Genomic DNA, 69939 nt, shown 5'->3' with positions numbered 1-69939 from the left:
CTCTGACTCCCAAGCCCAGGCTCTTTCCACTAATATAAACATGTTTTAAAGGAGTGGGGAAGAACCAATCGGAGAGTGAGCAGTTGAAGAGAAGCAGCGTGGCTCAGTGGCAAGAGCCCGAGCTTGGGAGTCAGAGGTCGTGGGTTCTAATCCCACTCCCTCACATGTCTGCTGTGTGACCTTGGGCAAGGCACTTAACTTCTCTGAGCCTCAGTTACCTCATCTGTAAAATGGGGACGAAGACTGCGAGCCCCACGGGGGACAACCTGATTCCCTTGTATCTACCACAGTGCTTTGCACGTAGTAAGCGCTTAACAAATACCAACATTATTATTATTGAAGGTGGTGGTCCGGGAAGGCAGGAGGAGGAGGAAACAAGCACAGTAAGGGCTCAAAAAATACCACTGATTTATTGATCGATCTCCTCCCAGCTCCTCCAGCTCAGTCTCCACGTGTCCCAGCACGAAGAGCCCCGCCGAACCTCTGCGTATCCTTCTGGAGAAGCCATCGATGATCCCGGGGTGCCCCGTCCGGAGATGGTGCCACCGACTCTTTTTATCAACTGCTGGAATGCGGGAGCTGGGAAGGTGGCCGCAACTGGAAACTCCACATCTGGCACAGGTTTGTTTTCTATTTAATTGGCTTTTAGTGATCACGTGTACGAACTATAAAGACGAGCCGTTGTTTTGTTCCCGGGCTGATTTCTTAAAAACCGGCAACCTGCTCGGCCGATTCGGCAGCCTCCACCAGAAACGAGCCTTCGACTTGGGGCCTTTTCTCCAAGGAGAACCCGGGAACGGACCCATCATCGGTTGCCAGGCAGAATCCACCCAAACACCTTGTCAGAACGAAGCCTGATACGTTTGCAAGGCAGGACCACAGGAGGGGAGCAGAAAAGGGACAATGAAGGGGCGGGGGAGACGCCATCCCCATTAGGTCCCCCACTTCCAGGGTGCCCTGCCTCCAACCAGCCCCCGCTGAGCAGGGATAGATAGAGGGGACCCCCAGGGTGGGACTTGGGGGAGGGGGAAGTAGTCCAGCCTGGAGCAGAGAGAGAATCTGGTCCCCACTGACAGACCTAGGTTCTCTGGACCTGATAATAATTCTAGTATTGATGACGTTTATTAAGCACTTACTATAAATCAATCAACCGTATTTATCGGGCATGTACTGTGTGCAGAGCACTGTATTAAGTACTAAGTACTGGGGTTGCAAGGTTATCACATCAGACCCGACCCCTGTCGCCACCCAGGGCTTCCAATCTCTCACCCCCATTTTACAGATGAGGAAACTGAGGCACCTGAATGGCTGTGGGGAAAAAAGCTTCCACAAGCATAGCATTCTTATCCAAGTGGCCACAATGGCTATTATTGATTTGCACACGGGTTAGTGTCTGTCCCCCCACTAGACTGCAGACCCCTTGTGGGCAGGGATTTGTGTCTATAAGCTCTATTTCATTGTCCTCTCCCAAGTGCTTACAGTGTACACAGTAAACACTCAATAAATATGATTGATTGATTGATTGACTGGACCTGGACGCCCCTACCCCCACCTAAACCCCCGGGATCTTGGCCCTGGGTCACTGTGGCAACCACCCGCTCCACCGATGGAGATGTTGGGAGCTTCCCAAAGGATGATGGAAAATCTCAGAATGGAGACAAGACTGGACCAATGGGAAAACCCTCAGGGAGATGAACAGGACCTCACCTCCCTTCTTTCCTTCTCCAGCCCAGGCCGCACCCTTCGCTCCTCCGCCGCTAACCTCCTCACTGTGTCTCGTTCTCGCCCGTCCCGCCGTCGACCCCCGGCCCACGTCCTCCCCCTGGCCTGCCATGTCCTCTCTCCGTACATCCACCAAGCTAGCTCTCTTCCTCCCTTCAAAGCCCTACTGAGAGCTCACCTCCTCCAGGAGGCCCTCCCAGACTGAGCCCCCTTTTTTCCTCTCCTCCTCCCCATCCCCCCCGCCCTACCTCCTTCCCCTCCCCACAGCACCTGTATATATGTTTGTACAGATTTATTACTCTATTTCACTTCTACATATTTACTATTCTATTTATTTTGTTAATGTGCTTTGTTTTGTTGTCTGTCTCCCCCTTCTAGACTGTGAGCCCGTTGTTGGGTAGGGACCGTCTCTATATGTTGCCAACTTGTACTTCCCAAGCGCTTAGTACAGTGCTCTGCACACAGTAAGCGCTCAATAAATATGATTGAATGAACAGGAGCACTGAGCAGGAGAGCCAGGAGAGAAACCGAACCGAAGGTGAATCTTTACTTCTGAGAAGCGCAGCCCTGAAATCCTCTAGGTCCAGATTTTTCTTTTGAACTCCCACGCCCCTCTATGTGGCCGGGAAAGGATTCAGACAATGAGCAAGTGATGCAGCCCTCTTGGAACACGTTCAATCTTCAAGAGTATTTATTGTGTGCCTTTTGGTTCTACCTCCAAAATATCACTAAAATCCACCCATTTCTCTCCATCCAAACTGCTACTACGCTGATCTAAGCACCCATCCTAACCCACCTTGATTACTGCTGACCTCCCCTCCACTCCAGTCCACTCCCCTCTGCTGCTCAGGTCATTTTTCTACAAAAAAGTTCAGTCCATGTTTCCCTGCTCCTCAAGAACCTCCCTTGGTTGCCCATCCACCTCTGTATCGAACAGAAACTCCTTACCATTGACTTTAAAACTCTCAATCCCATCCTATCACACCTCACTGCTCTCCTGCTACAACCCAACCTGCACAAATTAGTTTCTCCAGTGCCATCTTACTCACTGAGCCCCAATTTCATCTGTGTCGCTGTTGATCCCTCTCCCACCTCGTCCCTCTGGCCAGGAAATCCCTCCCCATCCATTTACCCCAGACCACCACTTTCCCCAACTTCAAAGACTTACTAAAATCATATCTTCTCCAAAAGGCTTCCCTCTCCCCGCCTCGCCCAGGTGCGTGTGGAGGTCCCGCAAAGGGGGGGTCCGTGACTTTCATGGCCAAGCCGGAGGACAGAGTGAAGCAGATCCATCCTCATGGGCCCCCTCCCCTGATTTTTTTCCTCCACGCCAGTAACACTTCTCTTCTGATGGGTTGCACCAGGCCAGATCTGATTGGTGGGCAAATCCACCTTTTCATTCATTCAATCGCATTTAATCAATTTAATTTAATTAATCAATCAATTTAATTCAATCATATTTAATTCAATCACCTGTGGAGCGTCTGCCACACTCCCTACTCTGCTCCGCGGTGGTGGTGGCGGAATGGAGACAGGGAAGAAAGGGAAGGGAACAGAAGGGACCACTCATTTCCTCTTCAACTGCCGGGAAACCCCTGGATTCTCAGCTTTCAGTGACTTCATCCACCCCTTGGTCCTGCTTCTTGTGGCTTCCACCACAATGGGCCTGGTGCATTGTGCTTAGTTGACGCCTATTCATCCATCAATCAAAAGTCACATTTGAGCACTTCCTGTGTGCACAGCACTGTAGAAATGATTTAGTATTCTGCCAGGAGTCCCAGGAGGCTTCGATGTACTAACTCAAGGCCGGCAGATTTTATTTACTGCACAGCTCCAGCTTCTTTTCTCCCCACCAGAAATCCTGAGAAATTCATTATCTTCTCTAATGTCCACCAACACACACTGAGCAGATTTCGACATTTGTATGTGTGAGGGATTAGCAAAATTTGGCAGACATAATACTTGATATCTTTTCAGGAAGCCCCATCCATCATAGATGAGCCATCGTGGGCACTTGAATTCGAGATTATTATTAACTCCTACGTGCTTTTCACTGTTCATTCATTCAATCGTATTTATTGAGCGCTTACTGTGTGCAGAGCACTGTACTAAGCGCTTGGGAAGTACAAGTTGGCAACATCTAGAGATGGTCCCTACCCAACAGCGGGCTCACAGTCTAGAAGGGGGAGACAGAGAACAAAACAAAACATATTAACAAAATAAAATAAATAGAATAAATAGGTACAAATAAAATAGAGTAATAAATACATACAAACATATATACATACATACATAAATTCATTCATGTTCCAGAGTCCCTGTTGCCTCCCATAGAAAACCCAAATATCTCTCTATCCATCCCGGCTCAGAAACTCAGTGGAAAGAGCCCGGGCTTGGGAGTCAGAGGTCGTGGGTTCTAATCCCGGCTCCGCCACTTGTCTGCTGGGTGACTTTGGGCAAGTCACTTCACTTCTCTGGGCCTCAGTTCCCTCATCTGTAAAATGAGGATTGAGACTGTGAGCCCCACGTGGGACAACCTGATCACCTTGTATCTCCCCCGGCTCTTAGAACAGTGCTTGGCACATAGTAAGCACTTAGGAAATACCAACATTATTACTATTTTTATCTGTCCACATTAGTTTTCTTGAGTCCCCCGCCTTGAGGTGCTTAGAACAGTGCTTTGCACATAGTAAGCGCTTAACAAATACCATTATTATTATTATTATCGAGGCGGGAGTGGCCTTTCAGGAAGCCTGCCCTGACTAACTTCCCTGACAGGGTCTACCTTACTAACCTCTCATCTTGTGGCCTAGTACAGAGCCCGTGCCTGAGAGTCAGAAGGACCTGGGTTCTAATCCTGACTCTGCCACTTGTCTGCTGTGACCTTGGGCAAGTCACTTAACTTCTCTGGGCATCGGTTACCTCATCTGTAAAATGGGGATTAAGACTGTGAGCCCTGATTTGCTTGTATCCACCCCAGTCCTTAGTACAGTGCCTGGCAAATAGTACAGCGTGGCTCAGTGGAAAGAGCCCGGGCTTTGGAGTCATAGGTCACGGGTTCAAATCCCGGCTCTGCCAATTGCCAGCTGTGTGACCTTGGGCAAGACACTTAAATTCTCTGTGCCTCAGTTCCCTCATCTGTAAAATGGGGGTTAAGACTGTGAGCCCCGTTGTGGGATAACCTGATCACCTTGTAACCTCCCCAGCACTTAGAACAGTGCTTTGCACATAGTAAGTGCTTAATAAATGCCATTATTATTATTACATGCTTAACAAATACCACTATTATTATTATTATGCATTCATTCAATCGTATTTATTGAGCGCTTACTGTGTGCAGAGCACTGTACTAAGCACTTTATTATTATTATTATTGTTATCATCATCTTCCCCCACCTCCATATTTGCTCTCCCTTCTGAGTCAGCATGCACTTAAGTCCATAGCCCCTAAGCACTTTGTTACTCACCCCACCCCTACTCCCCCAGCAATTACATACTCATCCTTACGCTGGGTTACTTTGGGTTACAGCTGTGTGACTTTGAGCAAGTCACTTCACTTCTCTGTGCCTCAGTTCCCTCATCAGTAAAATGGGGATGAAGACCGTGAGCCCCCCCGTGGGACAACATGATCAACTTGCAACCTACCCAGCGCTTAGAACAGTGCTTTGAACATAGTAAGCGCTTCATTCACTCATTCATTCAACCATATTTATTGAGAGCTTACTGTGTGCAGAGCACTGTACTAAGCGCTTGGGAAGTCCAAGTTGGCAACATACAGAGACGGTCCCTACCCAACAGTGGGCTCACAGTCTAGAAGGGGGAGACAGAGAACAAAACAAAACATATTAACAAAATAAAATAAATAGAATAAATATGTACAAATAAAATAGAGTAATAAATACATACAAATACATATACATATATACATAAATTTACTCATTCATTCATTCAATCGTATTTATTGAGCGCTTACTGTGTGCAGAGCACTGTACTAAGCGCTTGGGAAGTACAAGTTGGCAACATATAGAGACGGTCCCTACCCAACAGCGGGCTCACAGTCTAGAAGGGGGAGACAGAGAACAAAACAAAACAAAACATATTAACAAAATAAAATAAATAGAATAAATATGTACAAATAAAATAGAATAATAAATACATACAAACATATATACATATATACATAAATTCATTCATTCATTTAATCATATTTATTGAGTGCTTACTGTGTGCAGAGCACTGTACTAAGTGCTTGGGAAGTCCAAGTTGGCAACATATAGAGACGGTCCCTACCCAACAGTGGGCTCACAGTCTAGAAGGCGGAGACAGAGAACAAAACATATTAACAAAATAAAATAGAATAAATATGTACAAATAAAATAGAGTAATAAATACATACAAACATATATACATATATACATATACATATATACATAAATTCATTCATTCATTCGTATTTATTGAGCGCTTACTGTGTGCAGAGCACTGTACTAAGCGCTTGGGAAGTCCAAGTTGGCAACATATAGAGACGGTCCCTACCCAACAGCGGGCTCACAGTCTAGAAGGGGGAGACAGACAACCAAACAAAACATATTAACAAAATAAAATAAATAGAATAAATATGACAAATAAAATAGAGTAATAAATACGTACAAACATATATACATATATACAGGTGCTGTGGGGAGGGGAAGGAGGTAAGGCGGGGGGGATGGAGAGGGGGAGGAGGGGGAGAGGAGGGAGGAGGCCTTCAGGCCTTCCATATATATGTATATATATATATATATATATATTCATATATATATATGAATAACGGAATTCATAAATGCCATTATTATTATTATTACTTCCACTATCTGCAAAGTCTTTTAACGTCCATCTCCCCAACCAGAATGCAAGCCCCTTGAGGGTGATGGCTAACTCTACTGGACTCTCCGAAGCACTTAGTACAGTAAGGGCCCAATAAATATCACTGAGTGATCTATCGGGGGGGGGGGGGGGGAGGACGATGTCTAGCGCTTAGAACAGTGCTTCGCACATAGTAAGCGCTGAACAAATACCATTATTATGATGATTATTATCTTGAATTTTCAGAGCCTCTTCGTTTTCCCGCCGGGCTTCCCTCTCTAACGTGGCTCTCTGCTGCCACCGGGTGGGCGCATGGGATATTACAAGGGCCAATTGGGAGGCTGCCGAAAGGCGGGTCGGCCCCTGCGCTGCCCATTAGGCCACGCTACCTCTCAGTTGACTGACTGAAACCGGGTTTAATAATAATAATAATAATAATAATAATAATGGGGTCACTATGTGCCAAACGCTGGGGTAGATGCAAATTAATCAGATTAGACACAGAGTCTATTATTTCATACGGGGCATGCCGGCTAGGAGGGAGAGTCAGTCCCCATTTTACAGAGCCTTGTCCAAGGTAACCCGGCAAGCAAGTGGCGGAGCCAGGATTAGAACCCAAGTCCTCTCCCAGGCCTGAGCTCTTTCCACTAAGCCATACTGTTTCGCATTCAAAGCCCGCTATTGGGTAGGGACCATCTCTATATGTTGCCAACTTGTAATAATAATGATAATAATAATAATAATAATAATAATAATGGCATTTATTAAGTGCTTACTATGTGCAAAGCACTGTTCTAAGTGCTGGGGAGGTTACAAGGTGATCAGGTTGTCCCACAGGGGCTCACAGTCTTAATCAGTCAGGGGGCTCACAGTCCCTCCCTCTGCCCATCCGCCAAGCTAGCTCTCTTCCTCCCTTCAAGGCCCTGCTGAGAGCTCACCTCTTCCAGGAGGCCTTCCCAGACTGAGCCCCTTCCTTCCTCTCCCCCTCGTCCCCCTCTCCATCCCCCCATCTTACCTCCTTCCCTTCCCCACAGCACCTGTATATATGTATATATGTTTGTATATATTTATTACTCTATTTATTTATTTATTTTACTTGTACATATCTATTCTATTTATTTTATTTTGTTAGTATGTTTGGTTTTGTTCTCTGTCTCCCCCATTTTAGACTGTGAGCCCACTGTTGGGTAGGGACTGTCTCTATATGTTGCCAATTTGTACTTCCCAAGCGCTTAGTACATTGATCTGCACATAGTAAGCGCTCAATAAATACGATTGATGATGAATCACCATTTTACAGATGAGGAAACTGAGGCCCAGAGGAGTTAAGTGACTTGCCCAAAGTCACACAGCTGACAATTGGCAGAGCTGGGATTTGAACACATGACCTCTGGCTTCAAAGCCCGTGCTCTTTTCCACTGAGCCACGCTGCTACTTCCCAAGTGCTTAGTACAGTGCTCTGCATACAGTAAGCGCTCAACAAATACGGTTGAATGAATGAATTCACTGCTTACAGTGCTTGGCACATAATAAGGGCTTAACAAACACCAACATTATTATTCAATTTCTAACTCACACTTTGTTGCTAACATCCTTTATGCCTTTAAACTCCAATTCTTTGGGCTTCTATATCTCTACCTGTACAATAGGGATCATCGTGACTCCTTCTTAACCTTACAGGGATGGTTGAAGATAAATGATCAGAAAGGAAAGAGGCTTTGAGTCCCTCAGAAGAAAGCACTGCGATCTTGAGTAACTTCCGATGTGGATTATCCCTCGGTCCAACGTAGATTTTTAAATCCTCCAGCCGTGAGCCTGTCTTTTCTCCCACGGAGTCTCAGCAGCAGTGATTTTTTTCCAAGCTCTCCTGAATCTGGGACCACCTCATCTTTTGACTGGAACTAGCCAGAGCCTCAGCTCCTTCCTCCATTACTCCCCAAAGGTGATGACTTTTCATTTCGAGTGTGGGAGAAGAAGAGGAGCAGGGATTTTAGTGGGGACAGAGATCCTGGGAGGGGCACGTTTCAAAGAGGAAACAGACCAGAAAACCACCATTTAGGGTCTTTCCAGCCCTGCCTGGAAACTCTTTGTCTTGTCAGAGGCTCTGGGATAGCCTGGTGTCCACCCCGCAATCTTTATTCCATTAATGCAGATAATTGGGAGCTTATTTGGAAGTAGTGTGGCCTAGTGGAAAGGCTGCAGGAGACCTGGGCTCTTTCCTGTAGGCCACGCTACCTTCTGTGTCCTGAGTCTCCTGCAGCTTGGCTGGGTGATGACCCACAGGCTCTGGACCAGATTTCCTGCTCGGCCCGAGGATCCTGGGGTCAAAGAAAGGAGACACGGGGGCCCCTAAGAGTTGGCTCTCCTGGAGGAAGTGAAAGTTCTCCCCTGGGCCCGCAGCTCCCCCTGACCCAGCGAGACCAACGTCACCGCCGCGGGCCAGGGTGGCCACCGGTGGAGCATACCAAGACCGGGGAAGCACTGAGACGGTCGAGGAGCCCCGGGTGTCGTGCAAGGTCCCATGGTGCTTTGCTCACCATTCTGCAGAAGTCTGTCCTAGGTCGCCCGGACCTAGAATTTCTTTGGGGGAGTCCTGCCCCATCCTCTCACTCCAGAGTCCTAGCATTCCCCTGCCAGGGGCCTGTGGACACTGGCACCACTTCCGAGCCACAGAACTCGGAGGGAACTGTGGCAGAGGGAGGCTGGGGGGCCGAAAATGAAAATGCCGACCTTAAAACCGTCCAGTGCCACGCCAGACAAGAAACTGACCTGAAACTGGACAAATGGCCACCTACCGAGGGTCCACTGGGGCCAACCCCAAACTGGAGTCTGGATCTGTGACCTTTGGACACTCGGTATTCACCCGTCCCTCAGCCCCACAGCACTTATGTCCATATCCATCATTTATTCATTTCTATTAATGGCTGTCTCCCCCTCAAGAATGTAAGCTCCTTGTGGGAACGGAAAATGACTACCAACTCTGTTGGACTGTATGCTCCCAAGCATTTAGTCCAGTGCTCTGCACACAGTAAATGCTCCATAAATACCTTTGATTGATTGATCGACTGTAATACATTCCCATTTGCCTGAGGTCTGGATAACTGGCCTTGCTCTGAGGAAAGGGTGACAATGACCTTCACTTCTGGGCTTGAAGGGCTCTAAAGACCTCCGTGAAGGAAGGAGGAATTTCAGGGCAAGAGCCAGGTGGCAAAGAGGGCAGCCTTCGGGTTGAGAAGAGAAGGGAAGGAGGAGGAGGAAGGGGGTGGGGGAGAGAAGAGGAGAGAGGAAGGGAAGAGAGGAGAAGAGGAGGAAGGGAGGAGCAGGAGAGAAGAAGAGGAGGAGGAAAGAGGACGAGAAGGAGGAGGAAAAGAGCCCTGAAGGGGAAGCAAGGGATCCAGAAACTACTCAGCCAGTATCTCATCACCAAACTCCTCCCTGCCGCTCCTCTTCTCTCCCTTCCTCTTACACTTCCCGTGCTGTCCCCCATGCCCGGCTTCCTTCCACACCCCAGCCCACAGGGACCCCCCGGCCCATAGGGACCCCCGAGATGTCTCAGGGGGAGTAGGCAGAGTCACACTGATTACTGTTTTATTGAGGGTTAGGGGAGAGCTACCACCCCCGGAGATACCACAGTGTGAAGGGGACGCTCCTGCCCCTCCGTCCATCCGTCTGTCCGTCCCAGCTTTTGGGAGCACTCTTCCCTTCATCCCTACCTCCCTCCTTCCCTCCTTCCCTCCCTCAGGGACCGCCCCAGGGGCAGGAACCAGCCCTTCCTCCCACCCTGAACAGGGTCCCTGCTGCGGGGAGAGTCAGGGCAAGGAGGAGGAGGAGGGGGTGGCTGTGCGGGAGTGGTCAGCGGATGTCAGTGAGAAGAGGACATCTGGTGTGAAGGGAGAATAGAGATGGGGGGGATCGCGTGAATACCAGCATGGGAAGGGAGAAAGCGCGCATGGAGAAGGCGGCGAGCACGTGCAGGAAGAATAGGGAGGAAAAGGCATGTACAGGAGAAAGCGAATGGGCAGAAGGCAGGGAACTGGAGAAAGTGCTTGAGTTGGGGTGGGGAGATAGATGCAAGGTGCTGTGGTGAGCATGCGCGGGGAGAAAGTGCATTAATAGGTGCAGATAGAAAGTGCCTGGATCGGAATCGTGTGGGAAAGGGGGTATCGTGAGCGGGAAGAGTGAGTGGGCAAGGGCAGCATAAGCTTGGGTGGGGAGAGTGATTGTGTGTGCTGGGTGGGGAGGTTGGGGACGGGGGACAGGACAACTGAAAAAGTAAGAACATGTGAGTGAAAGTCCACGGTGGAGGGGAAAAGCTGGGGACGTGAACACAGAGAGGATGAGCACACACATGTGGTTGGGAAGGGCCAGCGAGGTTAGTGGTAGGTTGGTAGTATGTAGGAGGGAGGAGAGTGGGGACAGGACAGAGGGGCTGGGGGGCAGTGAAGAGATGGGGAAGGCCCACCATTCAGAGGCGTGTGAGCCGGGCTGGGTCAAACGGGGGGCGGGAGGGAGGCAGGGGGTGTCACAGGTGCTTCAGAGGAGGGGTCTGGGGCTCAGAGGGCTGGGCACCCCAGTTCCTGGTGGACAGACGGACGGACGGACACAGACAATATTTACAGGTGACAGGGTTAGGGACCCTCCCTCCTCAACCTCCTCTAGGGAGGACCCCCCCCCCCCCGGCCCAATCTTGGCCCCCCTTCCCTTCCCCCACAGCCACTCTCCCAGACCCCAACCCTCTCATTTATAGAGCAGGTGCACCCGGCTCCCATCACAGCTGAGCCGGTCGGGGGGCTCTGTGCCCCGGGGGGGTCCCGAGGGATCTGGGGGGGTCGAGGGGTGACGGCGCGAGCGGATCTGCTGCCGCGCCTGGAGCTGGTGGCGGAGTTCAGAGACGCGTTCCTCCTTCTGAGAGGCGGGGACGGGGAGGGGACAGAGAGCGGAGGGGAGGGGAACGGGGAGGTGAGCAGTGATGGGGGAGCCAGGGGCCAGGCAGGTGAGGGGAAGGGGCAGAGAAGTGCAGGGAGAGAAAGGAAGAGGAGGTGAGAAGAGGAGGGCTACCCCGAGGACGCACACGCCCTCCCCAAGCCCACCCTGGGCCAGTCCCCCAGTCCCACAGCCCTCGGATCGCCCAATGCTGCCTCATCCCCCTCCTACTCCTCACGCCCCTCCTCCTCTTTCTCCTCACCTTCTCCTCCTCCTTCTCCCCCTTCATCTCCCTCTCCTCATTTTTCCCCTCTTCCATTCCCCACTCCTCCCCCTCCTCCTTCTGCTCAACCTCCCTTTCCCCTTTTTCTCCCTCTTCCCATTCTCCCCCTCTTCCTTCTACCATTCCTCCTCCCCCTCCTCATTTCCTTCTTCTCCCCCTCCTCCTCCTCCTCTCCCTCCCCTCTTCCTTCTCGCCTTCTTCTCCCTCTCCTCCTCTTCCTCCCCTCCTCCTTCTCGCCTTTTTCTCTCCTCATTCTCCTCTTCCTTCCCCCCATCCTCCTCCTCATCCTCCTCCCCTCCCCCAGTCCCTGCCAGCCTTCCCCACCTCAGCGATGATTCTCTCCAGCTCCCGGTTCTCCTTGTCCAGCAGGCGGGCCTTCTCCTCCTCATTGTTGTTGGTGGAGGAGCCAGTCTTCATGATGTCCTGGGCCTCAGACTGCCACTCACCCCGGGTGATCAGCCTCCGCATCTGAGGACCAGTTACAGGCCTACTAGCCAGGATTGGGGGGGAGGGGGTGGGGAGGGGGGCAGGGACCTTAAATCAACTGTTTCCCCCAGGTCTTCATGGATGAAGGTGGCCTAGAATGGGTCCAGAGAGCCAAAACCCAGGACTGACCTGGCCCAGCCCAGAGTCCTGGGCCACGGAGCCCGAGGTGGGTGCGAGTCCATGCCTGCCTGAACAGGAAGTGATCTTCAACTCCCTGCGGAGGCTGCTGGAGTTGGAGTCTCAGCAGTCGAGGGGAGAACAGAACCAGCTATAAGCTCACTGTGGGCAGGGAACGTGCCTACCAACACTGTGATATTGTTCTATTGTACTAGCCCAAGCTCTTAGTACAGTGCTCTGCACATAGTAAGCACTCAATAAATACCTTGGACTGATTGATTGAGTGAGTGAGTGAGTGATTGTTCACAAGAGCCCCACGTGGCTGCCCCAAGAGGAAAGGCTGAGCCCCGGCCGAGCCCTGGCCTATCCGGACCCGGCTCACGCTCAGCCCGGTGGCCCCTCCGGCCCCCTCATCCCACGCCCCTGCCAGTTCCCTCCTTGGCTCCCAATGCCAAGATTATGGGACTGCTGGAAGCCCCTGGTTGGGCGATCCAGGCCTCGGCCCCCAGGGCAGTGAGGGACCCGGATCTAGGGTCGCCCATGAGAAGGAAGCGGGTGGAATAGGGGAGGGCAGAGGGTAGGAATTGGTACAGGAAGGCCGAGAGATGGAGGAACACGGGAGAGGAGCCAGAAGGAGGAGGCCGAGGGAGGTGGGGGGCTCCCAGGGAGGGGAGAGAACTGGGTTCTGAGAATGAACGAGGATGGGCTGTGGGACCCCTACCTTCGGCACAAAGAGCACAACAAGCGTGATGTAGGAGGAGAAGACGACGGCGAGAGAGGCAAAAGCAAAAGCTGCATCTTGTTGGCTGGACAGGATCATGGTGACGGGCACTGTGATAAGGCATAGTACCTGAGAGGGAATCAATCGGTCAATCAATCAGAGAAGCAGTGTAACCTAGTGGAGAGAGTCCAAGACGGAGTCAGAAGGGCCTGGTTTCTAATCCCAGCTCCACCGCTTGTCTGTCCTGTGACCTGGGACATATCACTTCACTTCCCTGTGCCTCAGTTACCTCATCTGTAAAATGGGGATTACGACTGCGAGCCCCATGTGGGACACGGACCGTGCCCAACCTGTTTATCATGAATCTGCTCTACTGCTTAGTACAGTGCCTGGCACATAGTAAGCACTTAAATACTGTAAAAAAATAAATGAATCAACGGAATTGATTGTGCGCTTACTGTGTGCAGAGCACTGGGCTACGCACTCGAGAGAATCCAATACGATAGAGGCGATAGAAGCTATTCCTGCCCCCAAAGAGCTGACAGACTCGAGGTCGTGAGGGAAGGAGGAGGAAGAAGGCTGGGAGCCACTGCTCCCCCCAAGAGAGGACCCCGGGGACGGGTGACATCGGAGGGGTTGTGGTTATCTGCAGAGACCAGCCTCACCCACCCTGAGAGCACGGCCCGGTCCGGCCCGACCCACCCGTCTCTGCTGATCTCCGCCTCTTCCCCTCAAGGACCCCCTGAGACCGACTCACTCACATTGACCGTTCCCCTCCCTCTTGGCTCCAGGCATACTCAGCAGAGGGCCTAGACGGGGGAAGACGGGAAGGGTGCCGCTTCCCGTTGGCCCCCAGCCTGATTTCACCTTGACCCGCTGCCCGCCAAGGGGAGGGCCGGACGTCTCGGCCCCGCCGTCTGACTTCTCTTGGGCCCGCTGCTTGGTTTCTCTCGGGGCCCAGGGGGAGGGGCTCACCACCACATTGTAGATGGCCATGCCCACAGCCCGGTGGTCGTTGATCTTCTCAGTGGACACGCTCTTGGTCTCGTAGGCGAGGAAGATCCTGAGCAGCAGCAGCAGCCCCTTATATCCATAGAAGATTCCTAGAGAGGGCGAGGAGAGGGGCAGAGGGAGGGGCGCGACCCGGGTTGCGGGGGCGGGGGGGCACCAGGAGAGAAAGATCTTTGTGCATCTTTCTCCATCACCTCTGCTCACCCCTCTGACTCAATCCTATGCCACAAAGCTCTTCACCCTACCTCTCCCCAACTTTTATATCAGCTCTTTTCCCCGCCATTTCCCAGCTCGCCCTCCTCTTTCCCCCCCAAACCCATCATCTACCTGTAACTTCCCCTCTATTTGCTCAACCTGATCCCCTCACCCACGGTGCTCGCCTTGTCTGGAACCCCCCCTCCCTAAAATCTGGCAGACTCAGTGTCCCCCATGTTCAAAGACCTCCCCAAATCCCAGCTCCCCAAAGAATTCCCAATTCCCGAGTCATATGAGCCCAGCAGCTGATCCCTGCTTCATCCCTGCTCCTTCTGCCCTCCGCACTTGTGCCTAAATGTACCGCCAATGATTGACTCTCAGATTTCTCTACTTGATTTCCATCCGTCTCTCCTGTTAGAGTGAAAGCTCCTTGGGGAGAGGGAACGTTTCTTTGTTGGTGTTGCACTTTGCCACATGATTCGTGTGGAGCACTGCCTCCAGCCGGGCAGTCGATAAACAAATACTTCAGCTCTTGGGTTAAGCCCTCGCTCTCCCTTCAAACCTCACCAACCAATCCTCCTCGGCCATACCATCACCATCATCAGTGGTATTACCGAGTGCCTATCGTGTGCTGAGCACTCTGCTAAGCTTCTAGGAGAGTACATGAGACGCAATAGACCGGTACCTGCCCTCTAAGCATTCGCAGTTGAATGGAAACCCCTATTTGGGTCTCCCCACCTCCTGTCTCTCCATCCAGGCCAACCCCGCTACCCCCTGTCCCCAACCTCTTCCAGCCCCTCTGTGTCTGGTGGCCCTGCCTCTGGAAGAGTGGTCTCTCTTCTTTGCCAAACAACGACCCTCTGGACTTCAAAGTCCGGCTCGGACCTCCAGGAAGCTTTCCTGGATGGAGCATAATAATAATAATAATTGAGATATTTGTTAAGCACTTACTATGTGCCTGCACTGTACCCTGGGGTAGATACGAGATAATCAGGTCCCACATGGAGCTCCTATTCTAAGTAGGAAGGAGCAGGGGAACTGAATTCCCATTTTGCGGATGACGGAATTGAGGCACAGAGAAGTGAAGTAACTTGCCCAGGGTCATCCAAAAGGTAAGCAGCAGGGCTGGGATTAGAATCCAGGTCCTCTGACTACGAGGCCCAGGTTCTTTCCACAGGGCCACACTGCTTCAAAGTGATTAGGCTCCGTTACATTTCATATCGCAAATCCCAACTCCTCCAAGAAGCCTTCCCCTCCTAAGCCCTCATTTCTCCTTCTCCCACTCCCTTCTGCGTCACCCTTGCAGTTGGATTTGCACCCTTAATTCACCCCACCTTCAGACCCACAGCACATATGTCCATAGCCATCATTTATTCTAATATCGGCCTCCCCCCCTAGATGGTAAACTCCTTGTGGGCAGGAAACATGTCTACCAACTCTGTTATAGTGTATTCTCCCAAGAACTTAGTACAGTGCTCTGCACACAGTAAGCGCACAATAAATGTGATGGATTGACTGAATGTGATTATGGGCACCCCGTAATGAAGTGCTAAAACCGTAGAGGCCTCTCAGTTTCCAGGGCTCTAAGGCCTTCGAAGCTCTTTATCGGCTAACTTATCTACCTGCCTTTCTCCCATTCCCCCAACTCAGCATCTTCCCAACCCTCTCTCCCAGTCTCACCGAGCCACGTATTCATCTTCTTAGAACTGCAGTGCTCAAGCTGGGGCAGGATGGAGATGTCAGTGTCTTGCTTGGGCTCCTCCTTGGTGAAGGACTATGGGAGACAAGCCTGGGTTGGCTACTTTCTCTTCCTTTTTTCAATGCTTTGGGGTTTTTTTTAAGTGCTTAGTATGTGCCAGGCACCGTTCTAAGCGCTGGGGTAGATACAAGGTAATCAGGTTGGATGCAGTCCATGCCTCACATTCATTCATTCATTCAATCGTATTTATTGAGCGCTTACTGTATGCAGAACACTGTACTAAGCGCTTGGGAAGTCCAAGTTGGCAACATATAGAGACGGTCCCTACCCAACAGCGGGCTCACAGTCTAGAAATGGGGCTCCCTGTCTTAATCCCCATTATACAGATGAGGCACAGAGGAGTCACTTAACTCCTTAACAAGTGGTGGAGCCGGGATTAGAACCCCGAATCTTCTGATTCCAGGCCTGTGCTCAATCCACTAGACTACGCAGCTTCTCCTTGCTGTGTCTCAGTCCTGCCTTCTTCCTTCCCCTCCCCCGGCCCATCCTCTCCCCTCCATGGCCAACTTCCCTCTCCCCACACTTCTGCTCTCCCTCTTTTTTTCTCCCGCGAGAGCAGCAGGGCCCAGCGGCAAGAGTCCGGGAGTCAGAAGACCTGGGTTCTAATCCCGGCTCCGCCAGCTGCCTGCTGGGTGACTTCCAGATGAGTCACTTCACTTCTCCGGACCTCAACTTCCTCCTCTGCACAATGGGGATTCAATGCCTGTTCTCCCTCCCACTTAGACTGTGAGCCTCATGTGGGACAGGGACAGTGTCCGACCCGGCACTTAGTACAGTGCTTGACACATAGTAAGTGCTAAACAGATGCCACCATTGTAATGGTCATGCTCACACCCTCTCCGCTTGCATATGCTCGCTCACGTGCCCCACTGTCCCCAGCCCCCCGCCCCGCCAGCGGGCCGGGCCGAACCTCGATGGTGGATCCACGATCTGCCATATGGCCAGTGTGAGCACATCCAATCCCACCAGCAGCCCCACCGTGGCGTACAGCTTCCAGGGTTCCAGGGTCTGGATGGACAGGGAGTAGAGTGGAAATTGCAGGAAAGGAGAGGAAAAAGGGAACCCGCTCCAACCCAGCCCACCTCCTTCAGGAAGCCCACCAAAAATGGCTCTGTTCTCCCTAAACGCGATTCGTCTCTGCCACTTTAAAGACTTGTGTGTGCATCCCCGTCGCTTGAGACTTGGACTTTTTTTTATTCATCCCCGCTGCCTGCCGGAAAGAGCCTGGGCCTGGGAGTCGGAGGACCTGGGTTCTAATCCTGGCTCTGCCACTTGCCTGCTGGGTGATCTTGGGTGAGTCGTGTCACTTCTCTGGGCCTCATTTACCTCATCTGCAAAATGGGGATTCAATACCAGTATTCCCTCCTACTTATACTGGGAGCCCTATGTGGGATGTGGTGATCTTGTATCTACCCCAATGCTTAGTACAGTGCTTGGCATACAGTAAGCATCTGATTTAGAAACAGCATGGCCTAGTGAATAGAGCACAGGCCTAGAGTCAGAAGGACCCGGGTTCTAGTCCCGACTCTGCCGCTTGTCTGCCGTGCAACCTTGGGCAAATCACTTCACCTCACCTGCAAAATGGGGACTCGCTACCTGTTCTTCCTCCTGCTTAGACTGCGAACCTCACACGGGACCTAATTACCCAGCACTTCATACAGTGCTTGGCACATAGTAAACACTTAACAGATATCATCATTATTATTATTGGGTCATTATTGCTCTGTCGGTGTCGGGGGATGCCAGCTAATGCTGTTCACCCTTTCCCCTTGGGAGGCCGGACTCACAGAAGAGCCTTTCGGAGAATGAGGTTGGTGCGGGGGATGCATGGGAGTGGGGATAACCCTATCACACGCACTGTGGGGGGGAAACCACGGAATGATCCAGAAGGCAGCCAACAGCCTCCTTGTCACCCATCCATTGGGAAGGAGCAAGGGACTGCAGGGAGAGTGGGCCAGGAGCAAGCGGGCCCGTGGGAGGCAGGGGATACGGGAGCTAAGAGAGGAGACGGCACCACTCGCCTTTCTCCGCTCTTTTTTCTCCTCCTTCTTGGTGAACACCGTGTGGACCCACCAGATCTTGGTGAACATGGAGCCGTAGCCCAAGCTGAAGCCGAGGCCCAAGAGCCAGAGCCGGGCCTGATGGGGAGAGAGGGGTTGGAGAGAAAGAGGGACAGAGAGAGAGAGAATGCACTGAGGGCTAACCCTAGAGGGGAGGGAGGGGGCCAGAGGGAGGCTTGAAGTGGGATGAACTAGGAGGAGGAGGAACTGGGAGTGAGGGCAGACTCAAAAGGAGGATGATAAGGTGGGGGGCAATAGAAGAGGGAGGGGAGGTGCTGGGGCCGAGGTGGAGCTGGGCAGGGAGAAGGGAACCGAGGAACGGTGGGAGTTGGAGGCAGAGGCCGGTCTCAAAGGGAACACTGATAATGTGTAGAGGAGACAGGGAGTGGGGGGCGGGGCCAGGGCCATCCCCAGAAGGAGATTGGATAGCAGTGAGGACAGCAGGGGACAGAGATGAGGTCCTGAGGGAAGGTCCGGAGGCGGGCAACACCAGGGGTGGGGAACACCGGCCAGAGGAGGATGCGGCGGAGCCGGAGACACCCCGCCGTCCTGACCTGGCAGACGAAGGGGAACTGCCCGTGCCCAATGTGGTAGCCGTCCAGTCCGAGCGGGAAGACGGCGGCCAGAGCCAGGGAGCAGCCCACGGCGGTCAGGTTGTTCAGGTTTGGCTGCGAGTTCTGAATGTACCTGGGGGGAGGAGGAGGGAGGAGATGGGAGGGAGGATCACCCCGCCTCCCCGGCCACGCCAGCTGGGGGTCTGGCCGAGCGAGCCCCGCCTCCCCGCCGCAGCCGTTCCTTCCCCATCCCCAATCTCCCCCATGAAGGATCCCCCACCCTGGCCAAGGGGAATCTCTCCTTCATTGTCCTCTCCCAAGTGCGTAATACAGTGCTCTGCACACAGTACGCTCTCAATACCATTGACTGATTGACTCTCCCCGACTCTCCTAGAGGGTCAGGGAAGCAGCCCCCGGCAGGGAGAGCAGGAAATGTCTTCTACCCAGCACTTAGTGCAGTGCTCTACACACGGTAAGCACTCAATATAATTGATTACCCAAGGGGCCCGGGGGAATCTACAGCCAGTCCAAGGGGCCCCCATCCCCATATCCAACACTGACTCCTGCCATGAACTATGTGAACATGACTGTCAGCTGTCCACAGGTCAGGGCCCCTACCACCACTCTCTCTGGAGGTCCAAGTGAGGTGTTTGTGTTGGGGGTAAGAGGGTGGGAGAGAGAGAGAGAGAAGGGAGAGAGAGAATGACTGAGGTCATCGAGAGTGGGGAAGGCAGAGACTGACCGGACGTGTGAATTATAGATGTTGAAGGACAGACAGAAGACGGCCAGCACGATACCCAAGCTGGACAGCACCGAGACCGAGATAAAGAGCTTCTGGGACAGGAATCGGAACGTCTCAATGACCAGGGTCTGGTCGGCTGGGGGGGGGCCCTCCTGCACCGGGGGAGGGAGGGACGGCAGAGGGAAGGGAAGAGGAGGAGGAGGATGAAGAGGAGGAGGAGGAGAGAAAGAGAAGGGTGTGCCTGGCCCGGAAGACAGGGCTCCCCTCTTTTGTGAAAAGGGCTTTCTGCTATCTGGTGGGCCTTATGGTGTGGCCAAATACCCCCTCTCAGGAGCATCAAGACCCCCCTACACCCACTTCCTGTTGTCACCTCCTCCCTACTCCCCTCTCAGGCCCTCACCCTACCCTGGGGCCACCATCTCCCCGTCAGTTCAGCAGCCCATGAGCCCCCCTCCCCCATGGGACAGGGAAACGTGTCTATCAACTCAGTTGTACTGGACTCTCCCAAGCACTTGGTACAGTGCTCTCTGCACCTGGTAAGCGCTCAATAAAATACCACGGATAGATTGTTTAGACTGTGAGCCCCATGTGGGACAGGGACTGTGCCCAATCTGATTACCTTGTATCTACGCCATCTCTTGGTACAGTGCTGGGCATATAAAAAGTACGGAGCAAATACCATTATGCAATAAAAGAATTGTGGGCAGGGAGAGCTCCAGAGGGGAAGGAGGGGTCTAGGAGGGGGGCTTACAGAATCCCAGGACATCGGAGCCCAGCCCTCAATAAATCAGCTAGTCCCACTTCCCGCCTCCCAATCGGGAAATGCTTGAACCATGCAGACGAGTAGTCTCGCAACCTTCCCACCAAGCCTACTCCGGTCTGAATCATCCTGACCATAGGGAAATTCCTCCTTGGGTCTCCAGGTGAGAAGCTGGGCCTAGTGGGAAGTGCCCGAGTCTGGGAGCCAGAGGACCTGGGTTTTCATCCCAGCTCTGCCACTTAGCTGCCGTGTGACCTTGAGTGAGTCACTTTACTTCTCTGTGCCTGAGTTCCCTTATCTGCAAAATGGGGATTCCATTCCTGTTCTCTCTCTGACTTAGGCTGTGAGCCCCACGTGGGACCTGATTATCTTGTATCTACCACAGTGCTCGGCACACAGTAAGCGCCTAACAAAAATGATTATCATTATTAGCTGCACCCAGTTCCTCTCCATCAGGCCTGGGAGTGAAACTGTGGAGCAGCTGCGGGACTTCCTCTGGGCCCCTTTCCTCCATTCCCCCCGCATTCGTCACTCCTTCCGGCTGCCCCCACGGCAGACTGCTGCTCACCTATCCACTTGTCCGTGTTGTACCAGGAGAGGTTGTCTTTGGTGCTGTCGTAGTAGCCGATATTCTTGTAGCTTCCACCTGGGGCAGAGAGGAAGGAAGAGAGCGAATGTTTCCTAGGGGGGAAGAGGAAAGAGCCCCCATCCCTCTAACCCGCCGGGGGCAGTGGCACCGAGGGTCACCAAAATTGGAGTCCGAGAATCCTCAGGCGGGTCCATGGTCATTGGGTCAATTTTCCTTCCACTGGGGCCTGAGCATAGCCTAGTGGATAGAGCCCCAGATCGGGAGTCAGAAGGACTTGGTTTATAAACCTGGCTCTACCGAGTGTCTGCTGTGTGACCTTGGGAGAGTCATTTCCTTCTCTGTGCCTCAGTTACTATCTGTAAAGTGGGGATTAAGATCGGGACACGTGGGACGTGGACTTCGTCCACCCTGATTTACCTGATTAGCTTGTATATCCCCAGGGGTTTAGTACAGTGCCTGGCACATAGTAAGCGTTTAACAAATACCGCTAAAAAAAAAAATCCATCTAACCCTTCTCTCCCCAGAGACGTCCAGTTCTCCTCCACATTTCATACCCTCCCCGTCCACCTTTCCAGCTTCTCTAAACCCTCCCTTCCAGGTAGTTCTTCCCTAAATGTAACCTAAATCCTTCTCACTGTCATTTCCAGCCATTTCTCACTTGCCCCGTGTCTGTTTCCTCATCTGGAAAATGGGGGTGACGATACCTGCTTCTCCGTCCCAGGGACGTTGTGAAGATGAATCGGGGTGAATGCATTTTGGAAAAGAATAGTGCTAGAAAATCAAGTTATCACTACTACAGCACCTCTGGGGAGATTCGTAAATACTGAGGCAGAGTGGAGGTGAGATGAATGGGGAAGGGGAGAACTGAGGCAGTATGGGGCTCAGCCATGCTGGGGTGAATTCTCCGAGTCCCTCTGGCTCGGCTGGTGCCCGGTGCCCCCAGATGAGCCCTGGTCCATGAGCCGCTCCCTCCCTCCCTGCCCTTGCCCCCTCCCCGCCCACCCCAACCTCTCTCTCTCTCTCTTCTCCTCACCCTGCAGCTGTTCAATGAGAGTCCAGGCCATCCGGGAGCCGCTGGCATCGAACACCACGTGGACCTGAGCACAGAAATGGAGACGGGCAGGGGTCACGGGCGGGAAGGTTAGGGAAGAGGGGTTGGCAGGCAGTCGAGAGGCGGGGAGAAACAGAACCGGATTTCAGTCGGGAACAAAATCCAATCCAAGGAGACCCACGAGAACAACCTCCCCTTCCTCAAGGCCTCATACCAGGGAGACCGAGACTAGGCCCAGAGGTCCAGAGCAGCAGCGAGCGACCAAGGACCAGCAGGAGGGCCCTGGGCCGGACCTGGCCCATCTCGATCCAAGGAATCCAAGAAGAACCAAACCACGCTTCAGAGTGCCCTTCCGGCTCCCCGGGGGTCAGTGACCAGAGAGGCGGTGAGTGGGTGCGGGGGCAGAGTGGGCGAGAGGCCGGGGCCAAGAGGGGTAGTGACTCACAGAGACGCCCTCGAAGGAGGAGGAGTTCATCGCCCTGTAGATCTGATCCGTGATGGTCTGGTTGTTGTAGTTGAAGTCCTCCAGCCGCACCCCGCCACCCCAGCGGCCCCCGCCCCGTCCAGAAGTCTTGTTCAGGGCCAGCGCTAGGGCCCAGATGGCGTCGTAGGCCAGCGGGGCCTCCTGGAACCCGCCGGTTTCCTCGGGGTTCTTGCCCAGCCTCCGGGTCAGCTTCTCCACAAATTCCTGTGACGTCTGAGGCGGGGCAGGGGAGGAGCCCCAAGCAGGTGGGGGAGGCGGAGGGAGGGATCCAAGGCAGACCGGGGCCCCAGGGTAGAGGGAGAAAGGGAGAAGAGAGGCAGTTTGAGTGTCAGGCACTGTACTAAGTGCTGGGGTAGCTACAGGCTAATCAGGTTGGACACAGTCCTTGTCCCACATAGGGCTCACGGTCGTAATCTCCATTTTACAGATGGGGTAACTGAGGCCCATGGAAGTCATTTGGAGTGACACCAATCCCCTCCAGGCCCCTTGGTCTCCCCGACCTGGCAGTGTCCCTCCAGGGTTCATCTTCTCCCTCCCCCTACCTCTGCTCTGCTCAGACACTTGAAGGTTGCTTCTGAACTGTAAGCTCGTCACTAGAGTGTAAGCTAGCCTCTAGACTTTAAGCTCATCTCTAGCCTGCAAGTTCGTCTCTAGATTGTTAGCTCACTGTGGGCAGGGAACGTGTCTATACTGTACTCTCCCAAGAGCTCAGTACAGTGCTCTGCACATAGTAATTGCTCAGTAGATACCATCAATTGACTGATAACCTGAGCGATCTCCAGGGAAGACGACGACGCGGACTCTCTCTCACTCCCTGGGGCCTGGCCAGAGAAGTCCTTTCTTTGGTCTGACCTCACTCCTTCCAAGCCCTTGGGTAACCAGGCAACCCGAGGGGGTGGCCGATGACCCAGGTGTCTTCGGGGCGGCCCCCGGAACTTTGTCCTTTCTCAGGCCCCACGCCCCCCATTTCCCGCTCACCATGTTGGAGATGCTGCGCGTGTTCTCGGGGTTGAGCATGACGATCTCGGTGGTGACGTGGCCCTTCACGGCCTCCGTCATCTCCTCCACGGTGCAGTTGATGGCCGGGTCTTTGGTCTTGAACCACTTGTCGGCGTACCAGCGATGAGGAACCATACGTACTTTTTGCCAAAGAGACGCTCTTTGTACACCTGGTGGGGGGGTCGGTCGGGGGGAGGAGAGGCAGGAGGTCAGTCCCCAGGGCCCAACTGGGGGCTGGAAAAGGGGAGCTGGAAGGGTGGCGGCTCCCCCACGTCTCTCCCTGCTATCCCGAGGCCGGTCCGATTCCATGTTACCCCACACTGGGTTGGGCTTGGGACCTGTTCCCTCTGGGGCTCCCAGATGGGTCCACTCCCATTGGTCTGAAGAGTCCAGAGGGTCTCAGATGGCTATGGGGTCACACACACACACACACACACACACACACACACCCCACACACGCACCCGCCCCTGCAATGGAACTGTGACCCTTGGGGAGTGAAGGAGAGAGACCTGCAAATGGCCCATCCCTGCACGGGCCTCGAGCCAGGGTTGAAGCCAGGCCGGTACGGACTCCCTCGGGCTACTTCCATCATCTGGGGCCCCTCATCCTCAGTGGTATTTATGGAGCACTTATTGCGTACAGAGCACTGTACTGAGCACTTAAACCTCCCAAGAAGCCCTGGCCCAGTCCCAAACCGAAACCCCAAGGTCACCCAGAATCAATCTTCCTAGGGTTCACTGGGGCCCGGTGCACTCTGGCTTTCCATTTCCTGCCCTTTGACACAACCTCAGATAGTTCCAGACTTTCCCCCTCTGTCCTTCATCCCAGTTCACTCCCAAGGATGACTCAACTTCCTGGTGAAGCCAAGAAGCAAGAGGAAGAAGGCCAGGGAAGGGCTGTGAACCCTGGACCCCTGAAGCAGCGGGATGAAGAGAGCTGGAGTAAGGGTCGGCCAATCCCTCCTCGATTCACTCGGCTCCCCAACAGAGGCTGCGGAGTGCCTCCCCTCGGCCTTGGCCCTTGAGCGGCAGGATGGGGGAGGTGGAGCTGGGAGAGCGAGGCGGGCCAGAGGAGAACGGCCCAGGGCGACGCTGGACCCCAACTTCAGGCCGCATTTCCCGTGATCAGACCCAGACAGAACCAAGTGGAGACTCCCCGCCGTGACAGGGAAGGCTGCCGGGTGAAGAGGGGACCGGAGGCACGGTTTCAAGAACAGAGTCCGGGCTTGGGAGTCCGAGGACCCGTGCTTTAATCCTGGCTCTGCCACTTGTCTGCTGACCTTGGGCAAGTCATTTAACTTCTCTGGGGCTCAGTTTCCTCTACTGAAAAACAGGAACTGAATACCTAGACTCCTGTGGGACAAGGACTGTGTCTAACCTGATTAAATTATACCTACCCTGGTGCTTAGAACGGTGCTTTTTTACGGTATTCGTTAAGCGCTTATTGTGTTCCAGGCACTGTACTCAGCACTGATTAGATACCACCTAATCAGGTTGGACACAGTCCGTGTCCCACATGGGGCTCACAGTCTTAATCTCCATTGGACAGATGAGGCACGGAAAAGTGAAGTGACTTGTCCAAGGTCACACAGCAGACAAGTGGCAGAGCCAAGATTAGAATCCAGGTCCTTCTGACTACGTCGATCTCGTCTATGTCACCACTGACCTCTCACCCACATCTTGCCTCTGGCCCGGAACGCCCTCCCTCTTCATATCCGACAGAGAATTACTTTCTCCAAGTTAAAAGCCTTATTAAAAGCACGTCTCCTCCAAGAGCCCTTCCCCGACTAAGCCCTCATTTTATCTTCTCCCGCTCCCCTCTGCGTCGCCTTTGCACTTGGATTTGCGCCTTCTATTCACCTCCCCCTCATCCCCACAGCACTTATGTGCATATCCATAATTCATTTATTTATACGAACGTCTGTAGCCCCCTCCGGACTCAGAGCTCATTATGGGCAGAGAGGACGTGTCTACCAACTCTGTTACGCTGCACGCACCCAAGTGCTTAATACAGTGCTCTGCAGACGCTAAGTGCTCGACAGATACGACTGATTGATTGATCCCGCGTCCATGCTCTATCCACTAGGCCACACTGCTTCACACCTAGTGCAGTGTTTGACACACAATAAGGGCTTAACAAATACCGTAATCATCGTGCTCACCACCTGGCCTTCTTGGCCACCCATGCCCTCTGCCTGCCCCCCACCGAGGGCCCTGCCCCCACCTCACAGAAAACCTTCCGGGCTTCTGTCTCGTAGAAAAGTCCCACGATGATGCGGGCATCCTGGCGCTGAGGAGAAAAATAAAAGGCCGGGGCGCTGCGAGCCGGTCCCTCAACCGGGAGACTTTCCATTCCCGCAAGCACAACTCCGGCTCCACAAGGGCCAGGACCAAGGCATACCGCTTCCGGAGCTCCCTTCACACCCGAGCCCCAACCATCCTTCCCCCTGAAAACCCCATCTCTAGGCCTTCACTCTCCTCCTGACAACATTCCTTGCCCCCCTGTCCCGTCCCACCTCCAGCTCCACCTCCCAAGGGACCCAGGAAATCTGACCCTCACCTCTACACCTCCCTTGGCCTGTCCTCGCAGAAGCCCAGAACCCTGGCTCCTCGCCACACTTCCAGGCCTACCCCCTGCAGGACCCAAGCAGGAGGCAGAGAAGCCTAGTGGAAACACCCCCTCCTACCCCGGCCCACCACCTGCCCCTGTGACCCTCTTGGATGCCTCAGCGTCAGCCATCTCACCTTCAGGTTCTTCACAGGGTCTGTTGGGTCAGAGAAGAAGCTTTGTCGGAACGTGATTTCGATCCCGGCCTCCTTGACTCGCTCTTCCAGGTCGTCCAGCGTCTGGGAGGAGAGGAAATGGGCAGTGGGGGAGGGGGATCAGGGAGAAGGGGTGCGGAGCGGGGAGGGAACCCAGGCAGATGCAAGAGAAGAGTCACAGATTTGGATTGTCGTGGGGTCTCTGGAGATTACTCCCTCCACGTCCCTCGCTCTTTCTCTCTCTCTTTCTCCACCCCCCACCCCATCTCTCTGTGTCAGGTGTGGGCTGTGCATTTCTGTCTCACTTTCCCCACCCCCAGAATCTGTCAGCACCCCTCTCTCTCTCTTTCACTATCATTTGTGTCTAGCTGCCTCTGTGTAGGTGTGTATGTGTCTGTCTACCTGCGTGCGTGAAAGTTGGGGAGGGAGGCTTAGCTCTCTCCCCCCTCTCTGCCTCCATGCTCTCTCCCCTCCTTCAATAAAATTGGACCACCATTTCTTTGGGCCTGAAGTGATCTCAAGGAGTCACCTCACCCACTCCCCAGCCTCCAGGCAGGACCCCACCAAACCCATCTCCTTCAGAGTGAAGAATCGTAATGAACGCTGGGGTAGGTACAGGTTAATCAGGTTGGACACGGTCCATGTCCCACATGGGGCTCACGGTCTTCAACCCCATTTTACAGATGAGGGATCTTAGTCCCAGAGAAGTGAAAGTCAAACAACAGACACTCGTTGTAGCCAAGATTAGAACCCAGGTCCTTCTGACTCTCAGGCCCGGGCTCTATCCACTAGGCCACGTGACTTCTCCTGCTTCAAGCAATCCGGGCCAGGCCCCGGATCCTATCACCTGCTCGAGACGCCTCCCGTCCCACGGCCCTCTCTCCACCCTCCTGCTCCCCGTACCGCCCTCCCCATCCACGCCAGGTACCGGGGCTGGTGTGTGGATGGGGCCTCCCTCCTTACAGAGGTGAAGACCTCCGTAGTCTGTTGGATGGTGGCTATCTTTTTCCAGCCCCACTTGTCGAAGAGCTTCACCCGGGTGGGGTTGTGCAGCGTGGCCGACGGGTGTGTGCGGAAGAAGGTGGGGAAACGCTGGCGGTTAGACAGGGCTGGAGAGCTGGAGCCGTAGGACAGCTGAGGAGGATGATGAGGAAGAGAAGGAGGAGGGGAGGATGACGATGAGGAGAGAAAAGGAGATGGAATTGGGACAGGGAAGGGAAGTAAGGACAATTAGTCCCAGACACCAGACTATGCTGAGGTCATCCCATTCTTCCCCCTGCCTCAGAGCAGTTCCGCCCCTGGCCTAGGCAGATTGCCGGGAAGACTGAGGGTGCAGTGAGGTTGCGGGGAAGTAGGAAGAGCCCCTTGTCTTAGTCATTTCTCTGAGGATCCCTCACCTGCCTGTTCCAGGGCCTCCCACCCTCCTCACTGTGGGAAAGCTAGAAACTCCACCTGAAGTTGTTTCAGCCCCTGCCTCCATTCCCGCTCCCCAACAACAGCTGCTCCCCAAGTTGTTTTGATACCAAGAGGGGGTGGGAGGGACCCCGATCCTAGCTGAACCCAGCCCATCCTGGAGGAGTGAATGCTCAAGAGCTCCGGCCTCCCCACCACACCTTCTGGCCTCTTCTCCCTAGCCGTCACCTTATCATCTTCTTGTTCACCGACCCCGGTAGGACGGACACGGAGCTGCCACCCCCCCACGGTCCCGGTTCCCTCCGCCAACTCCCTTCCCCCTGCTCACCACAATGAGGTTCCACATCCTGGCTACCTCGGCCACCAGGGTGGACACGGAGCTGCAGCCGGGGAGCAGGATGATCTTGATGGGGTCGTTGTAGAGCAGTTCGTACAGGTACTTGGTGGCCTGGCCTGGGTCGCACTGAGAAGGGGAGGGCAACGGGGGCACAGAATGAGTGAGTGCCGTCCCCCACAATCCCACACACACTCCTCCCCAGCCAATTCCCTGAAGTCGCCTTCCCCTCCTCAGAGCCCCACATTCTTTCTTCCCCCCAAGACATGCTTTCCCTACGCTCCATCCTTTGTCCCGGACACACTTTCCTTCCCACCGAGATGCTCCTTCCCCTGTCTGTCTATCCCCTTCAGCCACTTACCCCAGAAATCTCCCCATAACTTTCTCTCCAAAAGTTGCCTAACCCCTGCCTTCTCCCCTATGCAGCCCTCCCCTAATCTCTCTCTCCCCCCCCCCACCCAGATTGCCTGCCCCCTAATTTCCAGAAAAACAGCATGGCTCAGTGGAAAGAGCCCGGGCTTTGGAGTCAGAGGTCATGGGTTCAAATCCCGGCTCCGCCAATTGTCAGCTGTGTGACTTTGGGCAAGTCACTTAACTTCTCTGTGCCTGTTACCTCATCTGTAAAATGGGGATGAAGCCTGTGAGGCCCCCGTGGGACAACGTGATCACCTTGTAACCTCCCCAGTGCTTAGAACAGTGCTTTGCACATAGTAAGTGCTTAATAAATACCATCATTATTACTATTATTATTAATCCCATTCCCTCCCTCCAGCAATCTCCCTTCCCCTGGCTTCCATTCTCCTCCATCACCCTACATCCTCTTTTCCCCATTCTCCATGTCCTCATTCCCTCCCTCCAAAGCACCCTCTACTCAAAGCTCCCCCTTCTTCCCCCACCAGTCGCCAGGCACTTCCATCTCTGTCCTGATACCCCCTTCCCTTGATACACACTCCCCTCACTTCCCAGAGTGTCCTCGGCAACAAGATCTCTACTCCTTTCCCACCCCTGGGCTTTTGAAAAAAGACGTATATAGGATTTGTTAAACGCTTACTCTGTGCCAGGCACTGTACTCAGTGCTGGGGTAGATACAAGCTAATCAGGTTGGACGCAGTCCATGTCCCACATGGAGCTCACAATCTTAATCCCCATTATAAAGATGAGGTAACCGAGGCACAGAGAAGTTAAGTGACTTGCCCAAGGACACAAAGCAGACAAGTGGGGAAGCAGGGACTAGAACTCAGACCCTTTTGACTTCCAGGCCCGTGATCTAGTCACTAGCCCAAGTTGCTTCCCAACCCTCCTCTGCCCCAACGCCCACCGTTCACACCATCTCAAGAGGGTGGAAGGAGTCTCCCCAATCAATCAATCAATCAGATTTATTGAGCACTGACTGTGTGCAGAGCACTGTACTAAGCACTCGGGAGAGTCCAGCACAACAGAGTCGGTAGACACGTTCCCTGCCCACAAGGAGTTTACAGCCTAGAGGAGGAGACAGGCATTAATATAAACGTATACGTTACGGATAGGCGGCTATGTACATAAGTGCTGTGGGGCTGTGAGATGGATAAATAAAGGGTGCAAATCCAACTGCGGGGGCCTGGCCATCACCTTGCTCCCCACAAACTCTCCTTTGGGACCCTCACGCTGTTCTTTGGATCCCCCTCCATCCCTCGGACCGCTTCCCAGCCCTGTGGCTCTCTCTCCCCCCGCCCCCAGACAGAAAGAAAGGACCCGGAGAGGTGGGAGGCGCAGCTTGGACTGAAGAAGGCCAACCAGAGAGTTCTTAGTTGCCAGTCCCCTCCTGCTGGGGCCTGACATTTGGGGCTGGGACTTTGGAAAAGTAGTAAAGGGAAGGAGGGAGAGGAAAATGGCATCAAGAAGTCTTGCGGGGAGTAGGGGGGGAAGAATGATGGCGGCAAGGGGATAAAGAAAGGAGAGAGATAATAAGGCGGGTAGGACGGGAGGGGGGCAGGTGAAAAAGGATGAGAAAGCTGGAGGCCTCCCAGCGACACCCCCCTCCTGCTGAGCCATGACATTTCAGAGGCTCCAGATGTGTGCGGGGAGGGGGGAGGGATGGACGAGCGGGGAGAAGCAGGAGTGAGATGGGAGTTGAGAGAGTTGGGAGACGGACAGGAAGTTGTGGGGGGGAAGCTAGGGAGGGCAGGCGGAGAGGAGACAAAGGAGGCTCCCCTGGAGCTCTCTCCCCTCCTGCTGAGGGCTGACATTTCCCCAGCTGCAGCCTCGGGAGAAGGGGGAGGTTGGAAAGATCCGGGAGAGGGACATGCCCCACGTAGGGTCAGCTTTTAGCAACTCCAGAAGTTTCCTCGTCTTCTACTCCTTCCCTCTTCCCCCTTCTCCTCTTCCTCCTCCTCCCCTCTTCCCCCTTCTCCTCCTCCCCCCACTTCCATCTCCATCCTCTGACTTTTTTATGGTATTTGTTAGGCGCTTATTATGTGCCAGGCACTGTACTAAGCACTGGGGTAGAGACAAGCCAGTCAGGTTGGACACGGTCCATGTCCCACGTGGGGCTCACAGTCCTAATTTCCGCTTCACAGATGAGGGAACCGAGGTACAGAGAAGTGAAGTGACTTGCCCGAGGTCACACAGCAGATAAGTGGCGGGGCCAGGATTAGAACCCAGGTTCTTGTGTCCCCAAAGACACGCACTGGGGCCCCCCCAAGTCTTTTTCTTCCTCCACCGCCCCGGCCACATCCCTCACCATTGATTCCCCCGACATCCCCCTTCCGTCCATCACTGACTCGCAACGGGCATCTCTATCCTGGATAAACCCATTGCTGCTATGTGTGGAAAAATGACTTTCTGTCTTGGGTCTCAGTTCTTTGCTTCCCGCCTAACCATCTCTCTCTCCGTGTCTGCTTCTTTCCCTTATCACTCTCCATCCTTGCTCACTTCTCTTTGTCTGTTCCCTTTTGTTTCTCCCATGCCTCTTTCTTCCCTCCCCACTCCCTCCGTCCCCTCCCATTCTCACTCTTTCTGTCTCACCATCTGGCTGCCTCCGTCTTTCCCAATCCCCATCTCTTGTTCTGCCTCCCAGTCTCCTCCCCTGCCCTTCTATTCCTGGCCCCTGCATGACCCTTGTAACCCCTTTTCCAGGTGTACCCTGTTCCCCCCAACTTCCTCCTGCCCCAGTAATGTCTGTACCCCTTTCCCATCCCCCACACATCTCTGCTTCGCTCACCTTTCCTTCTCGTTCCTTCTTATTCCATCTCTCCCACTCCCTCTTGTCGCCCTTCTTCTCCAGACCCCGGGGACCCTCAATTCCCCATCCGAGGATCCTGTCCCCGGTGATTTCCGCCCAACTCTTGGCGGCAGATGTCTCGATTCTAAGTCTGACTGGATTCCTCTGCATCTCCTCCTTCCACCACGTCTGCTTCTCCATTCCATCCCCTGTAAAGTCCGGTAACCGAGTCATCCCGCAATCTTCCCCCACACCCAGACCAGGGTTACCTTGAGTGTTTCAGCAGACGGCTCGTATCGGTCCATGCCTTGCTTTGAAACCTCACTGGTTTTCTTTTTAGGGTACTTATTAAGCGCTTGCTGCGTGTCAGGCACTGTACCAAGCGCTGGGGTAGGTAAAAGCTAATCAGGTTGGACACCGTTCCTGCCCCACATGGGGCTCACAGTCTCGATCTCCATTTTTCCGATGAAGGAACTGAGGCCCAGAGAAGTGAAGTGACTTGCCCAAGGTCACGGAGCAGACCAGCGGGCCCATGCACCCATTTTCCACACACCACTGTAATGGGTAAGCTGAGGTACACAGGCCCAGATGTCGCTCCTGTGCCTGACTCCCGGCTCACCCTGAACCCTCTTCACTCTCTCAATCAGTCGTATTTACTGAGTGCTTAGTGCGCACTGTATTAAGCCCGTAGGAGAGTACAATCTAACATAGGTGGTGGACGCATCCCTGGCCACAGTGAGCTTACAGTCTAGAGAGGGAGGCAGACACTAACTACAGCTATAGACCTAAGTGCTGTGGGGCTCAGGGAAGGGTGAATAACGGGTGCAAGTCCAAGGGTGATGCAGAAGGGAGTAGAAGAAGAGGAAAGGAGGGCTTAAATGGGGAAGGCCTCATAGAGGAGATGTGCCCTCAATAAAGCTCGCCACTCCTCATCCTCAACCCCGCTAAATGTGAGAGAGAATTGCTCCATCCCCTCTTTCCCCCATTCCTCCCCCGTCCGTGTCAATTAGCCCATCAATCGACAGTACCTAATGAGCCCCGTATGCAGAGAACTGGATGGACAGAGAGAACGTAAACCCGATGTCACAGGGAACAACGGGGAGATATCCCAGCCTCTCCACATCAGCCCCTTTCTCCCTCTCCCCGTTTCTCCTTTATCCCCTAACCTTCCCTGCGTGCGCAGGGGTTAGGATCCTTGGTACTTGTGTCGAGGAGCCTGAGCCTTTCATCCAGGAGGGTGCCCACTGCCCCTCCACCCCCGGCGACCTTCCTTATTTTAGCCCCATATGTTTTCACTCCTAAGTTTAGCAGAATGGTCCCCTGGCTCTCTCTCCACGCCCTTGCACCTTCTTGCCGCCTAAACGTCCTCCTGCCCTCTGGGTGCCATTCCGCTCACCGTCCCCCTCCGCGTGCCCGCGTATGCCCCAAACCACCCCACCATTCTGAGAGTGGGAGTCTCTAGTCCATCGGGATCCTCCCCCAACCCCATTCCCCTGCTTCCTGCCGTCCCCCAATATCCCACCAAGCCTCCCCACCAAAAAACAACTCCATTTCTCCCGTGAGGCAGTTACTCCGGCTGTACGGGCTAGGTCCCTCATCCATCAAGATGCAAGTTAGTTTCTGTCTGCCCCGCTGCCTCCATTTCCCCATCGGGCTCTCGCGTTCCTTCCTGCCCCTGCTAGGGTGAGGGGTAACGGTGCCAAAGGATGGGCCTTCTCCCCCTCAGCCACGAGGCTGAACCTCAGCTCCCCAAGACGTCGCACGTACCCCACGTCCCTACCGAAACGCCCAGGAGCCCAAGCGTGGTCGGACTTTGCTGCCACGATGAGGGGGCCCTGCCACACCCCATCACCCCGACCGCCCCCCCCAGCACTGGGGAGGGCGGCAGCGGGGGGCTACCTGGCTCTGGGACTGGCTGGGCCAGCTCTTCTGCCTCCTCAGGTTGCTCCGTCGCGAGGAAGCGGGCATGCAGAAGGGCAGGGGGTGCGGGGCCCACCCTCCCCTGTCCCCGCACCTTGCTGTCGTGGTGGATGAGCTTGAGCTCGTAGTCGGGCAGGATGTCCCTGCGGCGGTTCACATCCGCCAGCGCCATCTCCACGGCGGGCTGACAGGCCCGGCCCCCCGGCCAGCCGCCGCTCATGGGAAACAGCGCCCCGATGTACACGGCGCGGCGGCCTGCGGGGGGCGAGGAGGAGGAGGAAGAAGAGGAGGAGGAGGAGAAGGAGGCCGGCCCGGGGCCCGCCAGCAGCCCGGCCAGCAGCGCCCAGACCACCGGGACCATGGGGGGGGGGCTGACGAGCGAGCTCAGGGGGCGCCTCCGGAAGGCCCCCGTGGCTCCGAGGGCGCCTCCATGCCGGTGCCCCCTCCCCACACCCGAGGGGGCGGGAGCGCTGCCTTCCAACCCCGCTCCCGCCACGGCCACCTCTCCTCCCCGACTGACCGAGCAGGAGGAGGGGGCGGGCAGGAGGACGGCGGCGGGGGGGGAGGGGGCCCTGACGTCACGGGCGGCGCGAGGACGGGGGGCCGGGGGGAGGGGGACGGGGCGGGGGGGGGGGGAGAGCGCGAGCGCGTGAGACCGGGGACCGCGGGGGTGGGGAACGGGTAGGGGAGGGGACAGCGGAGGGAAAGAGGACGACAGGGAAGGCAAAAAGCGGAATAGGGCAAGGATGACGGTTAGGACCCGCGGAATTGGAAAATAAATAAATGCGGGGTGGGGGGGGGAGAGGGAAGGGGAAAAACCTCACGCAGGAAGGGGAGGGCGAGGGAGGGAAGGGGGCACTGAGGAAGGCTCTCGGGAAAACCTAGATGGTGGAGGGAAGGAAGCAGGAAAGCCGGCCAGGGAGATCGGGGGATGGGGTGGGGGGAAGGGGACTGGGTGGGGGGAGGCCCGGGCTCAATCTCAGGATTTGGGGAAGAGAAGGGCGGTGTAGGGTACCAGAAGAGTTATCACTGGTCCCCAGGTCCCTGAGCCCCATCAGACCTGTCCGAGCCGGGGCCTGGGGGGGCGGGGCAGAATGCCTGGCTTCTGGGAGGGGAAGGTGTCTGGGGATAAGAGGAGGGGAGCCGAGGGTCAGGTCGGCTGTTTCCCTAGAAGGGGACACAGTCTCGGGGGCAGAGATGGGAGGTGGGAGTGTAGGACACCTGGATAACAGCCAAGGAGGGGGTGGGCTGGCTGACTATTTTAGGATTATGGATTTGATTCCGTTAATAAGTTCTGGTTTGTTGTCTGTCTCTCTGTGTGGCCAACTTGTACTTCCCGAGCGCTTAGTACGCAGTAAGCGCTCAATACAGACGACTGAATGAATGGCTGAAAGGAGGGACGGGGACGGGCGGGGGATGGCCTGAGGGACGCAAAAGAACGGGAGAGAGAGGAGGAGGCAGGGCTTGAAGAAGAGAAAGGGCTGCAGGCGGTAAAGAGACCAAACAGAAGAGACACGGGGGTCTCCCAGCACCCGCTCCCCACCTGCCGGGGCCTGACATTTCAGCTATCGCAGTTGCATCGGGGCGGAGCGGGGGCTGGAAGCCCGAGACGGGGGGGTGGGGGGTGGGAACAGCAGCCCAGAGGGAGAACTGGGATCAGGACCAGGAGAGAGAGGTAGGGAGAGAGGGGAGGTCGGGGCTAGGGATGGGGGAGGAGGGGGGGCGAGGAGCAGGGGGATCCTGGCTGGCAGGGGGCAAGGGAGAAAAGCAAATTGGGGGCTCGGGTCTCTCACCTGAGTAGGTGGTTCTCTTCACTGGCAGCAGGAAAGACGGGGATGCGGAGAAGAGTTATCACTGGTCCCCAGGTCCCTGAGCCCCATCACCCCCCAACCTGTCCGAGCCGGAGCCTGGGGGGGAGCAGAATGCCTGGCTTCTGGGAGGGGAAGGTGTCTGGGGATAAGAGGAGGGGAGCTGAGGGTCAGGTCGGCTGTTTTCCTAGAAGGGGACACAGTCTCGGGGGCAGAGATGGGAGGTGGGAGTGTAGGACACCTGGATACCAGCCAGGGAGGGGGTGGGCTGGCTGACTATTTTAGGAGAGAAGTGGGGGGGGGGGGCTGTGGAGAGAATGAGGGGCTAGGAGGAAGGACACCTGGGATTCTTGCGACCAGGTCTGGGTGGGGATGAATTAGGAGAGGAGGCAGGTGACGACGACGCTCACGCTGAGTTCTGGGAGGCGGGTAGGAGGCTTCGGGGAAGCGCAACGGGTGAGGGCTGAGTGAAGGAATGGGGGCTGGGGCCGCTTGGGGGGCGCGAAGAGGAGGGTTGAACGCAAGACGCCAGGGGGGTGATGTTGGAAAAGGAAATAATCTCAAAAAGCAGAGAGGCTGAATCACCCAAGTCCCCTCCCTCCATTTTGCCCTCACTGTTTGTTTCCCATTCCCTCCCCCTCCCATCACCACCTCCACCACCACCACCACCACCACCTTTCCCATCTGGCATCAGTTTCTCTAGGGGAGTCTGCAGAGAGGGGACTTTCCGTTTACTCCCGAATCGTCAACAGCAACGAAGGTGAGGAAGCGGTGAGGTGTGGGGAGCAGGAGCTCCAAGAGATGAGGCAGGGAGACCCAGAGAGTTTGGGGAGTTGGGAGATAGGGGACGCAGAGTGGGAAGGGCGGGGGTGAGGGGAAAGATTGAGAATCCAGGAGATGAAGAAGACCCGAGGCGGACAGGCAGACAGAGCTTGGGGGCTAGGGAGAGGAGAAGAAACTGAAGGGCGAGTAAACGCGCACACGTTCATGTGTGTGTGTGTGTGTGTGAGAGAGAGCGGGAGATAGAGGAGAGAAAGAGAGAGGGAGAGAGAGAGATTTAGTAGGGCAAAGGTGGGGGCGAGTGGGAGACTGGAGGATGCCCTAAATCCCAAAGATGGGAAAACTGAAGTCCCAAGAAAGATTAACGAATCATCGAGGTGACAGATGTCTGCGGGCCTAGACCCCACAGTGGAGTTCTCGAGAGGACCGTGACCCGCTTCTATTCTCTCTAGGGTCCACGTCAGGGCCAATTCTCCTTGAGGCCTGCCCTAGTTCCATTTACCCACACCACCCCATACTCCTCTGTGTTCCCCCCACCCCCCACCCCCGGACCTCCAACCCCTCTCCCACCCTCCCCTCCGCCGATTGAACACCATCGCCCCCACCCTCTCCCCTTCGCCCACGTCCTCATCCCTCACCCTGGCAGGAGGGCTTGGGGGTTTCCCACTGGCCGCGGTCACAGACGCTTCGGGTGCTGCCCACCAGCTGGAAGCCAGCGTCGCAGCGGAAGTCTAGCCAGGTTCCCTCCAGGGCTGGGCGTTCTCCGCCCCGGGGGACCGCCCTCCCATTCTCTAGGTTCAGGTGGGACTTGGGGCAGGTGCGCACTGTAGGGAATGGGAGAGAGGTGGGGGGGGGGGAGAAAAGAGAGACGCGGTCCAGGAACTCAGGTTGTGGGCTGCCGTGTACTCCTCCCTTCTCTCTCAAATCCTGGGGCTAAGCCCGGGCCAGACCCAGGTATTCCAACCTGCTTTCCCCCTGCCCCCCCTTTTACCTTCTTCTAATCCCCTTTCTCCAGCCCTATCCCCCTATTTCCCCAATGCCACTTCCTAACTGTTTACTGGGACCCTGAAGGGGCTGGATTGCCTTTAGGGGGAGATAGAAATTAGGTGACTGGTAGGGGAAGGGCGGCGGCCCAGGATTACGGGATGCCTGACGGCGGGGGGAGAGAAACGGAGAGAGACAGAATCCCACAGGGGTAGGGCAGACCAGGGTAACCTGACCAGCCAGGAAGAATTCTCTAGACTGGTAAATTCCAGTTCTTCTTGGCAAGGTTGTCATTCCTGGCAAGAAGGAGGGAGATATGGGGCTGGAATCGGGGTGGGCTGGGGGGGCGGGGGAGGGGAACGGGGAGGAGGAGCCAGGAACTGAGAGGTCAAGGTGGTCACTCACAGCAGCGGCTAGGCAGGTGCATGTCCGTCCAGGAGCCATTGGGGAGGCACTTGCGGACCTTAGGCCCCACGACCTCACGCTCCCCCCGACACACATACTCGATCTCATAGTCGACGGGCGGGAAGTCGACAGCCCTGACCTGCTCCCGGGTCAGGCCTCGGTACCGGATGCCTCCTTCCCACGGTGGGTGGATGATTTGGCAGCCTGGGGGAGGAGAAAGATGCGGAGAGGGCAGAGGAGTCATGGTCACCGGGAGGGCGGGGTGGCCTTGGGGAGGAGATAAGGGGGACAGAGGAGTCAGGACCAATGGGAGGGAGGGGTGGCACGGGGGAGGAGACAAGCGGGGGCAGAGAAGTCATGGCCAATGGGAGGGTGGGGTGGCATGGAGGAGGAGATGAGAGAAGGCAGAGGAATCGTGACCAATGGAAGGGCAGGGTGGCACGGGGGAGGAGACAAGGGAGGGCACTGGGGACGACTGGAGCGCTAGAGGGAACAGAGTCCAAATCGGTGTGAAATTGGAGTAAATACGGGGTAGGGGTCAAAGGAGGGAGGCGTGGAGGTTATGGGAAGGATGGGAGCAGCAAAAAGCCCGGACGGCAAGCAGAGATGGTAACGGGGGTGGGGAGGGTGGGGCCTGGGGCAGGGCCCCAAAATAATCGATGCAAGGGCTGGAAGGGAGTGGACAGTCAGAGGAACCTGAACCTGAAGGTCAGAGCCCAGGACGTGTGAAGTTGGAGAGAGAAAGAGGGAGACGGTGGTGTAAGGGAGGGTGGGCTGTGAAAGACAGGGGAATGATGGGAGGGGGAGCGGGAGGGGAGGAGGAGAAATGGAATGTGGTGAGGGGAGAATACTTGGGTGAAAAGAAGGTAAGAGGAAGGGTGGTCTGAGGTGAGCACAGAGCAGAGGTTGAGATTGGGACGAGTAAGGGAGAAATGGAGTGAGGGCTGGTTTGGGGAGAAAGAACGGAGGCCCAGAGAGAAGGGAGAGGAGTTATGATGCGGGAGGGTGGAAAGGAGGGTACCTGCGGTGGAGTTAAGATAAAGGGTGGTCTGAGGTGAGCGCAGAGCGGAGGTTGAGATTGGGACGAGTAAGGGAGAAATGGAGTGAGGGCTGGTTTGGGGAGAAAGAATGGAGGCCCAGAGAGAAGAGAGAGGAGGGATGATGCGGGTGGGTGGAAGGGAGGGTACCTGCGGTGGAGTTGGGGCCCTGGGAGCCCTCGGTGCCAAAGAGGCTGAACAGGAGTTGCGGCAGCAGCAGTAGCAGCAACGGCGGCGGCGGCATCTGGGCGGGCCGGGCCGGGCCGCGGGGAGGGTGAGGCGGGCAGGTGAGGCCAGCCCCGGAGCGGGCTGCTCCTCCCTAGGGCCTCGCCTCCCCGCCCGCCGCTCCCGGGGGCCTGGGCCGCTTCAGCACGGGGAGCCGGGGATAGCGCCCCGGGGCGGGGGCGGGGGCGGGGACGGGGACGGGGAGGCCGGTCCCTCCCGGGCCGGGAGAGGGAAGGCACGTGGCTGGGGAGCCCGTTCCTCAGCAGGCAGGGGAGGGCGGCTCTGGCCAGGGCAGGGCAGGGCAGGACGGGCGAGGGAGGCCTGGTCTCCCGTTGCAGGCAGCTCCTTCCCCGACCGCTCTCCCGGATGTCCTCCCCAGGCCCTCTCCGCCGGCTGCTCCTCCCGCTCGGCACACACACACACACACACACACACACACACACAGACACACACACGTCCGTTTCTCCCCTCGCCCCCCCTTCCAAGCCGTCCCGCCGCCCGGTCTCGCCCCCCCCCCCCCCGCCCCGGCTCCTTTAACTCGGTGGTTCGGGCCCGGCTGGGCGGCCGGGCCGGGCTCCTCTCCCGCTTCCCGGATGGCCGGGGGCCCTCTCCACCCCTCCCCTTGCCCCAGGAGCGGCGGCGGCGGCGGCGGGAGCCGGCACCGGGAGGACGGGGCCGGGGACCCGGGCACCGGGAGGAGGAGGAGGAGGAGGAGGAGGAGGAAGAGGGCGGGGGGGGGCCGCTGAGAGGACACCACCCCGGATCCGGTCCGAGCCCCGCCCCGAAGGGGAAGGGCGACAGGCCGGAGCTGCCGACGACCGAGAGCTACCTCATCGGTCAGATGGGGATGAAGACTGGGAGTCTCCGCCGTGGGCCAGCCTCATCACCTTGTAACCTCCCCAGCGCTTAGAACAGGGCTTTGCACCTAGTAAGCGCTTAAGAAATGCCATTATTATCATTATTATTACGGGGACCAGAGAGGAGACTTGCGGATGATGCGGGGAAACAAAGCCACCGGGAGCCCCACAGCCCGTCCGGAGCTAGGGGACCGACTAACCGAGCCCTCGGCCTCCGGGGAGCTGGGATTCCTTCCCTCATCTGTAAAATGGGGATGAAGACTGTGAGTCCCCCGTGGGCCAACCTGATCCCCTCGTAACCTCCCCAGCGCTTAGAACAGTGCTTTGCACAGAGTAAGCGCTTAATAATCAATCAATCGTATTTATTGAGCCCTTACTGTGTGCAGAGCACTGGACTAAGCGCTTGGGAAGTACAAGTTGGCAACATATGGAGACGGTCCCTACCCAACAGTGGGCTCACAGTCTAGAAGGGGGAGACGGAGAACAAAACCAAACATATTAACAAAATAAAATAAATAGAATAGATATGTACTAGTAAAATAAATGGAGTAATAAATATGTACGAACATATATACATATATACAGGTGCTGTGGGGAAGGGAAAGAGGATAAGACGGGGGGATGGAGAGGGGGACGGGGGGGGGATGGAGAGGGGGAGGAGGGGGAGGAGGGGGGAGTGGAGGCCTTCCCAGACTGAGCCCCCTCCTTCCTCTCCCCCTCCTCCCCCTTCCCCTCAGCACCTGGATATACGTATATGTTTGTACGTATTTATTACTCTATTTTATTTGAACATATTTATTCTATTTCTTTTATTTTGTTAATATGTTTTGTTTTGTTGTCTGTCCCCGTCCCCCCCATCCCCTTCTAGACTGTGAGCCCGCTGTTGGGCAGGGACCGTCTCTAGATGTTGCCAGCTTGGACTTCCCAAGCGCTTAGTACAGTGCTCTGCACACAGTAAGCGCCCAATCAATGCGATTGAATGACTGAATGAATTCCTTAGCCTGGAGAAGAAGAATCCCAGAGGCGACGGGGTCAACACGAAAAGCATTTTAGGAGAAAAACGACTACTTTCTCCCTTGACTGGGGGGGTCAGAAGGCCCCGAGCTCAAATCCCAGCCCTGCCAAGGGGTGGGCCACCTTTCCTCGGATCTCTGTTGGGATTTTGTCTCTTTGCTCAGCACCTCCCTAGGCCCGGGGCTACGTCAATCCCTCCTAACACTTGAGATGGGGGGGCCCTACACCCTCTAGGACTTTCTTTTATAATAATAATGATGATGGCATTTATTAAGCACATACTATGTGCAAAGCACTGTTCTAAGCGCTGGGGAGGTTACAGGGTGATCAGGTTGTCCCACGGGGGGCTCACAGTCTTCATCCCCATTTGACCTATGAGGTAGCTGAGGCACAGAGAGGTTAAGTGACTTGCCCAAAGTCACACAGCTGACAATTGGTTGAACCCATAATAATAATGATGATGGCATTTATTAAGCGCTTACTATGTGCAAAGCACTGTTCTAAGCGCTAAGGAGGTTACAAGGTGATCAGGTTGTCCCACGGGGGGCTCACAGTCTTAATCCCTATTTTACAGATGAGGTAACTGAGACATAGAGAATCTAAGTGACTTGCCCAGTCACACAGCTGACAATTGGCGGAGCCGGGATTTGAACCCATAATAATAATAATAATAATGGCATTTATTAAGCGCTTACTATGGGCAAAGCACTGTTCTAAGCGCTGGGGAGGTTACAAGGTGATCAGGTTGGCCCACGGGGGGCTCACAGTCTTAATCCCTATTTTACAGATGAGGTGAGGCCCAGAGAAGTTAAGTGACTTGCCCAAAGGCACACAGCTGACAATTGGCGGAGCCGGGATTTGAGCCCATGAACTCTGACTCCAAAGCCCGGGCTCTTTCCATGGAGCCACGCTGCTTCTCGTGGCTTTTATGTCCCTCCCGGACTCCGGGAAACCATACCAGCTGGGTCTGGATGGTGTTACATGCCCAGCACCTCAGGGGATGGAAAGGAGAGGGATTTAAGTCAGTAAGTTACAGGAAAAGACTAAAAACCAAAGGGAACAGAGAAAGTCTCTTAGGCTTTCACTCTGCACACGCAAATGACCAATCCATCAGTCCATGGTATTTACTGAGCATTTAAAGTAGGCAGTGGGTAGACAAAATCCACGCCCTCAAGAAACTTACAAAAGAGTTTTCCCCAAGATGTCCACGGGGAATCAGGTGAATGGCGTGAATTAAATATGCATTCTTCTGGGTGGGGGGGCCGGGGAAGGGGGTTGGGAGGGCAAGGTGGGGGCACCTCGGTAGCAAGAAACCCCACCTCAAAGCCGGAAATTTTGGGATTGGCTACAGTCCTGGGCTTCAGTCAGACAGCCTCTCCTCTCTCCCTAAGCCCTGGAAAAGTTCCATGACTAAGGGGGCCCTCAAATTCCAGACGTGGAAATATCCACCTCTCGGGTCGCGCTTCCAGAAAAACACCCCTTTCCTAGGATGTGAGGGTGTGTCCGGCGGATCTGGATTTTTACATTATGTACAGATGTCGATATCTTGGTTAAAGACCCTGAAGACATAGGATACCGTTAAGCAGTGACGAGTGCCGTGGGTGAGGACATAAGGCACGGTGGGACATAAGGCCCTCCCGACAGAGTTCAATGGTGGCCAAAAAGTACCCTTCATTACATCCCTTTCTTCAATGCCTTATAAAGTTGATTTTTCTTTATTTTGTTGTTTTTAAATGGTACTCGTAAGTGCTTACTACGTGCCAAGCACCATACTAAGCACTGCGGTAGATATCAGATAATCACACTGGACACAGTCCATGTTCCACATGGGGCTCACAGTCTTACTCCCCATTTTACAGATGAGGTAACTGAGGCACGGAGAAGTGAAGTGACATGCCCAAGGTCACCCAGCAGACAAGTGGCGGAACCGGGATTAGAACCCAGGCCTTCTGACTCTCAGGCCCAGGCTCTACTAGGCCACGCCGCTTCTCTCTGCAACTAAAGCTGCACGGAAGTGTGCGTCTGAATCGTCTCTAATTTCGTATTTTCGGGGGACAACAAATGTAACTGTATTTCAGTAAAAATAAGGAAGAGTCCGTTTTCTCAGCATCCTCCTATCCAGACCGGAGCCAGCCGTGGGTTCTGGATAATGGAGCATCTCGCTAAGTCAAACGCACAAACAATTTAAACTCTTCGAGACACTTATCTGGAACCAGGGTTCGGCCGCGCTTGAGAGATCGGTTGACTCCTGGAAACACCGCCTCCAGGGATGGGACGGATCAGGTTGGTGGGAGGACGGGGGTGGAAGGGGGAGGGGAGGGTGGGCCCATAATAATTCCTCGTCATTCGGGTGGACTCTTGCCGGGTGGTGTCCGCATCTCCCATAGTCAATGGAGGGAAGGGGTACAGTGGGCTTAAGAATTCCCCTCCAATCCTCACACTCCCCCCTCACCACCCCCCAAGACCGAGGATTTAGAGTCCTACGAATTCCCACGGAATGACACCAAACCCTTTCTCTCTGCCTCTTCCAGTGGGGGACTCTGGGCACAATGCCACGAAGGGTCGTACACGTGACGCCCCAGGAGGTCGCGTATATTGGAAATGGATACCCAATCCTCATCCATCCCTCGCCACGGAAAAGCCCAGACAGCCATCCGGCTCTAGGAAGGACAGGAGGCTCTACCCCCAAGAGGTGGGAAGAGAAACCAGGCCAGTCAGAAAATGCCTGGAGCCAAAGGGAAGCAGGGCAGGGGGTGGGAGAGGGAGCCGGGCCAAGATGGAAAGGGGCCGGGAGACGGAAGTGGCCCCGAGAGAGAGAGAATTCCCGCCACCGATGGCGTTGGAATTCTCTTCTCCTCCCACGCTTTTTAATGGGTCGCAATGGATCCCCGTGGGGAAGAGTGATTCTCTACCGCTCCTTCCTTTCATCGGGCTGGGGTGGGTGGAGAGGGGCAGTCCAGCGGGTGTTTCAGCAGAGGCCGCTTTCGACTGACGCTGCGCTCATCCCCCGCACATGGGCAGGGTCCCTCTCCGGGGTGAAGCCGGTGGGGGCGGAGCCGACGTGCAAGCTCGGCCCGAAGCTCTGCCCGCAGATGGGACGGGCACAGGCCTTCTCCCCCGCGGGAGCCTGCCGGGATTTTGCCGGGGGCCAGTCGTGCTCGAGCCTCTTTCTCCTCGGCCGGCCCGGGGAGGCCCGATCCCCCCAGGAGTAGAGGGGGCTCTTCCCCCACTCCTGAGCTGGGACTGGCCAGCTCTCTGCCGTGGGGGCGAGAGCGGGTGATCTCCGGTGCTGCGGCTGGAGGGCTGGACTCGGCGGGAAGCTTCTCCCCCGCTGCCCCCCGGCCCGGGACCTCCTGCGCTCGAGGAGGAGAGGCCCCGTGGGGCAGGGTCCCCCGCAGATGGGGCGGCGGAGGCCTCTCTGCGGCGGGAGACCTCTCAGAGGGAGGCGGAGGGAGTCCGGGCCCCAGCCGCTCCTCCTCCCACCCGCCTGGGCCCCCTCGCCGGCCCGCTCCGGGGGGTGGGTTCTCTGGTGCCGCCGGAGGTGCGAGTTCTGGCCGAAGCTCTTGGGGCAGCGGGGGCACCGGTAAGGCCGCTCCCCGGTGTGGCTCCTATGGTGCCTGGCCAGGTCCGACTGCCAGCAGAACCGTTTGCCGCACTCCGGGCACCCGTAGGGTCTCCCTAGAGGGGGCCGGGTGTCCGGGGACCCGGACAGAAGAACCAAGCTGGAGTCCCCCGGGACGTCCCCCTCCGGGCCGCCCGGTGCCCGGTGCGGCTGAGCTGCCGCCACGTCGGCCTCGTTCTCGCCGACGGCTCCTGTGGGTAGAGAGTGGGGAGGGGCGGGGATCCCCGCCTGGTCCCCGGGAGGCCAGGACACAGAGAGGCGCCTTCTCTGTTCACTTAAAAGCTCTCCTGGGGGATGAGCTGGGGGCGGGGATGAGCGGGGGGGTGGGGGCTGTTTCTACCCCAGAATGCCCGCCTGGTTCCATAAGGAGAGCAGAGCAGACTCACGTCCCCAGAGTGAGTCTGAGAACCAATCCTGGCTGGAGGCCCCGGGAAAATGTCCCGGATTTGGGGGTCCATAGAGGGTGGCTGGGTACCTTTCTCACCTTGCTTCCCACCTGCACAGAATCCTCTAGGGATGACGCTCTCCTCCGAGGGCTGGAGGTCCGGAAGCCAAAATCCCTCCCCGACGTTCTCGTGGGAGAAGATTTGGGGCTTGGGAATGGAGATCCCTGTTGGGGAAAGAGGGGGTGAGGTTGGAGTTTCATGGCACATTCAACTTCTCCTGCTTTTCTCACTCTCTCTGGAAATCTTCAGGCCTCGAAAGAGTCCCCCTCAAGCTGAAAGACAGCCCTCTCGATTCAGGAAAAAAAAAATCAAATTACAAAATGGACCTCAGAAGGGGTCGCCTCTGTGCAGATGGATTTGGGCGGGGGCTGTGCAATGCCTGCATTTTTTTCACGGTATCTGTTAAGCACTTACTATGTGCCAGACAGTGTACTAAGCGCTGGGATAGATACAAGCTAACCAGGTTGGACAGAGTTCCTGTCCCACGTAGGGCTCACGGTCTTAATCCCCATTTTACAGATGAGGTAATTGAGGCTCAGAAAAGTGAAGTGACTTGCCCAAGGTCACACAGCAAAGTGGAGCTTCATCAGTTCAATCAATCAGAGGTATTTATTGAGCACCTACTGAGGGCAAGGCACTGAACTAAGCATTTGAGACTGTCCCCCACAACCGCAAGATACAGGTTCCCTGCCCTCCAGGAGATTAGACTCCAGCCCAGCTCCCCAAGACTGTACAGCAGAGAGTGGGCTGGCTAGTAATAATAATAATAAATAATGATGGCATTTGTGATGGGACTAATGATGGGACTGTGAGCCCACTGTTGGGTAGGGACCGTCTCTATATATTGCCAACTTGGACTTCCCAAGCGCTTAGTACAGTGCTCTGCACACAGTAAGCGCTCAATAAATACAATTGAATGAATGAATGAAAGATTCCCTGTCCCTGATTTGTCAGGTCACATGACTGCTCCTGAATCTCAAGGACTCGGGGATGGGGGAATTCTTACCCAGAGAGACCACAAAATCACAGTTCTCCTGAGGGACGTATTCTCCATAGAAGTCCACTTGGTCGGGATCAAGCTGTTCCCACTCTTCTTGGGAGATGCTCATGGTTACATCTTTGAATGTCACTAGTCCCTAAAATTGAAAGGGGGGAGGTGGGGGGAGTCAGGGAGAGAAATCAATCAATCGTATTTATTGAGCGCTTACTGTATGCAGAGCACTGTACTAAGAGAAAGAGATGAAGAGAGAAGGAGAGGGAAGGAGAAAGGAAAGGGAAGGAGAGGGAGGGAGCGAGAAGAAGAGCTCGGGAGAGAGAGAGAAGGAGAGGGAGGGAGAGAGGAGAGGGAAGTCACAACTTCTCTGAACCTCACTTAACTCATCTGCAAAATGGGGATTCAATACTCGTCCCTGTCCTGTTCAGACTGTGAGGCCCACGTGGGCCAGGGACTGTGTCCAACCTGATGACCTTGTATCTATTTCAGCGCTTAGCACGGTGCTTGGCACATAGTAAATGCTTACCAGTTACAACAATTATGACGAAATCCGGAGGGAGGGGGAAATATTCACCCGGAACCCAGCTTGGAGGAGTTCAGCTGCCAGCTCCTGGCCCCTAGGGCTCCTCTCCTGGGGAGCACGTGGAGCTGGGGGAGGAGAATGGAGAATCAAGAGAGGCTTGGGAGCTCCCCACCTGAGAACTGCCCTCCTGCCCCCCACCAGGAGCCTAGGGGGAAAATGGGGGAGCCACTCTCTCCTCTTTGGCCAAAGCTACAACTCAATCTCCCCTACCATCAGGGAACTCAAAAGGCCGCGCCCTCAATCCTTAGCGATCAATGGTAGCCAGCGCTTAGAACAGTGCTTTGCACATAGTAAGCGCTTAACAAATGCCATCATTATTATTTACTGAGGGCTTAAGCTGTGTGCAGAGCACAGGACTAAGTGCTTAGTACAGTGCTCCTTCTGGGCAGTAATTGTACATACTGTTTCAGGTGAGTGGGGTGATCAATCAATTTGAGAAGCAGCATGGCTTAGAACAGTGCTTTGCACATAGTCAGCGCTTAATAAATGCCATTATTAATTATTATTATTATTATTATTAGTGGAAAAAGCCCAGGACTGGAAGTCAGAGGACCTGGATTCTAACCCTGGCTCTGCCGCTTGTCTGCTGTGTGACTTTGGGTGAGTCACTTAACTTCTCTGGGCCTCAGTTATCTCATCTGTAAAAGGGCGATTAAGACTGTGAGCCCCACGTGGGACATGGACTGTGTCTAACCTGATTATCCTGACTCTACCCCAGCGCCTGGTTCACAGTAAGCGCTCGGCAAATACCATTAAAAAAACCAAAACTGGTTCAAGTCAATAAAGTCTCTAGCAGCCCCAGGAAATAATCCATGCACGTCGACTAGCGCTATTGCACTCTCCCGAGTGGTTGGTAATGTGATAAATGCTACTGATTGACCGGTTGAGACAAGCTCACTTGCCTGGGCTGGTTTAAGGGCTCCGAGTCAGGGGGGTGGACAAGATGACCCCTCAGGATCCCTTCCGGGCTGCTCGTGCTTTGACTGTCAGGGGATGCCGTCCCCCTGCACTGACTCCAGAATCCACCACGGCTCTCCCCAGGGACTCACCGCTGTCCTGTGGCGGCCCGGGCTCTTTGAGGCCGAGGGTCGGCGGCGCCCTTAGCTCCACGTCCAGTCCACAGGCAGCGGCCTCCTCCCCGGCCGGGTCCCGAGCCGGGGGTCCGGACAGTCCCACGCTCGGGGACAGCGGGGCGGCCTCCGAGGGTGCCCCCTCCTCCGCCAACACTTCCTGTCAGTGGACCCGGGTCGTCACCTAGAAAGGACCCTCCCCGCCCCCCCACCCCCACCCCACTCAGTCACCCCTGGGCCCAGGGCCGACGGGGGTCACTGAGCTGGGCCGGAGATATCCCACCACCCCCTTCGACCGGCATGGGGGCACCAGGCTAGGAGAAGCAGGCTGCCAGGCCAAAATCCGGCACAGAGCCGGTCAAGCGTTGAGCCCCTGGGCTTCCCCAACCGGGGGGGACCCACCCTCCACCTCCCACTTAGACTGAAAACTTAATTCGATCGACATTCAGGCGCGTGAGTCCGATGATTAGAAAAGCCCCTCCACTTTCACACTAATGGAGGGGGAGAGGGTGCCGCCGATTCACAACAGAGCGCATGGCCGGCTCTTCCAGAACGAGGTTGGGAAAGATTGACGCGGCAAAATGAGGAAATCTTCCTCCCGCCTTGGGTCAGTGAGAACAGAAGGCTCTGGGAGGACAGGGCTGTGTCCACCCTTGTTAATAATTCACACTAATGGTGGTGTTCGTATAGTAAGTGCTTACTGTGCATCAAGCACTGTTCAAGCACTGGTCTCCTTCTAACTTCAGGCCCTTGGGTCTCTCTCCCTCCTGGCCCTGGGTGCCCTCTACCTCCCGGCCCTGGTCCCCGTCTCCTCCCCAGGTACCCTTTTGCCACCTGGCCCTGGCCCCCTTCTGCTGCCAACCCCTGGTTCCCCCCTGCCTACTGGCCCTGGTCCCTCTGCGACTACCGACTCTGGTCTCCTTCTACCTCCAGGCCCTTGGGTCTCTCTCCGTGCCGGCGCGGGTCCCCACTACCTGCCGGCCTTGGGCCCCAGTCTCCCACCCAGGTCCCTCTCTGCCTCCCCGGTCTTGACCCGCCCCTGTGCATCTGTCCAGGTACCCTCTGACCCTTGGCCCTGATTTCCCTCTGCCTCCCAGCCCAGGTAACCCTCTGCCTTCCAGTCCTGGTCCCCCTCTGCCCCCCTGCCCTGGTCCCCAAGGCCTCTCAGCCCCGGTCTCCCTCTGCCTCCCGGCCAAGATAACCAACTGCCTCTTGTACCAGGTCCCCTTCAGGCTATCAGACCGGGACTCCGTCTCCCAGGCCAGGTGCCACTCTGACACCCTGCCCTGGTCCTCCTCTTCCACCCAGTTCTAGTCCACTTCTGTCTCCCTGCCCTGGTCCCGAGCGCAACTCAGCCCTTGTCCCCATCTGCATCCCGGCTCAGGTACCCCTCTGCCTCCTGGCCCTGGTCCCCTTCTACCTCCCAACCCAGGTACCCATCTGCCTCCTGGCGCTAGTCCCCCTCTGCTTCCCTGCCCCGGTCCCACTCTGCTGCTTGAGCCTGGTGCCCCTGTCTCCCGGCCAATGTAATTCTCTGCCTCCTGGCCCTGGTACCCCAATGCTTCCCCAACCTCGTCGCCCTCTGCTTCCCGGCCCTGGTCTTCCTCTACCTCCAGGTCCTGGTACCTCACCTGTTTCCGGCCTTGGTCCCCTCTACCAACTGGCCCTGGTGCCGCTATCTCCTGGTCCTGGTACCCCTCGACCTCCTGGGACTGGACCCGCTTCCCAGTCCAGGTACCCCTCTGCCTCCCGGCCATAGTCCACCTCTGCCTCCTGGCCCTGGTTCGCCTCGGCCTCCCTGTCCTGGTCTCTCCCGCCTCTCGTTCCTGGTCCCTCTCTGCCTCCAGACCCTTGCACTTCTATCCTTCCCGGCCCTGGGTCCCCTCTGCCTATCTGTCCTGGTCCCCGTTTACTGGCCCAGAAACCCCTCTACTTCCCTACCTGCTCCCCGCTGCCTCTCAGCCCTGGTCCCTCTCTGCCTTCCGGCCAAGGTACGCCTCTGACCCCTGGCCCTGGTCACCCTCTGCCTCCTGGCCCTGGTTCCCCTTCTCTCGGCCCAGTTATCCCTCTGCCTCCTGGCCCTGATCCCCCCGTCTGCAGGCCGAGGTACCACTCAGCCTCCGGGCCCTGGTCCCACTCGGCCTACCCGTCCTCGTCCCCATTTGCCTCCTGGCCCTGGTCCCCCTCTGCCATTCAGCCCTGGTCCCCCTTTCTCCTGGTCCAGGTAGCCCTCTGCCTTCCAGCCCAGGTTCCCCTGACTCCCGGCCCAGGCACCCCTCTGCATTCTGGCCCTGGTCCCCCTCTTCCTACCTGCCCTGGTCCCACTATGCCTCCAGGCCCGGGTCCCCCTATGCCTCCAGGCCTGGGTCGCCCTCTCCGTCCCAGCCCTGGGTCCGATATAATACCCGGCCCTGCTGCCCGCCTCCTGGACCTGGTCCCCCTCTGCCTCTAGGCCGTGGTCCCCCAGTCTCCCGGCCCAGGCTCCCTTCTGCCTCCCGGTCCTTGCCTCCCGTCGCCTCTCGGCTCTGGTCCCTCTGGGTCTGGCCCAGGGACACTTCTGCCTCCCTGTCCTGATCCCCCTGCCTCTTGGTCCAGGTATCCCTCTGCCTCCCTGTCTTGCTCCCCCTGCCCCGTGGCCCAGGTACACCTCTGCCTCCCGGCCGTGGTCCCGCACTGCCTCCCAGCCCTGGTCCCCCGTCTCCCGGCTCAGATAACACTCTGCCTCCTGGCCCTGGTGCCCCTCTGCCTACCTACACTGGTCGCCCTCTGCCTCCAAGCCCTGGTCCCCCCCTGCCTCCCGGCCCTGGACCCCCATCTCCCGGCCCAGGTACCCCTCTGCCTCCTGGCCCTGGTCCCCCTCTTCCTACCTGCTCTGGTCCAACTATGCCTTCAAGCCCGGGTCCCCCTCTGCCTCCAGGCCTGGGCCCCCGTCTCCGTCCCAGCGCTGGGTCCGATATACCACCCGGCCCTGCTGCCCGTCTCCTGACCCTGGTCCCCCTCTGCCTCAAGGCCGTGGTCCCCCTGTCTCCTGGCCCAGGCTCCCTTCTGCTTCCCGGTCCCTGCCCACCGTCACCACTCAGCCCTGGGCCCCCTCTGCCTCTCGGCTCTGGTAGTTCTGTGTCTGGCCCAGGGACCCCTCTGCCTCCCTTCCCTGGTCCCACTGCCTCCTGGTTCAGGTACCCCTCTGCCAACCTGCCTTGGTCCCCATCTGCCTCACAGCACTGGTCCTCCTCTGCCTCTCAGGCCGGGTCCCCGAACTGCCGGCCCAGGTACCACTGTGCCTCCTGGCCCTGGTCCCCCTCTGCGTACCTGCCCTGGTCCCCATCTAAATACTGGCCCTGGTGCTCCTCAGTTTCCCAACCCTGGTACCCCTCTGTCTCCCTGCCCTTATTGGCCCTGATTCTCGAGCCTGGTCCCACTTTGCCTCACGGCCCAGATACCCCTCTGCCTCCTGGCCCTGGGACCACTGTGTCTCCCTTGATCACCATCTGGCTCGCAGCCCTTGTTCATCTGTGCCTCCTAGCCCTGGTCTCCCTCAAACCCCATGCCCTGGTCCCACTCTCAATACTGGCCCCGTGTCAGGCTTACTTCCTGGCCCTGGTCCCTCTGTTTCCTTGTCCAGGTACTCCTCTGCCTCCTAGTCCTGGTCCCTCTCCACCTCCAGGCTCTGATCTCCCTCGGCCTCCCGGTCCTGGTCCCCCTCAGCCTCCCTGCCCTTGTCGCCGCTGCTTCTCCGTCCTGGTCCCCCTTTGCCTCTAGTCTCAGGTACCCCTCTGCGTCCTGGCCCAGGTCACCCTCTGCCTCCCGTCCCTGGTCCCTCTGTGTAGCCCGGACTGAATTTCTATCTATCCCCAGGCCCTTGGGTCTCTCTCCATATCCCGGCCCTTGGTCCCCTCTACCTCCTGGCACTGGTCCACCTGCCTCCCGACCCAGGCACCTCAATACCTTCCGACCCTGCTCCCCCTCTACCTTCCCACCCAGGTTCCTTCTGCCCCCCTTCCCTGAGACGGCCCCGCTTCTCGGCCCTGGTTCTCCTTTGCCTCCCAGACCAGGTCCCCCTGTCACCCGGCCCAGGTACCCCACTGCCTTCTGGCCCTGATCCCCAGCTGCCTAACTGTCCTGGTGCCACTTAGCCTCCAGGCCCTGGTCCCACTTTGCCTCTTGGTCCTGGACACCCCGACTTCAAGTTCCTGGTCCATCTCTACCTCCCGGCCCAGGTCCGCCACAGCCTAATGGTCCTGGTCTCCCTCTGCCTCCCTGCCCTGCTTCCCCATCTCTCGGCCCAGTTAACCCTCTGACTCCCAGCCTGGATCTCCCTGCATTCCGGTCCAGGTACCCTTCTGCCTTCTGGCCCTGGACCCCTCTGAATACCGGCCCTGGAAACACTATGCCTCGAGGCCCTGGTCCCCCTCTACCTCCTGGCCAAAGCACCCTACTTCCTTCCGGCCCGGATCCCCCTCTTTCTCCCAGCCACGATCCCCCTTGCCTCCCATCCTTGGTCCCCCTCGACCTCCTGGCCCTGGTCGCCTTCTGCCTCTCTACCCTGGTCCCTCCCAATTTTCCGCCCCGGTCCCACTTTGCCTCCCGGCCCCGGTATCCCTCTGTCTTCTGACCCTGGTCCCACTCTGACCATCTTCCCTGGTCCCCCCCTGCCTCCTGGGCCTGATCTCCTTCTACCTCCAGCACCTTGGGTCTCTCTCTGTCCCGGCACTGAGTACCCTCTAGCTCCTGGCCCTAATCCCCCCGTCTCCTTACCCAGGTACGATTCTGCCTCCTAGCCTTGGTCCCCATACGCCTTTCTGCCCTGGTCCCCGAAGCCTCTCGGCCCTGGACCCCTCTGCCTTTCATCCCTGACCCAACTTTACTTTCTGACCCTGGTCCCCCTGCCAACCGTCCATCCCTGGTTCCTTTCTCCCTCCAGCCCAATGTCCACTCTACCTCCCCGCCATACTCCCCATCTTCCGCCCAGACCTGGTCCCTCTCTGCCTAGCGGTAGTGATGATCTGGGTCTTCCCAGCCCTCATCTCCTTGTAGCTCCCGGTCCTGGTCCCCCTCTGCCCCCCGGCCCCGGTGCCACTCTGCCTCCTGGACCTAGACTCCCTCTCCCTCCAGACCCTTGGGTCTCTCTCCTTCCCTGCCCTGGGTCCCCTCCACCAACAGGCCCGGATCCCCCTGTCTTTCGACCCTGGTACCGCTCTACATCCAGGCCCTGCTCCCCCTGTTCCCCGGTCCAGGTCTCCCCCTGCCTCCAGGCCCTCGTGCCCCTGTCTCCCAGCCCAGGGACCCTTATGCCTCCTGGCCCTGGTCACACTCTGCAAACCTGCCCTGGCCCCCCTCTGTTTCCCGGCCCTGGTGCTTCTGTGCCTACCAGCCCTGGTCTCCTTCTACCTCCAGCCCCTTGGGTCTCTCTGTGTCCCAGCCCTGGGTCCCCTCTACCTCCCGGCCCTAGTCTCCCGTCTCCTTGCCCAGGTATCTCTCTGCCATCATGCCCTGGTCCCCCATCTCCCGACCCAGGTAACCCTCTACCTCCAGCCCTGGTCCCCCTGGTCCCCGGTCCAGGTCTCCCCCTGCCTCCCGACCCTGGTGCCCCTGTCTCCCAGCCCAGGTACCCTTATGCCTCCTGGACCTGGTCACACTCTGCCAGCCTGCCCTGGTCCCCCTCTGTCTCCCGGCCCAGGTACACCTCTGCCTCCCGGCCCTGGTCTCCCTATCTCCCGGCCCAGGTATCTGGCCCTGGTACCACTCTGCCTGCCTGCCCTGGTCCCACTCAGCCAGCCTGCCCTGGTCTCCCTCCGTCTCCGACTCTGGTCCTTTTGTGCCTCCCGGCACTGGTTTCCTTCTACCTCCAGCCCCTTGGGTCGCTCTCTGTCGCCGCCCTGGGTACCCTCTACCTCCTGGCCCTAGTCCCCCGTCTCCTGGCCCAGGTATCTCTCTGCCATTATGTCCTGATACCCCATGACCCGAACCAGGTAACCCTCTTTCTCCTGGCCCTGGTCCCCCTCTGCCTCCCCGCCCTGGTCCCCCTCTGCCTCCCTGCCCAGGTCCCTCTGTGCCTCCCAGCCCAGGTCATTTTCTGCCTTCCGGCCCTGGTCCCTTTCTGCCTCCCGGCCCTGGTCTCCCTCTACCTCCAGGCCCTCGGGTCTCTCTTCTTCCCGGCCCTTGGTCCCATCTACCAACCGGCCCTGATCCCCCGTCTCCCGGCCAAGGTATCCTTTTGCCTCCTGGCCATGGTCCCCTTCTGCCTCCTGGTCCTGATTGCCCACTGCCTTTCAACATTGGTCCCACCTTACTTTCTGGACCCGGTCCCCTATTCCCTCTGACCCGAGGTCCAATCTACCTCCAATCCTTGGTCCCCATTTTCTGTCTGGGCCCGGTCGCCCTTTGACTACCGGCATTTGTGCCCCGGTCACTCCCAGCCCTCGTCGCCTCGTAGCCGTGGGCCAAGGTTCTCCTGTGTTTCCCGGCACTGAGCCCCTTGTACTTGCCTGCCCTGGTCTCCCTCTTCCTCCAGACCCTGGCCCAGCTCTCCGTCCCGGCCCTCGATTCCCTCTACCAACCGGCCTAGGTACTCCTGTCTACAGGACCAGGTACCCCTCTGCCTACCGACACTGATCCCCCTCTTCTGCCAGGCCCTGGTCACCCTCTGTTTCCCGGCCGTGGTCTCTTTGAGCCTCCGGGCCCTGGTCTCCATCTACCTCCGCGTCACTGGGTCTCTCTCCGTCCTGGCCATGTGTCCCCTCTACCGCCGTGCCTTGGTCCCCCTGTCCGCACTCTACTTCTAGGCCCTGGCCCCTCTCTCCGTCATGGCCCAAGGACCCTCTACCTCCCGGCCTAGGTTCTGCCTCCCCGCCCAGGTCCTCGCAACTTCTCGGCTCTGGTACCCCTCTGCCTCCTGGCCCAGGGACCCCTCTGCCTCCCTGCCCTTGTCCCTCCCGCTTCTCGGCCCTGGTCCCCTCTGACTCCCAACCCAAGTACCCCTCTGCCAGCCTGCCTTGGTCCACCCGTGCCTCTCGTCCCCGGTCCCCCTCTGCCTTTCAGCCCTAGTTCCCCTTTACATCCGAGAAGCAAGGGGAACAAGGGTAGGGAAGCAGAGGTACCGCCCTACCTGCGGTCCCGGGTCCCCGTTACCTGGCCCTGGTCCCCCTCTGACTCCTGGCCCTGGTTCCCCTCTGCCTCCTGGCCCTGGTTCCCCTCAGGCTGCCTGCCCTGGTCCCCCTCAGCCTCCAGGCCCTACTCCCCCTGTCTCCCGGCCCAGGTACCACTATGCCTCCCGGCCCTGGTTCCCCTGTCTCCCCGCTCAGGTACCCCTCTGCCCACCGGCCCTGGTCCCCCTGTCCTTTGGCCCTGGTTCCCTTCTGCATCCCGTTCCTGGTCCACCTCTGCCTTCCGGCCCTGGTCCCCCGTCTCCTGACGCAGGTACCCCTCTGTCTCCTAGCCCTGGCCCTCCCTGCCTCCAGGCCCTTGTTTCCCCCGGCTTCTCAGTCCTGGTCTCCCCACTGCCACCCTGCCCTGGTCCCCTTCTGCCTGCCAGAAATCGTCTACCTCTACCTCCAGGCCCTGGCCCCTCTCTCCATCCCGCCAGGGTCCCCTTTCCTCGTGTCCTAGGTCCCCCTGCCTCCCGGACCTGTTCCACCTGTCTTCTCAATCAGGTACCCCTCTGCCTCCCAGACCTGGTCCCCCCAGTCTTCCGGGCCGGGTACTTCTCTGCCTCGTGGCCCTGGTCCCCCCCTGTTTCCCCACACTGATCCCACTCCCACACTGATCCCACTCTCTCTCCCTGCCCTGGTTCCCCTCTGCCTCCCTGCCCTTGTCCCCCTGTCCTCCGGCCCATGAACCCCTCTGCCTCCTGGCCCTGGTCACACTCTGCCGTCCCGCACTGGTCACCCTCTGCCTCACGACCCTGGTCCCTCTGTGCACTCCCTCCCTGGTCTCCTTCTAACTTCAGACCCTTTGGTCTCTCTCCCTCCTGGTCCTGTGTCCCCTCTATCTCCCGACCATGGTCCCCGTCTCCTGGCCCAGGTACCCTTCTGCCTCCTGGCCCTTGCCCCCTTCTGCTGCGAACCTCTGGTTCCCCCCTGCCTACTGGCCCTGGTCCCTTTGCTACTACGGCGCTGGTCTCCTTCTACCTCCAGGCCCTTGTGTCTCTCTTCGTCCAGAAATCCCTCTGCCTCGCTGCCCGGCTCCCCCTGCCTCCTGGACCAGGTACCCCTCTGTCTCCCGGCCGTGGTCCCGCACTGCCTCCCAGCCCTGGTCCCCCGTCTCCCGGCTCAGATAACCCTCTGACTCCTGGCCCTGGTGCCCCTCTGCCTACCTGCCCTAGTCGCCCTCTGCCTCCCAGCCCTGGTCCCCCTCTGCCTCTCGGACCTGTACCCCCATCTCCCGGCCCAGGTACCCCTCTGCCTCCTGTCCCTGGTCCCCATCTTCCTACCTGCTCTGGTCCCACTATGCCTTCAAGCCCGGACCCCCCTCTGCCTCCAGGCCTGGGTCCCCCTCTCCGTCCCAGCGCTGGGTTCGATGTACCACCCGGCCCTGTTGCCCGTCTCCTGACCCTGGCCCCCCCTCTGCCTCTAGGCCGTGGTACCCCTGTCTCCTGGCCCAGGCTCCCTTCTGCTTCCCGGTCCCTGCGCACCGTCACCACTCAGCCCTAGTCCCCCTCTGTCTCTCGGCTCTGGAACCCCTGTGTCTGGCCCAGGGACACCTCTGCCTCTTTGCCGTGGTCCCCCTGCCTAATGGTCCAGGTACCCCTCTGCCTACCTGCCTTGGTCCCCATCAGCCTCGCAGCACTGGGCCTCCACTGCCTCCCAGCCCGGGTCCCCGAACATCCGGCCCAGGTACCCCTGTGCCTCCTGGCCCTGGTCTCCCTCTGCCTACCTGCCCTGGTCCCCATCTACTTACTGGCCTTGGTGCTCCTCAGTTTCCCAACCCTGGTACCCCTCTGCCTCCCTGTTCTTGTCGCCCCTGTTTCTCGACCCTGGTCCTACTTTGCCTCACGGCCCAGGTACCCCTCTGCCTCCTGGCCCTGGTACCCCTCTGTCTCCCTAAATCCGCATCTGGCTCCCAGCCCTTGTTCCTCTGTGCCTACCTCCAACACCTTGGGTCGATCTCTGTCCCGGCCCTGGGTCCCCCTACCTCCCGGCCCTAGTCCCCCGTCTCCTGGCCCAGGTATCTCTCTGCCATCATGCCCTGGCCCCCCATCTCCCGACCCAGATAACCCTCTGCCTCCTGGCCCTAGTCCCCCTCTGTCTTCCTTGATCCCCATCTGGCTCCCAGCCCTTGTTCCTCTGTGCCTCCTAGCCCTGGTCTCCCTCAACCTCCATGCCCTGGTCCCTCTCTCAAACCTGGTCCCGGGTCACGCTTACCTCCTGGCCCTGGTCCCTCTGTTTCCAGGTCCAAGTACTCCTCTGCCTCCTAGACCTGGTACCTCTCCGCCTCCAGGCTCTAGTCCCCCTCGGCCACCCGGACCTGGTCCCCCTCAGCCTCCCTGCCTTTGTCGCCGCTGCTTCTCCGTCCTGGTACCACTTTGCCTCCCGTCTCAGCTACCCCTCTGCTTCCTGGCCCAGGTCACCCTCTGCCTCCCGTCCCTGGTCCCTCTGTGAAGCCCGGACGTAGTTTCTTTCTATCCCCAGTCTCTTGGGTCTCTCTCCATCCCGGCCCTTGGTCCCCTCTACCTCCTGGCCCTGGTCCACCTGTCTCCCGGCCCAGGCACCTCAATACCTCCCGACCCTGGTCCCCCTCTGCCTTCCCAACCTGGTCCCCCTCTGCCTCCCTTCCCTAGTACTGACTGACCTCCTTGTCCTCCTTCCCAAACCCTGCCCTCTCCCTGACTTTCCCATCTCTGTTGACGGCACTACCATCCTTCCCGTCTCACAAGCCCGCAACCTTGGTGTCATCCTCGACTCCGCTCTCTCATTCACCCCTCACATCCTAAGCCGTCACCAAAACCTGCCGGTCTCAGCTCCGCAACATTGCCAAGATCCGCACTTTCCTCTCCATCCATACCGCTACCCTGCTCATTCAAGCTCTCATCCTATGCCGTCTGGACTACTGCATCAGCCTTCTCTCTGATCTCCCATCCTCGTGTCTCTCCCCACTTCAATCCATACTTCATGCTGCTGCTCGGATTGTCTTTGTCCAGAAACGCTCTGGGCATGTTACTCCCCTCCTCAAAAATCTCCAGTGGCTACCAATCAATCTGCGCATCAGGCAGAAACTCCTCACCCTCGGCTTCAAGGCTCTCCATCGCCTCGCCCCCTCCTACCTCACCTCCCTTCTCTCCTTCTACAGCCCACCCCGCACCCTCCGCTCCTCTACTGCTGATTTCCTCACCGTCCCTCGTTCTCGCCTGTCCCGCCATCGACCCCCGGCCCACGTCATCCCCCGGGCCTGGAATGCCCTCCCTCTGCCCATCCGCCAAGCTAGCTCTCTTCCTCCCTTCAAGGCCCTACTGAGAACTCACCTCCTACAGGAGGTCTTCCCAGACTGAGCCCCTTCTTTCCTCTCCCCCTCGTCCCCCTCTCCAACCCCCCATCTTACCTCCTTCCCTTCCCCACAGCACCTCTATATATGTATATATGTTTGTACATATTTATTACTCTATTTTTTATTTATTTATTTTACTTGTACATATCTATACTATTTGTTTTCTTTTGTTAGTATGTTTGGTTTAGTTCTCTGTCTCCCCCTTTTAGACTGTGAGCCCACTATTGAGTAGGGACTGTCTCTATATGTTCTCAACTTGTACTTCCTAAGCGCTTAATACAGTGCTCTGCACACAGTAACCGCTCAATAAATACGATGGATGATGATGATTGATGATGGTACCGCCCTGCTTCTCGGCGCTGATTCTCTCTCCATCCCGGCCCTTGGTCCCCTCTACCTCCTGGCCCTGGTCCACCTGTTTCCCGGCCCAGGCACCTCAATACCTCCCGACCCAGCTCCCCCTCTGCCTTCCCACCCTGGTTCCCCTCGGCCTCCCTTCCCTGGTACCGCCCTGCTTCTCGGCCCTGGTTCCCCTTTGCCTCCCAGACCAGGTCCCCCTGTCACCCGGCCCAGGTACCCCTCTGCCTTCTGGCCCTGATCCCCCTCTGCCTACCTGTCCTGGTGCCACTAGGCCTCCATACCCTGGTCCCCCCTCTGCCTCTTGGCCCTGGACACCCCCACTTCTAGGTCCTGGTCCCTCTGTACCTATCGGCCCAGGTACGCCACAGCCTCCTGGTCCTGGTCACCCTCTGCCTCTCTGCCCTGCTTCCAAATCTCTCGTGCCAGTTAACCCTCCGACCCCCATCCTTGATCTCCCTGCATCCCTGTCCAGGTAGACTTCTGCCTTCTGGCCCTGGTCGCCCTCTGAATACCTGCCCTGGAACCACTATGCCTCCAGACCCTGGTCCCCCTCTGCATCCAGGCCAATGTGCCCGACTGCCTCCCGGCCCGGATCCCCCTCTGTCTCCCAGCCACGGTCCCTCTTGCCTCCCATCCTTGGTCACCATCGGCCTCCTGGTCCTGGTCCCCTTATGCCTCTCTTCCTTGGTCCCTGCCAATTTTCAGCCCCAATCCCAATTTGCCTCCCGGCCCCGGTATCCCTCTGTCTTCTGGCCCTGGTCCAACTCCGACGATTTGCCCTGGTCCTCCTCTGCCTCCTGGGCCTGATCTCCTTCTACCTCCAGCACCTTGGGTCTCTCTCCGTCCCGGCCCTGAGTACCCTCTAGCTCCTGGCCCTAGTCCCCCCGTCTCCTTGCCCAGGTACGATTCTGCCTGCTGGCCTTGGTTGGTCCCCATATGACTCTCTGCCTGGTCCCCCCAGCCTCTCGGCCCTGGACCCCTCTGTCTTTCAGCCCTGACTCCACTTTTCTTTCTGACCCTGGTCCCCCTGCCAACCTTCCATCCCTGGTCCGCTTCTCACTACAGCCCTAGGTCCCCTCTTCCACCCCGCCTTACTCCCGATCTTCCGCCCAGCCCTGGTCCCTCTCTGCCTAGCGGTATTGATGACCCGGGTCTTCCCAGCCCTGGTCTCTTTGTAGCTCCCGGCCGTGGTCGCCCTCTGCCCCCGGGCCCAGGTGCCACTCTTCCTCCTGGACCTAGACTCCCTCTACCTGCAAGCCCTTGGGTCTCTCTCCTTCCCGGCCCTGGGTCCCCTCCACCACCTGGCAATGATCCCCCTGTCTCCCGACCCTGGTATCTCTCTACCTCCAGGCCCTGGTCCCTTTGTTACACGGTCCAGGTCTCCCCCTGCCACCCGGCCCTGGTGCCCCTGTCTCCCAGCCCAGGCACCATTATGCCTCCTGGCCCTGGTCACACTCTGCCAGCCTGCCCTGGTCCCCCTCTGCCTCCCGGCCCAGGTACACGTCTGCCTCCCAGCCCTGGTCTCCCTATCTCCCGGCCCAGGTACCCTGCTGCCTACTGGCCCTGGTCCCACTCTGCCAGCCTGCCGTGGGCCCCCTCTGTCTCCCGGCCCTGGACCTTCTGTGCCTCCCGGCCCTGGTCTCCTTCTACTTCCAGCCCTTTGGTTCTATCTCTGTCCCGGCACTGGGTCCCCTCTACCTCCCGGCCCTATTCCCCCGTCTCCTGGCCCAGGTATCTCTCTACCATCATGCCCTGGTCCCCCATCTCCCGACCCAGGTAACCCTCTGCCTCCTGTCCATGGTCCCCCTCTGCCTCCCCACCCTGGTCCCCCTCTGCCTCCCTGCCCAGGTTCCCCTGTGCCTCCCAGCCCAGGTCATTCTTTCCCTCCCGACCCTGGTCCCTCTCTGGCTCCCGGCCCTGGCTTCCCTTTACCTCCAGGCCCTTGGGTCTCTCTCCTTCCCGGCCCTGGGTCCCATCTAGCAACCGGCCCTGATCCCCCTGTCTCCCGGCCAATGTATCCTTTTGCCTCCTGGCCATGGTCCCCTTCTGCCTCCTGGCCCTGCTACCCCACTGCCTTTCAGCATTGGTCCCACCTTACCTTCTGGCCCCGGTCCCCTTCTCCCTCTGGACAGAGGTCCAATCTACCTCCCTGCCTTCGTTCGCATCTTCTGTCTGGACCTGGTTGCCCTCTGACTACCGGCATTGGTGCCCCGGTCACTCCCAGCCCTCGTCGCCTCGTAACTCCGGGCCCTGGTCCCCCGGTTTTTCCCGGCACTGATCGCCTTTTACCTGCCAGCCCTGGTCTCCCTCTTCCTCCAGACCCTGGCCCATCTCTCCGTCCCGGCCCTGGATACCCTCTACCTACCGGCCTAGGTACCCCTTCTACAGGCCCAGGTCCCCCTCTGCCTCCCGACACTGGTCCACCTCGGCTGCCAGGCCGTGGCCACCCTCTACTTCCCGGCCCTGGTCCCTTTGAGCCTCCGGGCCCTGGTCTCCGTCTACCTCCAGGTCACTGGGTCTCTCTCCGTCCTGGCCATGTGTCCCCTCTACCGCCGGGCCTTTGGTCCCCCTGTTCGAACTCTACTTCTAGGCCCTGGCCCCTCTCCCGTCATGGCCCAAGGACCCTCTACTTCCCGGCCTAGGTTCTGTATCCCAGCCCAGGTATACCTCTGCCTACACGCCCTGGTCCTCGCCACTTCTCGGCTCTGGTACCCCTCTGCCTCCTGGCCCAGGGACCCCTCTGCCTCCCTGCCCTTGTCCCTCCCGCTTCTCGGCCCTGGTCCCCTCTGCCTCCCAGCCCAGGTTCCCCTCTGCCAGCCTGTCTTGGTCCACCCGTGCCTCTCGTCCCCGGTCCCCCTCGGCCTTTCAGCCCTAGTTCCCCTTTGCATCCGAGAAGCAAGGGGAACAAGGATAGGGAAGCAGAGGTACCGCCCTACCTGCGGGCCCGGGTCCCCGTTTCCAGGCCCTTGGCCCTCTAGGTCTCCTGGCCCTGGTTCCCCTCTGCCTGCCGGCCCTGGTCCCCCTCAGCATCCAGGCCCTACTCCCCCTGTCTCCCGGCCCAGGTACCACTATACCTCTCGGCCCTGGTTCCCTTGTCTCCCGGCCCAGATACCCCTCTGTCACCCGGCCCTGGTCCCCCTGTCTACTGGGCCTGGTTCCCCTCTGCCTCCCGGCCCTGGTCCCCCTCTGCCTCCCGGCCCTGGTCCCCCTCTGCCTCCCGGCCCTGGTCCCCCTCTGCCTTCCGGCCCTGGTCCCCCGTCTCCTGACGCAGGTACCCCTCTGTCTTCTAACCCTGTCCCTCCCTGCCTCCAGTCCCTTGTCTCCCCCGGCTTCTCAGTCCTGGTCTCCCCACTGCCACCCTGCCCTGGTCCCCCTCTGTCTGCCAGCACTCGTCTCCCTCTACCTCCAGGCCCTGGCCTCTCTCTCGATCCTGCCTGGGTCCCCTCTTCCTCGTGTCCTAGGTCCCCCTGCCTCCCGGACCTGGTCCACCTGGCTTCCCAATCAAGTACCCCTCTGCCTCCCAGACCTGGTCCCCCTCGGTCTCGCTTGATCCCTATCTGTCTCCCAGACCTTGTTCCTCTGTGCCTCCAAGCCCTGGTCTCCATCAACCTCCATGCCCTGGTCCCTCTCTCAATCCTGGCCCCGGGTCACGCCTACCTCCTGGCCCTAGTCCCTCTATTTCCTGGTCCAGGTACTCCGCTGCCTCCTAGTCCTGGTCCCTCTCCACCTTCAGGCTCTGGGCACCCTCGGCCTCCCGGACCCGGTCCCCCTCAGCCTCCCTGCCCTTGTCACCGCTGCTTCCCTGTCCTGGTCTCCCTTTAGCTCCCGTCTCATATACCCCTCTGCTTCCGGGCCAAAGTCACCCTCTTCCTCCCGTCCCTGGTCCTTCTGTGAAGCCCGGATTTAGTTTCTTTCTATCCCCAGGCCCTTGGGTCTCTCTCCATCACGGCCCTTGGTCCCCTCTACCTCCTGGCCCTGGTCCACCTGTCTCCCGGCCCAGTCACCTCAATACATCCCGACCCTGGTCCCCCTCTGCCTTCCCAACCTGGTCCCCCTCTGCCTCCCTTCCCTGATACCGCCCTGCTTCTCGGCCCTGGATCTCCTTTGTCTCCCAGACCAGGTCCCCCTGTCACCCTTCCCAGGTACACCTCTGCCTTCTGGCCCTGATCTCCCTCTGCCTACCTGTCCATGTGCCACTAGGCCTCCAGGACCTGGTCCCCCTCTACCTCTTGGCCCTGGACACCCACACTTCTAGGTCCTGGTCCCTCTCTACCTCCCGGCCCAGGTACGCCACAGCCTCCTGCCTCCCTGCCCTGCTTCCCCATCTCTTGGCCCAGGTAACCCTCTGACCCCCAGCATTGATCTCCCTGCGTTCCGGTTCAGGTACCCTTCTGCCTTCTGGCCCTGGTCCCCCTCTGAATACCGGCCCTGGAACCACTATGTCTCCAGACCCTGGTCCCCGTCTGCCTCCGGGCCAAGGTATCCTACTGCCTCCCGGCCCGGATCCCCCTCCGTCTCCCAGCCACTGTCTCCCTTGCCTCCCATCCTTGGTCCCCCTCGGCCTCCTGGCCCTGGTCCCCTTCTGCTTCTCTACCCTGGTCCCTCCCAATTTTCAGCCCCGGTCCCACTTTGACTCCCGGCCCCGGTATCCCTCTGTCTTGTGACCGTGGTCCCACTCTGACCATCTTCCCTGGTCCCCCCCTGCCTCCTGGGCCTGATCTCCTTCTACCTCCAGCACCTTGGGTCTCTCTCTGTCCCGGCACTGAGTACCCTCTAGCTCCTGGCCCTAATCCCCCTGTCTCCTTGCCCAGGTACGATTCTGCCTCCTGGCCACGGTTCCCATACGCCTTTCTGCCCTGGTCCCCCCAGACTCTCGGCCCTGGATCACTCTGCCTTTCAGCCCTGACTCCACTTTACTTTCTGACCCTGGTCCCCCTGCCAACCTTCCATCCCTGGTCCCCTTCTCCCTCCAGCCCAAGGTCCCCTCTACCTCCCCGCCATAATCCCCATCTTCCGCCCAGACCTGGTCCCTCTCTGCCTAGCGGTATTGATGACCTGGGTCTTCCCAGCCCTCGTCTCCTTGTAGCTCCCGGCCCTGGTCCCCCTCTGCCCCCCGGCCCAGGTGCCACTCTGCCTCCTGGACCTAGACTCCCTCTCCCTCCAGACCCTTGGGTCTCTCTCCTTCCCGGCCCTGGGTCCCGTCGACCAACTGGCCCTGATCCTCCTGTCTCCCGACCCTGGTACCGCTCTACCTCCAGACCCTGGTCCCCCTGTTCCTCGGTCCAGGTCTCCCCCTGTCTCCCGGCCCTGGTGCCCCTGTCTCCCAGCACAGGTACCCTTATGCCTCCTGGCCCTGGTCACACTCTGCCAGCCTGCCCTGGTCCCCCTCTGCCTCCCGGCCCAGGTACACCTCTGCCTCCCGGCCCTGGTCTCCCTGTCTCCCAGCCCAGGTACCCTTCTGCCTCCTGGCCCTGGTCCCACTCTGTCAGCCTGCCCTGGTCCCCCTCTGTCATCCGGCCCTGGTCCTTTTTTGCCTTCCTGCCCTCTTCTCCTTCTACCTCCAGCGCTTTGCGTCTCTCTCTGTCCCGGCCCTGGGTCCCCTCTACCTCCCGGCCCTAGTCCCCCGTCTCCAGGCCCAGGTATCTCTCTACCATCATGCCCTGGTCCCCCATCTCCCGACCCAGGTAACCCTCTGCCTCCTGGCCCTGGTAACCCGCTGCCTCTCCACACTGGTCCCCCGCTGCCTCCCTGCCCAGGTCCCCTGTGCCTCCCAGCCCAGGTCATTCTCTGCCTCCCGGCCTTTGTCTCCCTCTACCCCCAGGCCCTTGGGTCTCTCTCCTTCCCGGCCCTGGGTAACATTTACCAACCGGCCCTGATCTCCCTGTCTCCCGGCCAATGTATCCTTTTACCTCCTGGCCATGGTCCCCTTCTGCCTCTTGGCCCTGATACCCCACTGCCTTTCAGCATTGCTCCCACCTTACTTTCTAGCCCCGGTCCCCTCCATGCCTTGTTCCCCATATTCTGTCCGGATCTGGTCGCCCTCTGACTACCGGCATTGGTTCCCCGGTCACTCCCAGCCCTCGCCTCCTCGGAACACTGGGCCCTGGTCCCCCTGTGTTTCCCGGCACTGATCCCCTTGTACCTTCCAGCCCTGCCTCCCTCTTCCTCCAGACACTGGCCCATCTCTCCGTCCCTGCCCTGGATTCCCTCTACCTACCAACCTAGGTACCCCTGTCTTCCCTCTGTGAAGTCCGGACTAAGTTTCTTTCTATCACCAGGCCCTTGAGTCTCTCTCCATCCCGACCCTCTACCTCCTGGCCCTGGTCCACCCGTCTCCCGGCCCAGGCACCTCAATACCTCCCGGCCCTGGTCCCCCTCTGCCTTCTCACCCTGGTCCCCCTCTCCCTCCCTTCCCTGGTACCGCCCTGCTTCTCGACCCTGGTTCCCCTTTTCCTCCCAGACCAGGTACCCCTGTGACCCGGCCCAGGGAACCCCTCTGCCTTCTGGCCCTGATCCCCCTCTGCCTACCTGTCCTGGTGCCACTAGGACTCCAGGCCCTTGTCCCCCTCTGCCTCTTGGCCGTGGACACCCCCACTTCTAGGTCCTGGTCCCTCTCTACCTCCCGGCCCAGGTACGCCACAGCCTCCTGGTCCTGGTCACCCTCTGCCTCCCTGCCCTGCTTCCCCATCTCTCGGCCCAGTTAACCCTCTGACCCCCAGCATTGATCTCCCTGCATCCCGGTCCAGGTACCCTTCTGCCTTCTGGCCCTGGTCCCGCTCAGAATACCTGCCCGGGAACCACTATGCCTCCAGGCCTTGGTCCCCCTCTGCCTCCCGGCCAAGGTACCCTACTGTCTCCCGGCCCGGATCCCCCTCTGTCTCCCAGCCACGGTCTCCCTTGCCTCCCATCCTTGGTCCCCCTCGGCCTCCTGGCCCTGGTCCCCTTCTGCCTCTCTACCCAGGTCCCTCCCAATCTTCAGCACCGGTCCCACTTTGCCTCCCGGCCCCGGTATCCCTCTGTCTTCTGGCCCTGGTCCCACTCTGACGATCTGCACTGGTCCCCCTCTGCCTCCTGGGCCTGATCTCCTTCTACCTCCAGCACCTGGGTCTCTCTCCGTGTCGGCCCTGAGTACCCACTAGCTCCTGGCCCTAGTCACCCTGTCTCCTTGCCCACGTACGATTGTGCCCCCTGGTCTTGGTCCCCACATGCCTCTCTGCCCTGGTCCCACAAGCCTCTCGGCCCTGGACCCCTCGACCTTTCAGCCCTGACACCACTTGACTTTCTGACCCTGGTCCCCCTGCCAAACTTCCATCACTGTTCCCTCCAGCCCTAGGTCCCCTCTACCTCCCCGCCTTACTCCCCATCTTCCACCCAAACCTGGTCCCTCTCTGCCTAGCCGTATTGATGACCTGGGTCTTCCCAGCCCTCGTCTCCATTTAGCTTCCGGCCCTGGTCCCCCTCGCTCCCCGTTCCAGATGCCACTGTACCTCCTGGACCTAGACTCACTCTACCTCCATACCCTTGGTTCTCTCTCCTTCCCGGCCCTGGGTCCTCTCCACCAACTGGCCCTGATCCCCTGACTCCCAACCCTGAAGGTACCCTTCTGTCTCCTGGCCCTAGTCCCACTGTGTCAGCCTGCCCTGGTCCCCCTCTGCCTCCCGACCCAGGTACACCTCTGCCTCCCGGCCATGGTCTCCTTCTACCTCCAGCCCCTTGGGTCTCTCTCTGTCCCGGCACAGGGTCCCCTCTACCTCCCGGCCCTAGTCCCCCGTCTCCTGTCCCAGGTATCTCTCTGCCATCATGCCTTTTTCCCCCATATCCCTACCCAGATAACCGTCTGCCTCCTGGCCCTGGTCCCCCTCTGCCTCCCCGCCCTCGTCCCCCTCTGCCTCACGGCCCAGGTCCCTCTGTGCCTCCCAGTCCAGGTAATTATCTGTCTCCCGGCCCTGGTCCCACTCTGCCTCCCGGCCCTGGTATCCCTCTACCTCCAGGCCCTTGGGTCTCTCTCCTTCCCGGCCCTGGGTCCCATCTAGCAACCGGCCCTGATCCCCCTGTCTCCCGGCCAATGTATCCTTTTGCCTCCTGGCCATGGTCCCCTTCTGCCTCCTGGCCCTGATACCCCACTGCCTTTCAGCATTGGTCCCACCTTACTTTCTGGCCCCGGTCCCCTTCTCCCTCTGGCCCGAGGTCCAATCTACCTCCCTGCCTTGGTCCCCATCTACTGTCCGCACCTGGTCGCCCTCTAACTACCGGCATTGATGCCCCGGTCACTCCCAGCCCCCGTCGCCTCGTAACTCTGAGCCCTCGTCCTCCTGTGTTTCCCGGCACTGATCCCCTTGTACCTGCCAGCCCTGGTTTCCTTCTTCCTCTAGACCCTGGCCCATCTCTCCGTCCCGGCCCTGGATTCCCTCTACCTACCGGCCTAGGTACCCCTGTCTACAGGCCCAGGTACCCCTCTGCCTCCCGACACTGGTGCCCCTCTGCTGCCAGGCCCTGGTCACCCTCTGCTTCCCGGCCGTGGTCTCTTTGAGGCTCCGGGCCCTGATCTCCGTCTACCTCCAGGTCACTGGGTCTCTCTCCGTCCTGACCATGTGTCCCCTCTACCGCCGGGCCTTGGTCCCCCTGTTCGCACTCTACTTCTAGGCCCTGGCCCCTCTATCCGTCATGGCCCAAGGACCCTCTACCTCCCGCCCTAGGTTCTGTCTCCCAGCCCAGGTACCCCTCTGCATACCCGCCCTGGTCCTCGCCACTTCTCGGCTCTGGTACCGCTCTGCCTCCTGGCACTTGGACCCCTCTGCCTCCCTGCCCTTGTCCCTCCCACTTCTCGCCTCTGGTCCCCTCTGCCTCCCAGCCTAAGAAACCCTCTGCCAACCTACCTTCGTCCACACGTGCCTCTCCTCCCCCGTCCCCTTCTGCCTATCAGCCCTAGTTCCCCTTTACATCCGAGAAGCAAGGGGAACAAGGGTAGGGAAGCAGCCCCACCTGCGGGCCCGAGTCCCCGCTTCCTGGCCCTGGTTCCCCAATGCCCCCTGGCCCTGGTTCCCCTCAGCATGCCGGGCCTATTCCTCCTCAGCCTCCAGGCCCTACTCCCCCTGTCTCCCGGCCCAGGTACCCCTCTGCCACCCGGCCCTGGTCCCCCTGTCTACTGGCCCTGGTTCCCCTCTGCCTCCCGGCCCTGGTCCCCCTCTGCCTTCCGGCCCTGATCCCCGGATTACTGGCGCAGGTACCCCTCTGTCTCCTAGCCCTGTTCCTCCCTGCCTCCAAGACCTTGTCTTCCCCGGCTTCTCAGTCCTGGTCTCCCCACTGCCACCCTGCCCTGGTCCCCCTCTGCCTGCCAGCACTCGTCTCCCTCTACCTCCAGGCCCTGGCCCCTCTCTCCAGCCTGCCTTGGCCCCCTCTTTCTCGTGTCCTAGGTCCCCCTGCCTCCCGGACCTGGTCCACCTGTCTTCCCAATCAGGTACCCCTCTGGCTCCCAGACCTGGTCCCCCCCTGTCTTCCGGGCCGGGTACTCCTTTGCCTCGAGGCTCTGGTCCCCCTCTGCTTCCCCACACTGATCCCCCTCTGCCTCCCTGCCCTTGTCCCCCTGTCCCCCGGCCCATGAACCCCTCTTCCTCCTTGCCCTGGTCACCCTCTGCCGCCCCGCACTGGTCACCCTCTGCCTCACGACCCTGGTCCCTCTGTACCTTCCGTCCCTGGTCTCCTTCTACCTTCAGGCCCTTGGGTGTCTCTCCCTCCTGACCCTGGGTCCCCTCTACCTCCGGGCTCTGGTCCCCGTCTCCTGGCCCAGGTACCCTACTGCCTCCTGGCTCTGGCCCCCTTCTGCTGCCAACCCCTTGTTCCCACCTGCCTACTGGCCCTGGTCCCTCTGCTACTACCGGCTCTGGTCTCCTTCTACCTCCAGGCCCTGGGGTCTCACTCCGTGCCGCACGGCCCTGGTCCCCTCTACCTCCCGGCCTTGGTCTCCCAGTCTCCCACCCAGGTCCCTCTCTGCCTCCCCGGCCTAGTCCCCCCCCACCACGTGCATCCGCCCAGGTACCCTCTGCCTCTTGACCCTGATTCCCCTCTGCCTCCCAGCCCAGGTAACCCTCTGCCTTCCAGTCCTGGTCCCCCTCTGCCCCCCTGCTCTGGTCCCCAAGGCCTCTCAGCCCTGGTCTCCCTCTGCCTCCCGAACAAGATGCCCAACTGCCTCTTGTACCACGTCCCTTTCAGGCTATCAGACCGGGACTCCGTCTCCCAGCCCAGGTATCCCTCTGCCACCCTGCACTGGTCCCTCTCTGCATCCCAGTTCTAGTCCACATCTGTCTCCCTGTCCTGGTCCCGAGCGCCACTCAGCCCTTGTCTCCATCTGCCTCCCGGCTCAGGTACCCCTCTGCCTCCTGGCCCTGGTCCCCTTCGGCCTCCCAACCCCGGTACCCATCTGCCTCCTGGCACTAGTCCCCCTCTGCTTCCCTGCCCTGGTCCCACTCTGCTGCTTGGGCCTGGGGCCCCTGTCTCCCGGACCAGGTACCCCTCTGGCTCGTGGCCCTCGTCCCCCTATGCTTTCCCACCATCGTCGCCCTCTGCTACCCGGCCCTGGTCTACCTCTACCTCCAGGTCCTGGTCCCTCACTTCTTTCCGGCCCTGGGTCACCCCTACGAACCGGCCCTGGTCCCCCTATCTCCTGGTCCTGGTACCCCTCGACGTCCTGGGCCTGGACCCGCTTCCCAGTCCAGGTACCCCTCTGCCTCCCGGCCATAGTCCACCTCTGCCTCCTGGCCCTGGTGCCCCTCGGACTCCCTGTCCTGGAATCTCCCGCCTCTAGGTCCTGGTCCCTCTGTGCCTCCAGACTCTTGGATTTCTCTCCTTCCCGGGCCTGGGTCGCCTCTACCTATCTGTCCTGGTCCCCGTTTACTGGACCAGATACCCCTCTGCTTCCCTACCTGGTCTCCGCTGCCTCCCAGCCCTGGTCCCTCTCTGCCTCCCGGCTCAGGTACGCCTCTGACCCCTGGCCCTGGTCCCCCTCTGCCTCTAGCCCGTGGTCCCCCAGTCTCCCGGCCCTGGCTCCCTTCTGCCTTCCGGTCCTTGCCCCCCGTCGCCTCTCGGCTCTGGTACCCCTGGGTCTGGCCCAGGGATACCTCTGCCTCCATGTCCTGATCCCCCTGCCTCTTGGTCCAGGTATCGCTCTGCCTCAGAGCCCTGGGCACCCGTCTCCCGGCTCATATAACCCTCTACATCCTGGCCCTGGTGCCCCTCTGCCTACCGGCCGTGGTCCCGCACTGCCTCCCAGCCCTGGTCCCCCGTCTCCCGGCTCAGATAACCCTCTGCCTCCTGGCCCTGGTGCACCTCTGCTTACCTGCCATGGTCGCCATCTGCCTCCCAGCCCTGGTCCCCCTCTGCCTCCCGGCCCTGGTCCCCCATCTCCCGACCGAGGTACCCCTCTACCTCCTGGCCCTGGTACCCCTCCTCCTACCAGCTCTGGCCCCACTATGCCTTCAGGCCAGGGTTCCCCTCTGCCTCCAGGCCTGGGTCCCCCTCTCCGTCCCAGCGCTGGCTGGACCCGGCCCTGCAGCCCGTCTCTTGAACCTGGTCCCCCTCTGCCTGTAGGCCGTGGTGCCCCCGTCTCCTGGCCCAGGTTCCCTTCTGCTTCCCGGTCCCTGTCACTGTCACCACTCAGCCCTGGTCCCCCTCTGCCTCTCGGCTCTGGTCCCCCTGTGTCTGGCCCAGGGACACCTCTACATCCCTGCCCTGGTCCCCCTGCCTCCTGGTCCAGGTACACCTCTGCCTACCTGCCTTGGTCCCCATCGGCCTCCCAGCACTGGTCCTCCTCTGCCTACCTATCCTAGTCAAATTCTGTCCCCCTGCCCTGGTCCCGAGCGCCATTCAGCCCTTGTCCCCATCTGCCTCCCGGCTCAGGTACCCCTCTGTCTCCTGGCCCTGGTCCTCTTCTACCTCCCGACCCAGGTACCCATCTGCCTCCTGGCACTAGTCCCCCTCTCCTTCCCTGCCCTGTTCCCACTCTACTGCTAGGGCCTGATGCCCCTGTCTACCAGACCAGGTACCCTTCTGCATCCTGGCCCTGTTCCCCCTATGCTTCCCCACCCTCTTCGCCCTCTGCTTCCCGGCCCTGGTCTTCCTCTACCTCCAGGTCCTGGTCCCTCACTTCTTTCCGACTCTGGGTCTCCTCTACCAACCGGCCCTGGTGCCCCTTTCTCCTGGTCCTGGTACCCCTCGACATCCTGGGCTTGGACCCGCTTCCCAGTACAGGTACCCCTCTGCCTCCCGGCCATAGTCCACCTCTGCCTCCTGGCCAAGGTCCCCCTCGGCCTCCCTATCCTGGTCTCTACCGCCTCTCGGCCCTGGTCCCTC

At 58.4% G+C, this 69939-nt stretch overlaps 1 protein-coding gene across 1 annotated transcript; it reads right to left on the bottom strand.

The window, feature by feature from the left end:
- Window positions 1-11277: 11277 nt before the first annotated feature.
- Window positions 11278-38190, bottom strand: GABBR1 (gamma-aminobutyric acid type B receptor subunit 1). The gene is given in 23 exon segments (XM_038742665.1): window positions 11278-11472; window positions 12098-12241; window positions 13098-13226; window positions 14073-14200; window positions 15984-16077; window positions 16963-17070; window positions 18084-18200; window positions 18677-18809; window positions 19419-19567; window positions 20730-20824; window positions 21801-21864; window positions 22264-22515; window positions 23281-23423; window positions 23426-23471; window positions 25526-25591; window positions 26047-26148; window positions 27028-27198; window positions 27806-27940; window positions 33025-33185; window positions 34724-34744; window positions 36157-36342; window positions 36908-37111; window positions 38095-38190. Coding segments are annotated over 23 exon segments (2910 nt in total). The 5' UTR covers window positions 38189-38190; the 3' UTR covers window positions 11278-11304.
- Window positions 38191-69939: the final 31749 nt, after the last annotated feature.

Source organism: Tachyglossus aculeatus, unplaced genomic scaffold, assembly GCF_015852505.1.
Source record: "Tachyglossus aculeatus isolate mTacAcu1 unplaced genomic scaffold, mTacAcu1.pri scaffold_149_arrow_ctg1, whole genome shotgun sequence".
Classification (NCBI taxonomy): domain Eukaryota; kingdom Metazoa; phylum Chordata; class Mammalia; order Monotremata; family Tachyglossidae; genus Tachyglossus; species Tachyglossus aculeatus.
This window is presented reverse-complemented; position numbering and strand designations above follow the sequence as displayed.